The sequence below is a fragment of the Sciurus carolinensis genome, chromosome 5 (genome assembly GCF_902686445.1).
Source record: "Sciurus carolinensis chromosome 5, mSciCar1.2, whole genome shotgun sequence".
Taxonomy (NCBI): Eukaryota; Metazoa; Chordata; class Mammalia; order Rodentia; family Sciuridae; genus Sciurus; species Sciurus carolinensis.
The window spans coordinates 89,950,306-90,019,548 of NC_062217.1; the positions used below are offsets into that span (position 1 = coordinate 89,950,306).

The window sequence follows — 69,243 nt, forward strand, 5'->3', positions numbered from 1 at the left end:
CCTTCCAGCCCACCTGCTCACCCCCTGCCCATTTCACTAACTCTCCCAGTCACTGTACAGGATGGGGGAAATGAACAAGGGAGAAGAATGCAAGAGAACAAAGGAAATTTTAGATGTTTAAAAAGGACAAGACTCACTCATTCTATGGATTCCACCTTTGGGTCCCCTTCTTCCACCCAAGAGAAGTCTGTTTTACTATTCTTTAATAAATCTTCTTACTTTCTACTCTACACATACCTTGGTATGCTTCTCTGATGTTATACTTCAACATCTGAGGAAACAGGACTCATCAAGGTAACTGATGATATGGTCATACTCTTGACCCTAACAAGTATGAATGTGGTACTACTTTCCTCACCTTTTTTCTTGATACACATACCTTAGAAAAGCAATGTGATTATTAAATGCAACTGTCTTTGAAAAGGGTTGGTCTCTTGACTACTTATTGAGGATTATAAGATCAAACAGTATGTGGAGGTTAGGGAAGGGTCATACAGGCCTATTTTGAAAACTCAACTCAAGCTCTCACTCTGATCATCTCTTTGGTATGATGTGTCTCATTCTAACAGCAATATCAGGCAGAGCTTGGTCAAAAGATTCAAAGTTAATTCTGTTTAATTTGCATAAAAATGTTTTCCCCCAAAGGACTTAAAATTAGCATACTACAATAACACAGCCACATCGATGTTTATAGCAGGTCAATTCACAATAGCTAGATTGTGGAACCAACCTAAATGCCCTTCAACAGATGAATGGATAAAGAAACTATGGTATATATACACAATGGAATATTATTCAGCCATAAAGAATAATAATATTATGGCATTTGCAGATAAATGAATGGAATTGGAGAATATCATGCTAAGTGAAATAAGCCAATCCCAGAAAACGAAAGGCTGAATGTTTTCCCTGATAAGTGGAGGATGATATATAATGGGGGTGGGAGGGGTGGGGAGTGAGAGAAGAATAGAGGAACTTTATGCAGAAGGAAATGAGAGGAAGAGGGGTATGAAAAATGGTGGATTGAGATAGACATCATTACCCTACATACATGTATGATTACACGAATGGTATGAATATACATCGTGTACAACCATAGAAACAAAATGATGTACCCCATTTGTGTACAATGAATCAAAATGCAGCCTGTAAAATTTTAAAAAATAAATTAAATGTTTTTCCATTAAGAGTTTTTTGTCTCTTCTACCCAACCTTTCCAGATGAAAGGTCTAGATGAGAGAAGAGAATGAGTAGAAAACAAGAAGGTACTGAAGAGACTGACAGACTTGTTAACAATGGAGAGAAAGCAAAAAAACTGGCATTAGGAGAGTGAATCTTTAAAACCAGTATGTGGAAAGGGGTCATTGATTATCTTTAGAATGGCTCTTGGCGCCCTCCTCCCAGGAGGGCAATGCCCTTGTTGCTCTCCCAAACTGCCACCCAGGTTGCTTAACACAACTGCAAACTATAGTAACTGCTATACACAGAAATATACTTAGTAAAACACAAGCAAAGCCTGTAAACTGACAATTACAGAACCAAAGAGAAATTTTAAAAGACCCAAGTAAAGATTAAAAAATATGTTCATGGATTAAAAAACTCAAGATTGTTAAAATATCAACCCTCCCCACAATGATCAATGAGATTTCAGAGAAAGTTCTAGAAGGTGTGCAGGGTGTGTACGTGTGTGTGTGTGTGTATTTGTGTGTGTATTTGAGGAAACTAATAGGCTAATTCTGAAATTTATATGAAAATGCAAAGGACTTATAGCACTATAGTATTATCCTAAACATAGGTATTACTTTAAAATATTTTGTAGTTTAAAGATGATCTTGAAAACATTCTGTATTCATGCTATAGAATAGTCAGTCTTAAAACAAAAACATACAAAGCTAGAAGGCTATATAAATCATGATGTAAAACTATTAAACTAAAATATAATAATAATATATTATGTTATTGTCATAAAGATGGGCAAATTAGCCAATGAAACAGAACAGAAATCCCAGAAAAATAGCCACATATATATCGTCACCTGAAAAACAAGAGATAAAACCATAAACAATGGAAAAAAGATGATCTTTTAATACATTTCTGTTCATCAAATGACATCATTTAAAAAGTGATTGGACAAAACATAAATTGAGAAAAGATATTTTCAGTACACCATCTGACAAAAGATTCATATCCATAACATATTTAAAAACTTCTATAAATCAACAATACTGATGAACTAGTAAAATAAAATGGGTAAAAGATGTGAACAAAAGGACTATCCAACAAGCCAATAAACATGAAAAGGTGTTCAACATCATTAATCATCAAAGAAATGGAAATTGAAACTTAAAGAGATACACAATACAATGACAAGAACAGCTAAAATTAGACTGTGTGTCTGAATAAAACAGGGTATTATCAGTTTCTCTTACAGTACATTTACAACACAGATCACTCCTGACACCAGATATGTGGATTTCTCCCCACCAGGAAGCAAGCAATTTTGTAGCATCAGACATCAATTGGGTGTCCTTTAATTCAACTCTATTCTGACAGAATCTACCTGGAGAAAGCATCAGGGACTTAGACTGCCTTTGCTAAAAGCAGCGACTACTTATGCCTGCAGATGCCTTATCAGTAACTAAAAGCAGGATAAAGTTTGGCATCTCTGCATTTATTTTGTACCTGTCTCCTATATACTTTAAACTTTGGGTCAGGTCTCCACCTAGTTCTGCACATAGGCATGTTAATCATTTAAGGAGTGTTCATCTAAAAACTGTTAATACAAAGTTTACTAGCTTCATCTTCTTCAATATTGAGGCAAGATTTGTAGCATCCTGTTTCAGACTCCTGCAGTGGTAAACCACAAGTCTTTAGTTGTCATCCTTCACTTTCCAGAAAATGACCACATAATTAGCCTACCCCCACTAAGCAGGAACAATCATCTTATGGGAACCAAACTGTGCCCCCTTTCCAGATCACCTAGTAAGGATAAACATCCTGAGCAACAAGTGGAAATTACCCCCTCAAATAATAAACACTTTTCCAAAGCAGAAGCACAACTGAAGTAAAGATCAACAAGATCACAGTCTGACCAAGACTGCTTAGTTAATTATGCATACCTCTTACCCACTGCCCTGTGTCTTCCTCTATATAAACCTAAAGCTCATGTCAGCACCCTGAATATAGGGCTGAGATTATCATGGAGTCCCTGTCATGCAGGGTTCACTATAGGCTTTAAATATAAATCTTGCAGCTCAACCACTGATGGCCTATTTTAAACTTCATGTTTCTCTTTATTTCTCCTTATCTCCCTCTTCCTCCCTCCCTCTCCCCTTTCCTAACCTTGTCCTAGGCCAAGTTATCTGTCCTTCAGATCACTACGCACAAGAATAAACTCCAGTCTTGGGGACTGGAGTAATGGCTCTCTCAAGGATATAGTTGGACATTAACTTTATCTACTGATAATAATTTGCAGCCCAATCCATGAATTACCCTCTTAAAAGCCTTCTGTTCCCATTGGCAGTAAGAAACGCAGCTTTTGTGACCTTAGCCCACTGCTTTTCTAGGATTCTGGCAAATCAATAAAACTCTTTCTTTTTCTCAACACCTTGTCCTCATTACTGGATCAGCACTGAGGACAAGGATCAGGATTTTGGAATCAAGATACTGGATCTCTACTTTGGTTTACCAGTATGGCCATATTGGTAAAGTTATTTTCTTGCTTAAAAAGTAAATCATTATCTTTTTGGTTGTTTTGTTGGGGATGAGTGGACAGATCTGGCTTATAGAGAGTCAAGCTGCTGGCTTAGGACTCCAGTAACAAGATTCCAAGTTTGAGGGCTCAACCTTAGACCCACACACATACACCAACTTTAGATGCCAGTCATAATGATAAGGAAGAAACAGATGTGTGCTGTGGGAACATGAGGTTAAGGGAATAATTCTGTAACCTGGGCACACTGTGTTGACCCCTGAATATTTTCTTTTCTACAAAGCAATTTACCTGAAGTCCTGCCTAGCTTAAGTCAATAGGATAATTTCCATCAGCAAACAATCTGTTATCTGCAAAAGAAATGCAGGCCCAATGCCCATAAGAAAACAAGTTAACCTGAATATTTTAGTGGGCTTTTTGTGACACTTAGGCCAGATCCCAGAATGAGGATGTAATGGTGGTCCATCTCATGCTTTGAGTATAGCAACTGAGGCTGCTCTGCCACTGAGGCTTATTTTAAAAGGGGCATACTTTATTTTCTTATTTTCCCTCTCTCCTTCCTAACCTGGGGGGCAAGGGTGGTATAGAATGACCTTTTTCCCATTCCAGCACCAGTTATCTGTCTTTGAGCACACACCTACCAGAGGAACCAAGTAATTCATACTTCAGGGATGGTGCCAGAAGATCTAAGAAATGGTTATCTTCCAAATTAACAAATGACTCACAACCCCCCTCCCCCCAGGGAATACCTGGAATGACTCACTTCATTAAAAACCCTCTGTCCTCCCTTATAGGCAGAATCACAGCCTCAGGGACAGGAGTCCCTGTGCTTCTCCTTTGCTATCAAAGCAATAAAACTTCTTTTTCCTTTTTCTCAAAATTGTGTCCTCATAGTTGGATTGGCATGAGGAGTGAAAAGGTCAGACAAGGACAAGTTTTTGGTAACAAGAGAGATAAGGATAATACCCCATAACCACAAAAATTGTTAAGTACATATTCCAATTAGAGCTGGTCAGTATGGGCCAAAGTAACATAGAGTTGTCATGCATAATGGGAACTTGAAAGTCTGATGTCATTCTCTGTCAATCAAAAGTCAAGTGGATCTGGGCAAGACTCTCCAGAAAGTTTCCTGGGAGCCCCCAATAAAACTGGAGGGCAGGAGAGGCATACTGTCCCTCTCCTCTCTGAGAGGATATTTCTTCCCTTTTCTATCCCTTCTGAAAAACTCATGCCTGTTACTCTGAGTAACATATCAGAGTAACAAATCTTTCCAGTCTGATTGCCAAGAATCAGGTTTGAAGGACCACCTTCATGCTGCCTCATGAAGTTTATATAAGGCTCTGTAACAATAAGGTTCAGTTGCTATACCTGTGCTTCTGACAGACCGGCTATAAGTCAGGGTTCCCACAGTCACCTTGTTGATTTAATTCAGTAGCTCAAAAACTCAGGAAAATAGGGCTCCAAATCTCAGGGAAATAATTATGTTTACTTATTTATTATAAAGGACATTGGTGAAGAACACACAGGATAAGGTAAGGAAGGAGCACAGGTATGGAGGAAGAGATGTTTAGCTTCCATACCCTGTAATAAGCGTGTCAGAAATAGTAAGTGTTAGGCCAGCCTGGTGCTTGAACATAGCATGCTTATCTATCTACTTCTATGCTGGACACCATGGGCGAGGTTGAATGGACAAGCCGAGGTTAAGTCCCGCTTATTGTGACACACCTAGGACAAGAGATGGGTGTAACCATGGGGTGGAAACCCACAACCAGAACTTATAAACTGTGCTGAAGCCCAAAGCCTTTGGGGCAGCAGACCAGAGGAGAACAGGAGGACATCAAAAAGAACACCTAATGCTGCACTCCCCTGTGATCCCACCACCACGGAGGTGGAACCCAACATAGCTCCTCAACTAAGACACGTCACAGTAAGTGTGCTCTGGGTTCAGCACTAGGAGAAACTGGTTAGACAGAATAGATTTGAAGTGATGTGAGATACCGTGTATGATGCATAATAAAATGAGTTAAACTCACCAACTGACTCCTAGTCAATAAGACGCTCTCAACATGCCCTCTCCTGGCATGCCACCCTTCAGAAACCTCCATAATTAAACTTAAGAGACTATTTTTTGTCCAGAAGTTTTATGAACCCTGTCTTTTTAGGTATTATAGATAATTCATTATATATGCACGATTGATTACATCCTTGGCCAATGGTATTCAACTTAACCTCAGTCTGTCTCTTCTCCTGGGATGTTGGAGATTAGAGCTGAAAGCTTTAATGCTCTAATCCTTCCTTGGTCTTTTCAGTGCCAGCCTTCATCCTGAAACTATTTAGGTACTGCCAGTTACAGTCAATTCATTAGCATACAAAAAGATACCCATCACTTCAGAGATTACAAAGATTTTAGCTGTATGCCAGGAAATGGGTGAAAACCAAATATATATTTTATAATCAACACAGACTGACAATAACAAATGCTGACAAGGCTGTATTGTAATTGGAACTCATACATTACTGGAAGAGGTATAATTGAGTACAACCACTTTGGAAAACTGTGTAGTTGCTAAAATTAAGCTTACGACTATTTTTTGCCTAGTAAGTTCATTTCTGATTATACATCTAAGTTTAAATGAAATAAAATGAGAGTTTACATCCTCCAAAAGATGTACATGAGAATATTTGTAAAAATGTTTTTCCAAATATCCCCAAACACAAATCAACCCATATGTGCTTCAATCATAGAATAGGCAGACAAAGTCTGGTTGAATCGTATAATGGAATATTATACAGCAATATAGTAAAACACTAGTTTGCTGATACATACAACATGGATATATCTAACAGACAAGGCTGAGACTGAGAAGTCAGACTCCATTCATCCATCCATCCATCTACCTACCTACCTATCTAGCTATCTACCTGCATAATTATCAACCTACCCACCTATAGGGAAAATATATACACACATATATATAGTACGTAGTTAGTTATATTTATTTGAAGTAAAAAATAGGCAAACTTTACCTATTATATCAGAAGTGAAAGTGTTATTTACCAAGTGTTATTTACACCAGGGAGTCTTCATCTTGATGGATACATGGTTGTATATAAATGTATACATAAAATTGTATTAAGCTATGCACTTAACTCTGTATAATTTATATCTCCATTTAAAAAGGGCAACATTTGTGTTTAAGAGTGACTCTGGGAGATGCTGAGTGATTCAGTGACTTGAGGTATTTGAGCCATGTCTACATGCTACTTCCAAAGGTCTGGACCCTCTAAAACAGAATTCCTAGTAAACATGTCAATGATCTTAACTCTAAATTAACCATTTATGTCTACTTTTCTCCTAAAATCTATCTGGCACATACTCCCTAACTCACCAGGTGACTTTGGCTTACGAATTCTTCCTCTAACATCCATGGCTCCTCTCCTTGCTCCAACTTGAGGATCACTTCTGTTTAGAGATGCAGTATCCTATGGATGAAAATTATATGACTTAGAACAAGCTGGGTGGATTTTAAGGTCTCAGAAGGAAGAGGATTATATATTTCAAAGTGTACAATTAAAATCATTGTTGTTAAGCAGAAGAAAATGCATTCTTTCTTGTACCAAAAGGGATAAATTACCCTTGGCCTCTGAATCCCAAACCTAAATATTATATTCTACAAAAAATTACACAAATTTCTCTGAGTAAAAAAAAGAAAATGCATATTGCTTCTCTGCATGGGACATAATCCCTACCTACCCACTGAGACAAGGTGACTATAGTTCTCCAACATCACTTCCCTATATGATGTCCTCTTGAGCAGGGTCCAGATGTCACCATTCCTCCTGTGTGAAGTTCACAGTCACATCCCTGAATGCCACTGATCCCTGGAAAAGCACAGTTTTGTTCAATCTGACATGGTCAGAATCAGGTGCTCTAAAAAAGATGTTTGAGGACGAATTCTTCCTTTTTTTTTTTGTTTTTCTTTTGGTACTATGGATTGAACCCAGGGTTACTTTACCACTTAGTTACCTCACCAGGCTTTTATTTTTTATTTTAAGACATCATCTCACTTTGCTTACAGCCTTGCTTAGTTGCTGAGGCTGGTCTCAAACTTGCAGTCTTCCTGCCTTAGCCTCCAAAGTAGATGGGATTTCAGGTATATACCACCATACCCAGCTAATTCCTACCATTTTTACTGATAAAAATTTATGAGAAAATGTTACAAAAGACTCCTACTCTATACATTTTTGTGTGATATACTTCATGGGCAAAACATAAATCATAGTTATCACCCTGTTGGTGAATTAATTTATCACTTAATAAAAAAATCTGAGTGTTCATATGTGCCTGGAACTGTGTTAGTTTCTGAATATTCCCAGTTGAACACAATACTTCAATAAGTTCTCTCCTAAAGAAACACACACACAAAAATCATACCTAACAGAGCACTTGAAGGAACCACATCACAAATATATTCGACACAGGTAGGGACAACAGAGGGGTTCTAGGCAGTTCATATAAGAGTGTGTCAGCATTTTAGATTTCACCAAAGGCATAAAGCTTTAGTTCCTTTACAAATATAAGGCAAAAACATTAAGAAAAAGTAAGAAGACTTGAAAATACATATGGCAAGTCAATGGAACTATAAAACAGGACAAATAGCAGCTTTGAACCTATGATAAAGGCTGCAGAGGCATGGAGGATCAGGGGAGACTAAGCAAAACATTTGTCTTTAACCCTGTTAGTGATTAAAATACCAGGAAAGTTTAATTTTGTTTATATTTTTAGATACAAGTGTAAACAGAAACGATAATAAAGTATTTCTTCCCATACCCTAATGGACTGATAGTGTATGACATATACAGCATTATCATGCACACACCTTAGAAGCCTCCCTGATCTGTCCACCCTACTCATTTCTGTGAATAACAGAAACCAGTGGAAAACTGGAAATTCGCAACTGTGTCCCAGTTATATAATCCAACTTTCACTGAGAAAGCAGCACTCCCAAGTTAGAGTGAAGAACATGCTAGAGAGCAGTGATACAGCTAGGTCATTTATATTGAGACAGCAATGGAAATGCAGAAAAAGAAACTCATAAAGCAAAGGTAAACAGAAAGGGAAACTTCCAGAAGATTAAAATGGCAGCCTCAAAGGGCTAGGTAACATCTGTCAAGTCCAGGAAACTAAGAGGAAGGGCTGAACAGGTTCAAAGTGACAATGAATCAGATGCTCACAATGCAGTATACTGAATATCTTCTGAATGTGAAATTGGACATGTCCATTGGAAAGCTACATGAATGATTCTGGACCTCAGGAAAGAGGTAGAATTTGAGAATACAGATTTTAGATGAAAATAATGTATTTTAATGTATGTCACTGTGGCCAGCAGAGTGATCATATACATAGGACCACCAATCTCTAAACCTTCAACCTGGGCTAGGGGTGATAAGATGAACTTACAAGGTTACTGACTGCCACCACTTTTTAGTGATCCAGTAGCCAAAAATACTAAAGTGATAGAATATAAAACTTTTATAAAAATATAACTTTTAAAAACTAGTTTTATAAAGCTGAATATAGCATGTAGTTTCTTGTAAGGCAACTACTTAATGAAACAGACTTTAGTGATATGATCTCAGAATATTGTATCCTCTGTTTCAGGAATCTCCCATTTGCTTGCCTGTTTCCTTTCTTCCCAGTCTGAAGGAGTCCTCCCATGTTCATTCCCCACTTACCTACAGAGCCTTTTGGTGAGGCAGTATGGTAAAAGACATCTATCTATATGTGCATTTATATTCTACCAAATCAACTTGCATCTGGATATTCATGGAGAAATATGAAAGGAAAATGAATTACTAAATGAAAACAAAGCCACCAGAACTAATAGATGACCAAAGAGTAAGAGGGGGGAAGGAGGTGTATGTTTCAAAAAATCCTCAGATAAATTCAAGAGATTATTGCTTCAAAATAAAGTGAGACTAGTTTTCTACAAGAATCCATTGGAGAAAAGACAAGTATAATTATAAATTAAAATATCTTATTTGCTAATCATGAAAACATAAAACGAACATAGTAAAACTCCTAGAAAATGAATTGAATATGAAATACAAATTGCACTAATCTCTTTTATGTATAAAATTATTTAAGTCCTAACAACATAAAAGTCAGAAAAAGAAATAATGAAAGAAGAATTTGTAAAACAGATAAACCCACGACAAAAGCTGGAGAAAGCTTCCTTGGGATATAAGGGCAACCAAAAGCATCTTTTTACATTAAAGAACTTAGAATAATGGGTCAGAATACATGGTTGGAAAAGACTTAAGATGAACGTAAGCTTTCACCCCTGGTTGATCTCTAATGCTTAGTACAAGCAGTATGTGAAGGTGAAGCATAAGTTCTTAAATAAACAGGGTATAAGTGTTTAAGAAATGCCCCAGAACAGAGTCAATAAATAAAGACTGGGAAAAAATGTGTATGTGGAGGGGGGTTCTGTTGTTGTTTGAATCCTTGCTTTTCAGGAAAAACGTCCACCAGAATACTACCTGAAAAATAGTTAAAGGAACAGAGAATTCAGTTACCACACAGGCTAGAAATACAAACTGCAAGGAAACAGTCTGGAAGTCATAAAAATTGACTAAAATATTCAATAATCAAGAACAGCAAAGCCTGGAGAAGAATGTAGAAAATGATTTCTAAAGTTACCACATGGTAATATTCAAATGTCCATTTTCAACAACAAAAATCACAAAGCATACAAAGAAATAGGAAAGAATAGAACCAAAGGAAAAATATAAATTGACAAAAATATCCTTGAGGAAAACCAAACATGGGATTTACTAAAAAAAGATTTTAGCTCAATTATCTTTAAATCTGTTCAAACACTAAAAGAAAAAATAAAACAAAGAACTGAGGGAAACCATGAAACAATTTATAAGCCAAATAAAAATATCAATTAATTATAATAATATTTGGCTAATATTTTGGACATATGTGAATTTTGGATATTTAATATATGTGTTAATAAGGACTCTGGGCTATTTAGTAGTATAGGGAATCATTACTTAATTGAATTAAATGATAGACTGGACTTTCTAATTATATAATGAAATAATAAGTCATAATAAATGCTTAGTTTGAATGACAAAAAATATTATAATAACAAACCAAAAATCAAAAGGTAAAGATAGGCAGACTGGATTTTTTAAAAAGGATCCAACTCCATGTGGTCTATAAGAGATTCACTTTAGATTCAAAGACATAAAAGTAGCAAGTAAAAGGATGGAAAATGATATTCATGCAAATAATAACTAAGACATCAATATCAGAAAAAAACAGACTTTAGAAAAAACTGTTTTAAGAGGTGAAGGAGGATCGGAGTGAAATTATGTATTTGAAAAAATGCTAAGACATAAAGAAAATATATTGCAAATATATATGGACCAAAGAAGAGAGAACTGAAATATATAAAGCAAATATTGACTGATTTGAAAGAAGAAAGAGTTGTATAATAATGAAGTGTTCATTATCCAACTTTTATTAATAGATAGAACTTCTAGATAGAAGATCAGTAAGAAAGTAGAGAACTTGAACAATACTATAAACCAATCAGGTCTAAGAGAAGTATGCAGAATACTCCACCACCTAATAGCAGAATATACATTCTTCCCAAGTACAAAAGAAGCATTTTTCAGGATAAACTGTAAGTCAGGCCACAAATCAAGCCTCAATAAATTTATAAGTCTACCTGAGTACAATACTATGAAGCTAGAAGTCAATAATGGCTAAAATTTGAAATTAAAAAAAAATTTTTGGATATTAAATAATGAAAGGGTCAGAGAAATCACAAAGAAAATTAGGAAATACTTAGAAACAAATGAAAAGGAAGACATAACACATTACAAGTCATAGGATACAGCCAAGGCTATACCTATAAGGGAATGTATTGCAGGAAATACACATATTAAAAAAATAAAGACTTCAAATCAATAGCATTACTTGACACCTTCAGGAACTATTAAAAAAGGAGTAAACTAATCCCAAACCTAGCACAGGGGAGGTGTTAGAGAAAAGATACACGGAAAAAGAATGGAAAACCATAGAGAAAACAAGTCAAAAATTGATTCTTTAAATAGAAAAACAAAATTAACAAACTTTTAGCCAGAGTAACTAAGAAAATAATAAAATACAAAAGAACTAAAATCAGAAATGAAAGCAACATTATAGAAAGAAAATTATTATAAGAGAATACTATGAACAATTGTACACCAATAATGAGATAATTAGATAAAATGCACAAATTTCCTAGAAAACCCTAAACCATCAAAACCAACTCAAGAAGTAATTTAAAAATCTCAAAAAATAGTACTTGTAACAACTACAGAGCGAATCAGAAATGAAAACATACCTGAAAAAAGAAAAGTTCAGGAAAAAATAGCTTCACCAGTGAATTCTATCAAATTTAAGAAAAATTAACAAAAAGTCTTCTCAAACTCTTCCAAAAATATGGAAGAAACACTTTCTAACTCATTTTACAAAGCCAGCATTATCCTGATACTAAAGACAGATAAACAACCAGATATATTGCACAAGAAAATATAATTCAGTAACATAAAAAGTATTCTACACTATGCCCAAGCAGAATTTATCCCAGGAATGCAAGGTAGCTCAATGTAAGAATACCAATCTATTGAAGACACCATACTAATAAAAAAATGAATAAAAACCATATGATCATCTCAACTGATATAGAAAGGTTTTTATTTTTGTTTTGTTTTGTTTTGTCTAATTTTGTACCAGAGATTGAACCCAGGGGCAATCAACCACTGAGCCATATCCCTAGCCATTTTAATACTTCATTTAGAGACAGGGTCTCTTGCTTAGGGCCTCACTAAATTGCTGAGGCTGGCTTTGGACTCGAGATCCTTGTGCCTCAGCCTCCTGATCTACTGGGATTACAGGTGTGTACCACTTTGCTCAGTCATAAAGTTTTTTAAACAAATAATATCTAACATATTTGGTAACGCTAAAAGAAAAAAAGGGAAGAAAGGTAAATTTCCTCAACATGATAAAGGGAATATAAGAAAAATCAACAGTTAATATTCAAAGGTAAAAAACTACTTTTTTAACTTTAAGTGAAAAGGTGTATGAATAGGTTAAAAATGTAGTATATATAAAAGGTTTGGTACTATCTACTACCTCACTGAATCCATTGAAAATGATCCACTAGGTGTCCTGGAAAGTTATACCTGAAGATAAGGGGAAACTACTACTCTAGTTGAAAAAACAAATCCAACTCCATATCAGTGAGATGCAATTCTAATAATAATACTTCTTTTTTTGTTTGTTTGCTTGCTTTGGGGGGTGGTGGTGTTTGTTTTTGGTTTGTTTTGTTTGTAGTAGGGATTGAACCCAGGGGCACTTAACCACTGAGCCATGTCTCTAGTCCTTCTTATTTTTTATTTTAAGACGGGGTCTCATTAAGTTGCTTAGGGCCTTGCTATGTTGCTGAGGCTGACTTTGAACTTGTGATTCTCCTGCCTCAGCCTCCTGAGCTTCTGGGATTGCAAGTATGCAACATATAATACTTCTTTATAAATGTCTGAAATACATATGTTTTGATCAGTAATAACATAAACTTTTATGACCAGAGACAACCCTTAATTTTCAATTTATACATGCATTTTTAAGGTACAGGGAAATTTGATAAAATGATCTAAAAAAACTTAAAAGAATATGAAGAGGATTTTGCATGTATCTCAGGTATGAAACATTTACAGTTTCATGTAATGTTTCCATCTCCCATCTTTCCATCTCCCAAGAATCCTTCCTTTTTAAGGACCTATGTGTCATTTGCCTTGGAACTCACAGACATAGGAAATGGTATATAGTAGATTCTCAGAAGTATTTGGTAAATGAAAAAATAACTGAATTACATCAAGTAAATACTAATTATAAGGAAGGAGCTTTTTGTGACAAAAAGAGGTGAGGAGTTGATGTTTTACACTTTAAATAACAGTACATACGCCTGTTAATCCCAGCAGCTTGGGAGGCTGAAGCAGGAGGATTGCAAATTCAAAGCCAACCTCGGCAACTTAGTAAGATCCTGTCTCAAAATAAAAAATAAAAAGGGCTGGGATGGGGCTCTGTGGTTAAGCACCCATGGGTTAAATATCTGGTACCAAATAAATAAAAATAAATAAATATCAGTAAAAAAACATGTCTAAGAAAACTTGAGAAGTTAAGGATGGAGAAGAATTCTAACTTCCATGTAAAAACAAACCACTTTATCCTGAGTCCCTGGAGTTATAGTAAGGATGCTTTTTAAAGATTCTGAGAACTCCACATAATTTCTTGGTTCATTTGTTTTTGTTACTGCTTGCCTTATTAACTTTGCCTAAAGAGAAAAATTAGTTCCTTTAACTTGGAAATGTAATCTAACTAACACAAAATCTACATCTTGAAGCTGTTAATTTACATAGTTAAGAATATTCCAAATTCATTTACCTTTTGGTGAAGTATTTATGTCAACAGTCACTATCAATAGCAGATAATACAAATAGATGATAGATAGATAGATAGATAGATAGATAGATAGATAGATAGATAACTCCATAGGCACATGTGGGAAGAATATATCAAAAGTAAAGCTAAACTGGGAAAGAGAAGTTTGCTATAACTATACTTCCATTATTTTTATAAGGACACATTCAAATATTGGCAACAGCACCCTATATTAACCAACTCCCCCTTAGTTACTTTGAGAAAGCCTGCACACACACACAAACACATAACACATTCTACATATATTATAGGATTTTATAAATATGAACAGATTTAACTTAATGTCAATAATCAGACATTTGTTTTTGATAAATTTTGTATCAAATAATCAATGATAATTTTTTCTCCAAAAATAAAACAAAGGGACTCAGCTAAATGGCCCCTTTGGGTTCTAAAATGTCTTAAGATGTCAAATCTAATGTAAATGCTTAATTAAAAAAGTATGTGTAATTCCAGGATTGTGATGTGAGGGTTCAACCCAGAGCTAGGACAGGGCTGGCAAGTTTGGGAGACTGGTTACAAATAGGTATACCTGGTTTCTTGCTGTTGGAGAAAGGAGTTACAAAGATAAAAGCTGAGGAGTTAGATTTGAACTGGGAATATTTGTGTAAACTCACTCTTTTTAACATATAGATAGATATAGACAAATACAGAAATATATATGTGTGCATTTCTCTGTGTGTGTATATGTATGTGTGTGTATAGGCATACATACATTCATAGATTTCCTAACTCTCTCAATTGAGAAGGTCTTATACATTGACAAGCTTTAGCAATAAGGATCCAGATACTGGCTTTTAAATTCCATCCTCCACTAAAAAGTACAGTTCCCTTTGGATAAATGTCAGGGGTGGTGCTGGAAAAGGACAAGACAAGCCAGGCAAATTTCTTGTGCTACAAAGTAAGTGCTTAAAAACTGATGTGGGAGTCAGGTTAAAAAATGGAGTAGGTAACTCTGAAACTTCATTCCTCCACCAAGACAAGGATTAAGCTGAGAAAAATTCCTCTCAGAATCAAGCTTTTTCAAACTCTACAATATAATCAAAAACTTGGAACAACCAATGCATTCCTAGTATAGCCTGCTAGTGCCCATGCCAGAGTGGAAAATATGAACCCTGATCTAAAAGTATTGTGGTTGTGTATTTTGATCTGTCAATGGGGATGTGTGTAGAGTTTGGATGTTGAATGCCCCCTAAAAGATCCATGTATAAAAGACTGGTTCCCAGGTGGCAGTATCAGGAGGTACTGTATATCTTAAGAAGGTGGGGCCTAATGGGAGACTTTTAGGTTACTGAAGGGGACTATGGCATTCTGGATGTGTTCTGTCTTACTTTTTGCTTCTGGGCTCATGATAAACAGTTTGCTCTACCATGCATCCCTGCTATGATGTGCTGCTCTCACCAAAGGATCAAAGAATGAGGCTGCCCAATCTTGGACAGGAACCTCCAAAACCATAAACCAAAATAAATTTTTTATACATCATTGTAATAATGCAAAGTTGCCTAATAAGGGTGTATTAGTCTGTTTTCTGTTGTTAACACAAAATATCTGAGGTTGATATTTTATAAGAAAAATTTTATTTCACTCACAGTTTTAGAAAGTCCTAAAGCAAACAGCTCTGTTTACTCCCTGGTGAGGGCCTCCTGAATCATAATCTGACAGAGAAGCAGGAAGGGAAACAGGTGCATGCAGAAGTGGCCAAGAACATGGGCTGGCTTACTTTGTCACTCGACCAGGTCGGTATTAATCTATGCTGAGGGAACCACTGCCCATTGTCTAATGACCTTACACTAACAATTCTACCACTTCTTAATTCTGCCACATTAGGGACCAAGTCTCTAGCAAATGAGGGCAAGGGGTTTTCTCAAGCTCAGATGTTTGTCTTTGTTTTGACCACCCTGGAACGTTCTGAGGGCTACAATAGCCTTCCAGGTGGTATTTTGTTGCAAGTATTTAAAGACAAATATATTGGCCACAGCAACCTGGGGTAAGGGATACTAGATGAAGCAAGTAGCATATGAACCAATAAAATTGAGATTAAAAAGATTGGGGAAGAAGAAACATGAGGGAATAAGGAGGTTGAAAATAGATATTCACACAAGTATTTGTACATGCATGTTCACAATAGTACTGCTCGCAAGAGCCAAACATGGAATCATCCCAATGTCTACCAACTAATGAGTGGATAAACAAAATGTGGTATATCCATGTCACATCCACTCAACCCTGCCCCTATTGTGACAAAGTACCCACAGACAATACATAAATGAAAGAGTATGATTATATTCCAATAAAACTTTATAGGGAGTGAATGTGAAATTTCACATACTTTTCATTTCACCTCTTGATTTTTTTTCTAACCACCTAAAACTGTATCATTTTCAATTTGTGAGGTATAAAATAACAGGCAGAGGGTTACATTTAGCCTATGAACTAACATAATTTGCTGACCTCTGCTCTGTTTCCCCTTGTGTTATTTCTACTATTTCATATGACTGTATATACATTTTATAAACCTCACATAATCACTGTTATATAAAATTCAAAAAAAATATGAACAACTTACCTAGGATATGATCATTCTCAACTGGTGTTGGAAAATTATAGAAAACTGTGAGGATATCACTACTTAACTCCAGTTCTTATCTTTTAAGTAAAGCTTACTTTATTGTATTTAAGCACTAAAATACCTGCATCAAGTATTCCCTCTGATTCTGTACTATCAGATTGAGGCAGAATCTATCTGTAGTTGTGCTATAGTGGATGATCAGCTCAGAATCTAGAGATGTGCTATTTTCTGTTCCTTCTGTTTGCCCTTGTCTTCGGCCACAGCTTACATCTCTCCTGAGAGTTGAGACAGTTTCCGCCTTCACCCAGTCTGTTTGGATATGACACTATTTCCGGGCAAGGGAATCCCCATGTTGCTTCTGTCTGAACAAATTGAGCCTTTGCCCCATTAACCACAATTCTGCACCTCTGCTTTGACATTGTTGTATATTTTCTACAGTAGTTGCATCTCACTTATTTCATTCCTTGTGCATTGAACATTCATCAAGAAGAAAACAGACACGATATTAATATAAACCTATATATTAAATTTGTACGTCAATGTTAACAGTTCTGGGACTCACTCTCTGAGCTTGACTCTTTGAACCATCTTTTCATGGTGTAACTTCTCTTTTCCACTCTTCAGGATTACCCTGGATCTCTTAATAAATGATTTTTAAAAATATCATCTGACCCTGTCTCAAAGTAAAAAATAAAAATGACTGGTGATGTGGCTCAGGGGTTGAGACCCTGCGTTCAACCCCTGGTACCAAAAAAAAAAAAAAAAAAAAAAAAAGCTGAGGACTGTAGAGGTCATGATTGTGAACTGAAAGACTGATGCTGTTATACAATGCTATTGGCAACTTCCATTATAATCACTCTCAAGCTGAATTATCCACCATTTTTGCATACTACACAAAAAGCTTCAAAAGGAATTTCCCCTCATTCAATAATTCAGAAAATGTATCACAGCCTGCACTTGCATTTTGGTATTTAGGGTGCAAATATATGAATTAAAATAGATACTAGCAACGAGTGCAAAAATTTTAAACAAGTGAATTTGATAATCACATGGCTGCACTGGTATGTCTGTTACACAAAGGAGTTAAACCATTAAAAGCACTGCAAACTTTTGAGCTAACAATAAATTGAAAAAAGGTTACCATTTTAGTGGACTGAGATTGCTGTCCCTAGGACTGGTGGAAGGTTGGCCCTTGACTTGTGCCTGGGAACTTGGATTTGGGGAAGGTTTGGGAACTTGGATTTGGGGAAGGTTTGAGAACTTGGATTGCTGAAGGATTCCCACCACTTTACTAATCAGAGTGGCTCCCTGTGCCTAAAGAGTAGGGTTTAGGCTGAATACCCACTTTCCTTCCAGGGGTCTGAAATTTGGGAATATGCAAGGCAGGGGGTGCTTACCTAACTCCCAATGAAAGGCCTAGGCACTGAGTCTTTAATGAGTTTCTGTAACATTTCGCGTGTATCATCACAAGTGGTTGCTACGAGTTTAGCATGTCCTGTGTGAATTGACTGGGTGAGGATCCTTGGAAGGATGTGCCTAATTTCCTCTGGACATTACCTCACAACCTTTCCCCTTTACTGATCTTGCTGTAATAAATGATAGCCATAAGCCACGTGTAGTAGTGCACACCTGTAATCCCAATTACAAGTGGGAGGCAGGAGGATCAAAAGTTCAAAGTCAGTCTGGGCAACTTAGACCCTGTCTCAAAATAAGAGGGGGTGGGGTGTAAGTATGTAGCTCAGTGGTAGAAACCCCCTTGATTCAATCTCCAGTCTTACAAAATAAATGATAGCCAGGACTATGACTATATACCAAGTCTTTTGAGCCCTCCTAGCAATTCACGAAGCCCAGAAGTCCTTGTGGGGATGCCTGACACAGTTGGCATCAGAAGTGGGATATGCTAGGACAACCCTGATTCACTGAAATTTACTAAAGTGCTGGGAAACAGAAGAATGAAATGTGTAGTATAATGAACCTTTGGTGCCTGGGTGGTCATGAAGCCATCCATGGTGTGAAAACAGCAGTTGAATTGTCTATGGAATTAGAAATAGATCCAACCCCTGGTTGCTTTGGCAGTGATGGATAAAGTAGGGGTGGTGTGAAAATGTAACTAAGTAATGCCTTTGGGTTTTGTTCTCCCCTACAGGTGGGAGAAAAAGAAGCCAAATGCAAAAAATTTCCAAAGTGAGTTTTAAGTGGCACCAAAATGTTTTAAATTTCCCAGAGCTGGAGCAATGTTTAAATGGGAGTGGGCATGACACTCCCTCTTCAGCTTAGCTGCTGCAGTGAGGCAGTAGCCACCTTCTTCCCCTCATCCCTGGTTTCTATCCTGGATCTTCCCCACAGCAGGAACATTAACCCTGCAAATGCTGAATTTATTGCTGAGTTTTAAGTTTGCTGTGGGGGAGGGGAGTTAATGGCTGCTATTGTACAAATACATCTCCCAAAACTTCATGTGCTGGAATCTTTTCTTTTTAATTGAATTTTTTTTTTATTTTTACAGACTGCATTTTGATTCATTGTACACGAATGGGGTACAACTTTTCATTTCTATGGTTGAACACAATGTAGATTCACACTATTCATGTAATCATACATATACATAGGGTAATATTACCCGTTTCATTCTATTATCTTTCCATCCCCTACCCCCTCCCACCCCATTTTCCTCTACACAATCCAGTTTCTTCATTCTTCTCTCCCCACCCCCACGCCCTTCATTATATATATCGTCATCCACTTATCAGAGAAAACATTCAGTCTTTGGTTTTGGGGGCTTGGCCTATTTCATTTAGCATATTTTCCAACTTTATCCATTTACCAGCAAATGCCATAATTTTATTTTTCTTTATGGCTGAGTAATATTTCATTGTGTATATATACCACAGTTTCTTTATCCATTTATCAATTGAAGGTCATCTTGGTTGGTTCCACAATCTAGCTATTGTGAATCGAGCTGCCATGAACTGTAGTACGCTGATTTTAAGTCTTTTGGGCATAAACCGAGGAGTGGGATAGTTGGGTCAAAGGGTGGGTCCATTCCAAGTTTTTTGAGGAATCTCCATACTGCTTTCCAGAGTGGCTGCACCAATTTGCAACTCCACCAGCAATGTATGAATGTGCCTTTTTCCCCACATCCACACCAACACTTGTGTTCTTGATAATATGTGTTGGAATCTTAAATCCCTCAAGCAAAAGTATTGAGAGGAGGTGAGACCTTTAAGAGATAATTAGGTCAGGAAGAGGAATTAGTGACTTTCTCACAGGACTTGGTTAATTCTTTCATTAGTGAGTTCTCACTCTTTGGGGACTGGATTAGTTAAAACAAAAACAGGTTGTTATAAAGCAAGGTGGCTCCTTGTGTCTTGCTTCTTTCACATACACTCACATGCCCTTTTGCTTTTTCCCTCTAGTTGAATTAACACCAAGACTCTCACCAGGATCTAAGTAAATACCAGGGCCATGCTTTTAGACCCAAACATTCAGAGCTGTGTCAAAATAAGCTTGTATTCTTTGTGTGTATGTGTTGCATTGGGAAGTAAACCCACAGCCTCAATATAACAGGCAACCCAATATATATATATATATATATATATATATATATATATATATATATATATATATATATATATATATACTTCATGTTATATATATATAACTCTGCCAATGAGCTAGACCCAAGCCCCAAATCTCTGTTTTCTATAAGTCACTCAGTCTCAGATAGTCCATTATTGCAATAGAAAATGGACTAGGACACTGGCTTTCAACTCTGTAACTGGTGCAGAATTAGGACACTCCTCTGAGAGGACTTAAACTGTGAGAATATCTTGGATATTGGATGAATATCAAGGTCACTTGGAGATGCCCCCAACAAAGAGCTTGTGCCTTATGGGATCATCTTAAACTGCAAGGTTCTACAGTTCTAATGGACATGATTACATTCCTAATCTGTAATTCTTGCCCAAAAGTACAAGTTGGAAGAAGGCACAAGAAGGGGACTGTAATCTCTGCAGGTTCTTGCAGATCAGATTACAGACCCCCACCCAGGGGTGTCTTCTGCTCTGCTGCTGCTTATTGCGTTTGACTTTCTGGATTAGTTGCAAAACAATTGATTATTAAATGCAGCTATCATTCCCCCAAAGGGAGTGATCTTTTCTGGAGAGCTCACTGGATAAGTGATTAGGATAAAAGAGGTAGAAGGTTATGGAAACCCATTTTGAAATTATTATAAAATGTAGGGTTTGTCCTGAACATGTTGGGTTTTTTTATACAACAGTTTTAGTTGTATAAAAATGTTCTGTTTTGTTTTGTTTTGTCTTTGCATAGGACACTTCCAAATGAAAGTTCTGAGGGAAGAAGGAAAAGGAAAAGTTTAGGAAAAAATGTAAAATTTTGATTATTGAATAAGATACATTGATCTTATAGTAACCAAGAAAAAAAATGCCAGAATGCCAGTTATAAGAGTGTGATCTTATTAATATAGACACATTTGTGTATTTCCACAATGTCAGAATTTATTGAATAACAATAAATTCACAGGCTACACCACTTTCATCATTGGCAGTTCACTGAATATTTGTGGGTTATCTCGTAGTCAAAAGCTGGGCAAGCACAGGTTCTTTTATTCCAATCTTAATATCTGATATCTATTCCACTCAAGTGATGTAAAAGCTAAGAAAGGTTTAAGGCAGTCACAGGGGTTCAGGAGGCTGAACTGAGAGCAAAGGCAGAGAGCAGATATGGATGTAGTCATTACAGAAAGTCAGATAAAATTAGCCAAAGAATTTGTTAATGGTGTAGCTCCAGTAGTTTGTTGTGCAAGAAGTAGGCACACCATGTGAAAGTGGACAAGTAGTATCACTATAGTTCCTCTTTGGGATATCCCAGAAAGAGTGGTAAATGGAAATCCTCCAGGGAGGCATGGTAACATGAAGAATACTTTGTTGTACACCTCTCTTGGAAAGAGAAATGGCCAGAAGAGAAATTAAACAGTCATGAACTTGGAAGGAACATAATCACAAAACTGTTGGCAAAGAAATTTAGGGAAGATGTCATTTTGGATGGCCAAAAAATGAGAAGCTATTGTGTCCCACGTGAATGTACACCAAATGGTAATGTAAATTGGAAAAGATTTGAATAATCAAATGGATTGGAGGACCTGTTTTTGGATACAGTGACATTGTCCAATGGGTTTATAAAGAAAGTGATCATGGTAGAAAGCATGCAAATTATGCATGAACTAATTAATGTGATATTCCAAGGTGGATCTGGCTATGGACACCATTGTATTCAGTCAATTCACAGCAGAATCCAACGTTGAGTCCCCAGAATAGTATCATTCCTGAGGTGATCTGCCTGGTGGCAGGTGGATCACAATGAATTCTGTCCATCATGGCAGAGGCAGAATTTAATCCTTACTGGAATTAAACAGGTATTCTAGATATGAATTTACCTTCCCTGCATGCAATGATTCTGCCAAACTATAATCTATGGGTACACATAATGACATTGACAGTCACAGTATTCCATACAACCTTGCTTCTGATCAAGGAACTGATTTTGCAGCCAACGAAGTATAGCAGTGGGCCCCTTCTCATGGAATTCACTGATACCATGTTGCTCACCATCCTGAAGCATTAGACTTGAGAGGACTGTGATAATCCTTTTGAAGACTCCGTTACAGTACCAGCTACATGGCAACTGGGCAAGGTTCTCCAGAAGACAGTATTTTGAAACAGCACCCAACATATGGTAAGGAACTTAAATATAATTCTTAAAAGATAGTAACCCTTACAAAATCAAAAGGGTATAACTGAAAATATACTTACTGGCTGTCAAAGAAGAAATTCTGAGACTCTGTTCCCTTGCCCACCCCATCCTTACAAATGGAAAAAATAAAAATATTGTTCAGTACTTACATAGACTAAACTACATTGCTATACCCAGGTAGGATTGTTTGGCAGATTATTTACTTATTATTTATTCACTTATTACATTATATTTTTTAGAGCATTTGCAGGGTTACAGGAAAAATTGAGCAAAAATACTGAGAATTCTCACATAAGCCTTCACGAGTTCATCCTATCACTTGCATTAGTGTGGTAATTTGTAACAATTGATGAACCAATAGATACATTATTATTAACTAACACCTACAGTTTACATTAAAGTTCCCTCTTTGTGGTTTACATTCATAGGTATTAACAAATGCATGAGTAAATCTACCACAGGATTAGTAAAGTTGGTCCCTCTTTCATTTCTCATATTAGCAATTTGTGACTTCTCTTAGTTAACTTGACTGGAGATCTATGAATTCTATTAATCTTTTCCAAAAAAATCCAATTTTGGTTTGTTGATTATCTTTCACTAATTTTTACTCTTAATTTATTCTCCTTGTTGAATTTAATTTGCTTTTTTTTCTAGTTTATAAAGTCGGAAGCTTAAATTATTTGCATAAACTTAGATTATTTGGATTGGATGTGGCAGTGCATGCCTGTTATTCTCAGCTATTCACAGTTCATGACCAGACTGAGCAACTTAGAAAGATCCTGTCTCAAAATAAAAAGGACTAGGGATGTAGTTCAGTAGTAAAGTGCCCCTGGGTTCTATTCCCAGTACCCAAAAAGTAAATAAGTAAATAAACAAATAAATAAATGAACTTAAAGTATTATATTCTCTGATCATATAAGATATTGAAGCCAGAACTGGGGACAGGCAGTTAGTTTAGAAATAGGGAATTGGGTCAAATTGAGGAAATGGAGGCCATGAAAGCCATCTGCATCTGGAAGTTGAAGACTGCCCCTGGGAGAAGGGAATCTCAAGGATCTCCAGATCCCATTGATTACCAAATCTTCCTGCCCTTGTCAAGGACTACAGCCAAGGAGCTGCTAACTAATGCTCCCTGGGTCCTTACTTGCCTGAATCACTTTGGCCCTCCCCCTGCCATCTGCTGTTCACCTTTTTGCTATGTCACCTGCGACTCCTGGGCCTAGTCACATAGGCAGGAAAGAGAGATAAGCAGGGAGAGAACAGAACAAAGGAGACCCTAATCTATAAGAGTTGCAGGGCACACACATTTCTGGGACTCTAGAACATCAGCCATGGCCCCCTTCTCCCTCCTGGGAGAAGTTTGTATTATTACCTTTAAATAAAACCTGCTTAATATGCTTGCTTTGGCATGCTTCTCTGATGTTCCAACTTCAACATCTGAGGAAGCAGAACTCCTCACCGGAGCTTGCTTTGTAGGCCCTGGGTTCAATCCCCAGCACCACCAAAAAAAAAAAAAAAAAAAAATGCAGAACTCGTCACCGGTAAAAGGCAGTATCAACATGACCTCTACCTTGTCAATAGAAACCCCACTGCAGAACCATTTGGACCCTGTTCCAGTGTATTTTTAATATTTACTTAATTTGCAAGATTGTTTCCTCTGCTGTGTGTTTTCAAACATACTAACTCTTCAAGGTTTTCGTACATGTGTTACATTGATAGGGCTTCTCCCTCAAGTGTGATCTCCAAAATTTAGCAAGGTCAGATTTATGGTAATGATACTGCCGATTATGGGTGACAAGTTCTGCTTCCTCAAATGTTGAAGTTTGAATATTAGAGAAGCAAGACAAGGCAAGCATATAGAGCAAGTTTTATTTAAAGTTAGTAACACAGACTTCTCCCAGGAGGGAGAAGGGAGCCATGGCTGGTATTCTGGTTTCCCAAGAAGTGAGGGCACCCTGCCTTTTTTATAGATTAAAGTTTCCTTTGTTCTCTTGCTCTTTCCGCCCTTATCTGTCTCCTTCCTGCCTACATGACTAGGCCCAGGAGATTCCCGTGAGAAGACAAAAAGGTAAGAAGCAGATAGGCAGGGGGATGGGCCAAATGGAGTGATTCAGGGAGGTAGCAGCCCAGGGAGCCTTAATTAGCAATTCCCTGTCTGCAGTCTTTTGGGTGGGGTAGCACAGGCAGGTAACCTAAGTGATCAAAGAACTCTGCAGACAATGACATTCCAATCTTCCAGGGGTGGCCTCCAACTGCCAGAATCCAAACTGGCCTCCATTTCCTCGATTCAACCCAATCACTTATAATTCTGGCTTCAGTAAGACTTTCTCACATTCATTACATTGACTACATTTCTCCCATATGAGTTCTGATACATTCTGAGAAATGATTTGTGCAAAATGATTTTTCACATTCATTACATTTATAGGACTTTTTTTCTGTATGGGTTCTCTGACGTAAAATTAGAGTTGGACTTATGGCAGAAAGGTTTTCCACACTGCGTACATTCATAGAATTTCTCCCCTAAGTAACTTCTCTGATGCTAAGTGAGCTGTAATTTCTGGCAGGTTTTTCCATATTTGTTGCATTCTTAAAGTTTCTCTCCTGCATTTGTTTTCCTGTTTAGTCAGGTATGATTTGCTGTAAAAAAAATTTCCCACATTCATGACATTCATATGGTCTCTCTTCTGTATGTGTTCTATAATGTTGAGAGAGGGTTGACTTGTGGCTGAAGAATTGCCACACTTGGGACAAAGGGTTTCTTTTCTGTGTGCTATCTGATGAACTGTGAGGTCTGACTTAAAGTAGAAAGTTTTCTCACATTCAAAAGGTTTCAACCCTGTTTGAACTATCTAATACCTTATCCTACAGTCTTTCCACAAGCACTACATACATAGGGTTTATCACCTATATGGGTTCTCTGATGTTGAGTAAAATGTGACTTTTGACAAAAGGATTTCCCACATTCCGGGCATTCAAAGGGTTCTCACTGATATGAATTCTCTGATGCACTATAAGGTGTGAATGCATACGGAAGAACTTGCCACATTCATAACATTCTTAGGGTTTCAGTCCCATGTGTGTTCTTTGATGTTTAGTGAGGTCTGACTTCTGGTAAAGTTTTCCCATGTGGAGTACACTATTAGGGTTTTCCCCTGTATGTGTTCTCTGGTGTAGAGTGAGGGCTGGTTTATGACTAAAGGCTTTCCCACATTCATTGCATTCATAGGTTTCTCTCCTATATAGGACCTCTGATGTTTAATGAGGTTTGATTTGTTTCCCACAAAGTTTTTGCACTGAAACTGTTTATTATTCAGTTTATTACACTGAAAGTGTTTCTCTCCTGTGTGCACCTTCTGAGGCAATTGTTTTCTTGTAGAGCTTGTAATATCTCATTTCCTCCTTGATTTTAGAGTCTGAATTGAGAAGTCAGTGGAGAGTCCTATTGGTTTGCCTCTAAATGTGACCTGTTTTTCTCTTGTGACTTTCAATATTTTTTCCTTGTTTTCTATTAGGCACTTTATTATGTGTGTTGGAGAGTTTCTCTTCTCATCCTATTTGGGATCACGTATGTTGATATCTATCTCATTTCTAATACAGAGAAAGCTTTCTGTGACTCTCATTGAAAATGTTCTTAATGATTTTGGCCTGTATCTCCATGTTCTTTTCTATTCCAGTGACTCTCAGGTTTGGTCTCTTGCTGTTGTCCAAGAGTTCTTGTATATTCTCACCATGGTCTCTTTTTTTCCCCTTTATTTCATACTGAGTGTTCAAATTCATATGCCCTATTTTCAATGCCTAAAATTCTGTCTTCAAGGGCTGAAATTCTATTTTCTATGCAATCTAATCTGTTGGTGATGCTATCAAGTGAATTTTTAATTTGATTCATTGTGTCATTCATTTCTGGTTCTGATTAGTTTCTTTTTAATGTTTCTTCACTGAGATGGCCTTTATCTCCCATGTTTACTCTCTTAATCCATTCTGTAGATATTCTTTTCATTCACAGAATATTTTAATAAATCAGTTTTTATAATCTTTCAAATTTCATCCATTAGTCTGAGAATTCTTTGTTAGGGAATTTTGAATTTGGGGGGAAGATTTGTTTGCCTATTTCCTCATGTTTTTAGAGGTCTTGAACTTGCACAATTGAGATGAATTTCCCTTCCTCTTTTTATATGTGTGTCCTTTTGTGTAGTTATCTTTTTTACTCTAGGACTTATTTCTGTTTTTGATGTATCAATAGATGTCCAGGGGTTTGACCTGAGGAGTTCCTCTGATTGTTCCTTCTTGGGGCCTGGTTGCTGGTTTGGGTTTTTGCCTCCCCAGTTCTATGTGATAAAGTAATGTTGAACTTCAGGTGGGGCTCCACAGTGTGCCAGATGAGATTTGCTGTTACTTGGCTGAGTTATGGGTACTGCTCTGCAGTAGGATCTCCACTCTGTCAAATCTTAAGTGTCCCAAATACTTACCAGACTTTCACAGAGGAAAGGAGGAGCCATGAACAATACTAACATGAGCGACAAATGTACAGCCTTAAGATTAATGTCTAGTGTCTACTTGGACATGTATAACACTAATTGCCATCTATATACAATTGGTGGGGTCAGAATTTAACAACCGTATTGATAATAAAAAAACTGCTCATTAGATCAAGCATGAGACAGCAGGTGGCTACTACATCACCCTGTATCAATCACAACAGAATGGGGTAAGAATTACATAAACTATATAATTCTCTGAGGTGCAAACAAATTGGACTGCCTGTTCACTGCAATGTGGACAGAGTTGAGTGGTTTTTTTGTTTTTGTTCAGGGAATCTTATATAAGGTTAAGTGATTTAACAGTAATATTGCAATGGTTTGGATGTGGTTTTTCCCTCAACGATTCATGTTCTGGGAGGATTATCAATGTAATGGTACTGAGGTGGGGGGTCCTCTAAAGAAAATAATTAGGTTATGGGGTTATTACCTTCCTGAAAGGATTAATGGAGAGGGCTACTTCTCCAGAGAATGGGTTGTTATTTAAAAAAAAAAAAAAAAGTGAACCTAACCCTTCCTCATTCTCTTGCTTCCTCTCTCACCATGTGATTTCTTCTGCATGTGGCTCACTGCTCTTGGAGTCACTCCTGCCATGGAACGTCATCAGTCATATTGTGGGTACAGTTGGTACATTCATAGAATTTCTCCCCTAAGTAATTTCTCTGATGCTAAGTGAGCTGTAACTTCTGGCAGATGCCAGGGCCATGCTTGTTGGACTTTCTAGCCACCAGAATCATGAGGCAAATAAACCTTTTTCTTAGAAAGTACCTAGACTCAGGTATTGTGACAAAAACCAAAAATGAACAAAGACAGAATTGATAATGAGGAGTAGGGTTGTTGCTTTAACAATACATGAATGGTGGAATGAGACAGACATGATTACCCTTGTACATGTATGATTACACAAATGGTCAGACTACATCGTGCACAACCACAGAAACAAAATGATGTACCCCATTTGTGTACAATGAATCAAAATGCAATCTGTAAAAAATAAAATAAATAAAAACAATACATGAAAATGTAAAAATAGTTTAGAATTCTGCAAATGGAATGTTACAAGTTATTCTGGTGAAGGTTCAGAAGACAAGCTGCCTAAGGAAGAGCTAGAACTTCTTAGAGATTGGTTAAGGGGTTGTGACCAGAATGCTGATAGAAATATTGTCAGTAAAGATAATGCTGGTAAGTCTCAGATGGAAATGAAGAATATTCTACTAGAAGTTGGAGTAAAAGCCATCCTTTGAATGTATTATATCAATACCCTAGAGTTTTGCTGATGGTTTAATTTGAAAGTGATAACACAGGGTATCTGGCAAAATATATTAGAGTTGTGTATGTACTACTGCCCATTTCCAGTGAGATTTACAGTGAGACTCGGGGGCAAAAGAAAATACAGTGAAAAATTTGCAGCATCTGAATGAGCAAAAATAAACATGTAGGTACACTGAAGTAACTGCTTGCTAAATAGATTAGCAAATAGATTGCTAAATAGATTTAGCATGGATAAAAGGGAGCCAGGTACTATGCATTAGGACAATGGGGGTATCAGAAATATATGAGGTTGCCCCTCCTGGACGAGGGAACTATGAGGGCAGAATGGTTTGCAGGAATAGCCCCAGGATGTACTCCATTTACTCCCTGCCCAGGACCACCTGGGGATTCTGCTCCTGGAACTCTGATGCAGCACTTGGATGCCCCAGCAGTAGCTCAACAGGCTCACATGTAGCTCAGGCTGACACTCTAGAAAGCACAGGTTACAAGTTAAACAGTCTTTGGTGCTAATTCTGCAGGTAAACATAATAGCTGTGGGGCTACAAGGGACTTCCATCAAGATTTCAAAGAAAAGCATGGGTGCCCAGGGAGAAATCCATGGCAGGGGCAGAGTTGCTAGAATTCCCACCAGAATAATGTCTAGTGAAACTGTGAGAGCAGAACGATTACCCTCAGTACCCTAAGGGAAAGCCACTGACAACACGCGTCAGCAGCATGGTAAAGACACAGGCACCCAACTCCAAACCAAGCCACATGGGCTTGAGATGAGCAAAGCCATGCAAGGCAAGGCTGCCCAAGTCCTTAGGGGCCTACCCCTATGCCCTGATGTGCACAGGATGCTAGACTTGAGAGTCAAAGGAGATTATTTTCTAGTTTTAAGATCTAATCTCTGACCTGTTTGGTTTCAGACTTGTGTGGGACACATGAACCCACTGTACTTGATTACTCCCTCTTGGAACAGAAATGTTTACCCTAATGCTTGTCTCACCGTTTTATCTTGTAAGCTTGATTTTGATTTTACAGTCTCACAGCTGGAAGAAATTTTCCTTGAGTCTTAAATGAGACTTTGGACTTTAGAGCTGGTGCTGGAATGAGTTGTCTTTTATTGCAAAGTAGTATATGCATTTTGCATTGTGAGGGCATGAACTTTGGGGCAAGGGTGGAACACTATGATTAAGATATGGTCTCCTAAAGGTTCACGTATTGGAGGCTTGGTCTCCAATTCAACAGTAGTGGTGGGACCTTTAAAGGAGATAATTAGGTCATGGGGCCTTGCCCTCCTGAATGTACTAATGCTGGTGTCTTAGAGTAGGTTAGTTCCTCAGAGGGGGTTTTTATTTAAAAAATGACACTGGGCCCTCCATACTCTCTTGCTTCCTCTTTAGACAAATGATTTCTTCTTTGTGAAGTTCACTGCTCCCCCATTCACTCCCAATACTCATAATGTTGGGATGTACACTGGTGGCATGATGTTTAAACTTTTCAGCTTCCAGGATCCTACAGCAAACCAACCTATTTTAAAAATAAGGTACCTGGTCTTGGGTATCAGAAAATAGTACTAATAAGTTTAAGTTAAAAACTGCTAAATGGGGAATATATTACCTTCAGTACTCAAGAAGGACTAAAATGCATTGAATTTGTATTAACATTTTATGTTCTAAGACAGCTTGCAGCTGTTACTTAACAATATTAAGGATGGAACAACCCTTGGTTCAACAAATAATTTTTAGAAACTTAACTAAGGTGGTGGAAAATAAGAGAACTCCTTTTTGTGAACTCTTTTACATGTCCTTAATGAGGTGTCATATGAATTTCTTCAGAAGACCATTATTGTAAGTTCATAACCTGTGTTCAAGATATTCTGATATAAAGTATTGCCTGCAAAAACAGTGTGAAATGATGGTGTTGACACAACTCTATGGGTAGTCTGGTAAAGGGTAATTATTTGCCTCTGGAGGTGAATACAAACTGTGGCACATACTGCTGAAATGAGCTATGAGTAGAATGTATTAGCCAACTTTGCACAGTATAGTCAACCACCTAATAAAACATTTGCTGGTTGCTACTTGGATAGAATCACTTATTTCGGTAACAAAGTATTGGTAATTAGAACCTTAATAAATGGAACAAAGGATGAAAGATTGTAATAATACACTGTGAAATGCCAGGACCATTTCTAGGCTTAAGAACAATGTACCCTGGACTGACAAGTGGAATAATAGTGCTTATCATCACCTCTTCTCTAAGCAGGTCCTGTAGAATGGTTTCACCTGTGGCATACAATACACAGGGTCTCAATTTTCTAAACCAGTTTTTAAGTATCAAGAACAATTTTATTAATTATTGGGTCAAACTTACTAGGGATTGTGGTAAAATTCAGTTGATGAGTGCTATGACCATGAGGAACTTTGACAACATTCCACTGGTTAAACACATGTCTATTTAATCTTATTTTACATTCCATAGCATCCTTAAGATTTTAGAAGGTACCATAATAAAACTTAGTGGAATGCCCAAGTATGTGTAATTTGGGCCCTGTACATTAAAGCTATGAGTTTGTAATTGGTACATTTCAGAAGATATTCAAAGTTTATTCAGAAATTATTTACAGAAGTATAGATGACAACCAGTGCCTTTTATCATTTGTTGTATATTTTAGTAAATTTTGGATTTCAATTGGATCAAACTGTGGATCTTCCACTTATTTTGTTACTTTTCCCATTATTTTTGGCCTCTTTTTATACTTTCTTGGATATAGGGGTAGGAGTAGGAGAGACTGATCATATTTATGTCATTCTCAAGACAGTCCCAATTCAGTATCAACTGGTATATATGCTTCCTTCTGTGCAGTGGTTGCTTCACATGGCTAAATGATCTCAATTTAAGGTGAATTTGAATTAACTCTTGCTGTGCTTTAGGGTGGGTGTTTCTCCCTCTGACCATAAGGATCAGGATAGTTGTGTCTTCAGAGAAGCAGGAGCATGCTTGGCCCATAACCCAGATGCAGGTTGACTGAAATCATCTTTTGAAAGGGCTTGGCCTTTTTTTTTTCACCATGTTAAGTTTCTCTCTCTTCTCTATAAAATTTCCTGAGAATATTTTTTAGACTTTGTCTTGTAAAGTTGCATTTTTTTTAGTTTTTGTCTCTGTCCAATCGCCTGTGGCAATAACCCCCCACCCTACTCCATGGTTATGGGGAAAACATGAGAATCCATCAGTCATCCTCATAGGTAGCTGCCTCTTCCTGCAAGAAGTGCTAATCAATCTGTCTGTAGTCAGGATGCATATACAGTATGTCATTTTGCCTGTGGCCTGAGTGCAAGTCAAATTCCATGATTCCAACATTCGTCCTTTGGCATGTTGGTGTAAACTGCAGTGCTGAGTAAAGCCTGAGCACATTCTCTAGGGTTTTTGCATTGGTAGAGCAGTTAAGTTGCCTCCTCTGATATGTGAAGAGGGGTTGATCCCCTTCTTTTCTCATCAGTCTGGCACCACAAATGTGCACCTCAATACTCTTGCTGGCACCAAGAGAAGCGGCAGCACAGGAAATGCGTGAGGCTGCTACTCTTAACCTGAATACCTTGTCAGCCAACCAGTGTCATCCTTGATTTTCCTGAGTGGTTCTCTTCTACCTTTCCACAGTCCTCACAAAGGGCCACCTACATGTCCATCACATAGGTATATAAGCAGTAGTATGCAGGGTGTCCCAAGCAGTCAGTGATGGTCACTAGACTATGTGGAGGAACTGGAGAGCTCTAGCCAGACTTCTGGTAAGTGAGACTCAAGTACTGATCAGTTAGGGTGCTGTGTTGTCACTACCTTTACAGGAAGAAGCCTCAAAAACCATCTGCTAAACGGATTACACCCAAGCATGAAGGGATATAGTCAATGAACAATTATCATCTCGGGACAAGAGCATTTCAGAATGGAGGAAGGATGCAATACCTTGCAAACACTGACATTCGATGCAGGCCAGACTGCAAGACCACCAGCAATTAGTGATTCTATCCAAGTAAACTTTGCAATATGGAACTAGTTAGTTAGCAAAGAACAGTTAAAAGCTAACTAGGTGGCCTTATTCTTGGAAGGAGCGTTCTGCTTATGATACCAACTGTTTTAATTGCTTCCCATTCACTGTTGGTAAAGGAATTCCCACCCTGAAGTTTTGGAAAGGCTGAACACATGACCCAGACAGACAATATCTATATGAGTTTATTAGTTACACATACTCTCAGACCAGGCTGAGGAAGACAGCACATGCCATGCAGAGATACACAAGGGTCCCACTTGGGAGCAGAATAAAAAAAGGGTCATGGAAGTACTTTGTAATACCAAAAGGGTACAGTGGCCCCTAGCTGCTGTGGGATGTGATGGGTTTATAGGAATCAGGGAAGTAAAATTGCTACTGAAGGATAAACAGGAACTGGGCCCCTTGATAAAGATAGTTGTCTGGTTATGGGATATTACTTGTGGGGGCAGAATGTGGAGGAAAACTTATGAATTGGCTATTTAAGATTAACTCAGATTCAGATGTCAAACAGAACTGATAACATTGGACCATGATTTCAGGTCAGTTAGTATAATTTAAAATATATTAGAAACACATAAAAGCAATTTAAATGTTCATTAGTGATGATTGTAGCTTCAGTGTAGAAACAGACTGATAAAAGGCTTAGTATGAAAAGATGTTCTGAAAGGAGGTAAGGAACTTGAAATACTTCTCGAAACAAAATTCCCAAAAGAGTGCAAGGCTTGAAAAGCAAAAGGTTATAAGTTAAATAGGCTTAGTGATTGTCAACCTGAGAATTCTAAGACTGTGTCCCCTTACTCTTGCCTCTTGCCACGCTACAGGGAAAACTGGCAAGGTTTGTTTTTATATTGCAAAATATATAAGCATCTTCATGTAGATTTCATCTACATAATATTGTTATACATAAGCAGACTTGTTTGGTTATTTATTTACTTAATACATTTCATTTTTTTAGAGCAATTTTAGGGTGACAGAAACATTGAGCAAAAAACAGAGAAATTCCACATAATTCTTCAGCTCTCCTCCACGATTGCCACTATTATTAACATTTGCATAAGTATGGTACATTTGTTACAATTGATAAGTCCATACTGATACTACGTGTAAGGGTAAGAAAAGATGTTAGCTAATATTACTATTATTTAACATCCATGGCTTACATTTGGGTTAATTCTCTGTGGTTTACATTCTGTAGGTTTTGATAAATGTAAACTAATGTGTATCCACCATCATAAGTATCCTACAGAATATTTTCACAGCCCCCCCAAAATCACCTAGCCATCTACTCATCCCTCCTTCAAAATCTCTGTGCCTTTTCTTTTTTTCCTTTACTTGTCTTATTATATTCACCAGGCCTTTCAGAAGGATGCTGAAAAGCAGTAGTGAGAGGGGGCATCCTTACCTTGTTCCTGATCTTAGCCGGAAAGTACCTAGATTTAAGACATTAAATATGTTAGCTGTAGGGCTCTTTGTAGTAATTAGTTACCACACTGATGAAGTTTCTTCTATTCCTAGTTTACTGAGATGTTTTAACATGAATGGATATTAATTTTGTGAAATGCTGTTTCTCCACCTATTGATATAATCAGAGTTCATCTTTGGCTTACTGATGTAAGTTACATTGATTACTGAATGTTGAACCTGCCTCATTCATCATGGTATATAATTCTTTTTATATATTATTGAATTTGATTGACCAGTATTTTGTTGAGAATTTCTACATCTCCATTTATGACCAATATTGGTCTGTAGTTTCCCTTTCCTATGATTTGGCTATTAGTGTAATGCTGGCCACATGTAATGAGTTAGGAAATGTTCTCTCTGTTGTTAAATTTTTTAAAAATTGTTGAGAATTGGTACCATTTCTACCTAACATGTTTGGTATACTTCACCAATGGACCCACCTAGTCTTAGTACTTTCAGTGTTGGCAGTTTGTTAAGTATTGATTCAATTTTTTTAATATGCCTAATTTTTAAATGTATCTATTCACAAAGTTTATCCCCACATGAATTTTGATAGAATGCACCTTTAAAGGAATTGGTCCATTTCTGCTAGGTTATCCAATTTACGGACAGAGTTGTCTGTGATATTCCTTTATGATACTCTGAATGTACATGGGATGGTCTCTCTTTTCATTTCTGATATTAGTAATTGACCTCTTCTCTTTGAAATTAGTTAACTAGGCTAGATATTTATCAATTTATTTGACATTTTTCAAAGAATCATTTCTTGTTTTATTGCTTTTCTTTCAATATTACTTTTCTTTCTCCTTTTACTAGATTTAATTTGGTCTTCTTTTCCTAGTTTCAGAACACATAAGATTAGTTTATATGTGTAATTTAGGATTATTAGACTGTAATATAACTTTTATATTCTAATAAGTAATATACTATATGACCTTTATACTGTCAATAAAAATCCCACTCTAGCTCCATTCAGGCCCTGTTCCAGCTGCACCCCTCCTTTTCTTTTTGTAAGAAGTCTCTGAAGGCCTAGATTACTACCTGGATATATCAGATCTCTGAATTTATAGCCCAACAAGCCCTGAGTGGCATCTAGTGTGCATGTGTGGGCCTTTTACATGGTCCCTATCTTGCTGGACAGCTGCTTACAGAAGGTTTGGAAAATAGTTTACATACTTAGGCCATGGGATGTTTACATATTCCGTGGCATGGGATGAACTTTACATTGAAAAAGAAAGGGAGCAATATGGAGTAGGGCCTAGATCTCTGGATGCATGGAATATTTTGTTAACATTTTATTTTTCATGTAGTTTTTCAATGGTTAGACAGTTTGTAGGCATTCATTTGAACTGTTATTCCGGGTCTTAACATTGAACATGGGCCTGATATAACAAGAACTAAGGTAGAGATACCAACTTCCTTCTCAAAATTATGTTAAGTTCCATTATGTATATGAAACACATACACACTTTATATATCTTACCATTTGGACATATATTAAGTCCTATATCCTTTATGAGTACTTCTCACATGTGTTTAGTGCTTTTGCCCAAAGTAGTCAATTATCTATGCTTTAAAAGAATCACATTCAATGGTTGAAGAAGAGTGTTTTTAACAAAGGGAAATTCTTGAGGTTAAATCCTGACTCCTGCATAATCCTGATGCTATAGAGACCCCAGATTCCTTTTCAGTTTTGTAACCTAATGTATAACTCAGAAGTTAAATCTTAATAGAACTACATACAAAACACAGGGTACACATAAAAACTGGTAAAATCTGAATAAAGTCTAAATATGCATTAGCATACCACTCTCTTGTATTCTAGAACATACGGTGGTTATGTAACATATCATCATTACAGTAAGGCTGATTAAGGGCGCACAAGAATTCTCTGTACTCTTACTGTACCTTCTTGAGAATGTATTTTTTTAGTACTTAAAATATGCTTTTTATAGTTTTATATTTTGTCACATACTGGCATAAATTACTATTTGTTTTCTAAAGACAAATAAGGTATCGGGCTGGGGAGATAGCTCAGTTGGTAGAGTGCTTGCCTTGCAAGCACAAGGCCCTGAGTTCAATCCCCAGTACCGCAAAAAAAAAAAAAAAAAAGAAAAAATAAGGTATCAAATGTAAAACACAACTTGTATTATGTTACTTCTAAGCAAAATTTTACTTTATATATCACAGATTCATAAATTTCTCAATATAAATTCTAGTTTGTACTTTTTCTAAAAAATTTTTCAAAATTCAAAAAAATCTGTAAGTTTTTATATAAGCATTACCTTAGGATGTCATTTCTTAACAAAAGCCATCCTAAATTTGTTGCACACTATGGGTTTATCCTCCATCATTATTCTGGAAGGTCAATTTATGGATGAAGGTTACTGCAATTCAGGATGTCAACAGAGCTTTCTGCAGTGTGAATACTCCATATTATCAACTGATTTGTGGCTAAACATTTCAAATATTCATTTTATTTCATAAGACTTTTCTCCTGTGTGTGTCCTCTGATGTACAATGAGGTTTGACTTTTGAGAGAAAGTTTTCCCACATACCTTACATTCATAGGGTTTTTCCCCAGTATGTGATCTCTGATGTTTAGCAAGGTCTGATTTACGATAAAAGATTTTTCCACAATCATTACACTGACAAGACTTCTCCCCTGTATGAGCCCTGTGATGTACTGTGAGGGATGATTTGTGACTGAAGGATTTCCCACATTCATTACATTCATAGGGTTTCTCTCCTGTGTGTTTTCTCTGATGTAAAATAAGTCCTGACTTCACACAGAAAGATTTCCCACATTCATTACATTTATAGGGCTTTTCTTCTATATGGGTTCTCTGATGTACAATTAGAGCTGACTTATGACAGAAAGCCTTCCCACATTCAGTACATTCATAAGGCTTCTCCCCTAAGTGAATTCTCTGATGCTGAGTGAGCTGTGACTTCTGGCAGAAGGTTTTTCCACATTCACTACATTCATAGGGTTTCTCCCCTGTGTGTGTTCTATTATGTTTAGTTAGGTATGATTTATTGTAAAAAATTTTCCCACATTCATGACATTCATATGGTTTCTCTCCTGTATGTGTTCTATAATGTTGAGAGAGAGTTGACTTATGGCTGAAGAATTTGCCACATTCAGGACATGCAAAAGGTTTCTCTCCTGTGTGAGTTCTCTGATGTACTGTGAGGTCTGACTTTAAACAGAAGTTTTTCCCACATTCATAACATTCAAAAGGTTTCAATCCTGTATGAATTATCTGATGCCTGGTAAGTACTGATTTGTGATAGAAAGTTTTCCCACAAGCATTACATGCATAGGGTTTATCCCCTATGTGGGTTCTCTGATGCTGAGTAAGATGTGACTTTTGACAAAAAGATTTCCCACATTCCAGGCATTCAAACGGTTTCTCTCCTGTGTGAGTTCTCTGATGTACTATAAGGTGTGAATTCATACAAAAGGACTTCCCACATTCAAAACATTCATAGGGTTTCAGCCCCGTGTGTGTTCTTTGATGTTTAGTGAGGTCTGACTTCTGGTAAAAAGTTTTCCCACATGCAGTACACTGATAGGGTTTTTCCCCTGTATGTGTTCTCTGGTGTAGAGTGAGGGCTGATTTATGACTAAAGGCTTTCCCACATTTATTGCATTCATAGGGTTTCTCTCCTGTGTGGGATCTCTGATGTTTAGTGAGGTTTGACTTTTCCCAGAAAGTTTTTCCACATTCATTACACTGAAAGCGTTTCTCTCCTGTGTGTACCCTTTGATGTCGATTGAGATGTGACTTCTCCCAGAAAGCTTTCCCACATTCATTACATTCAAAGTGTTTCTCTCCTTTATGAGTTTTCTGAAGTTGTGAGAGACATAATTTCCTCCTGAAGTTATTCCCACTTTCATTATATTCACAGTGTTTTACAGGTAGCCCATCGTATTTGAAAGAGGTTAGCTTCCTACATGATTTCTCATAATCACTAAATCCACAGTGATTTTCCTCTGAAGTAGATATGTGAGGGAACAAGAGAGATGAATTACCACAAAAAGTTCTCCCATATTCACTATATTCACAGTAATTCTCTTCTGTGCTCTCTCTCTTGTGTGTGTTGAATATTGTCTTTTCGAGGAAGGTTTCCTGACATATATTATACTGAGAAGTTTGATCTAAGGTTTGAATCTTCTCCTGATGAATAAGATCCTTATGATGGCTGAAAGTACTCCTATTTTTAAAAAATTCAAATTTTTCTCTAGTATGAGTTTTCTCATGTTTAATTTTGAGGAGTAATTTCCCACAGGCGTTAAATTCATCAGGCTTTTTTCTCAAGTATTTTTGCCTACTAATAATCAATTTGGAAATATTGTTGAAACTCTTTCCTCCTGAGTCACATTGACAAGGTATTTTCTCAGAAGGAAAAGAATCTATGTCCAAGTTAAATGGTCTTCCTATCATATTACCTTGTTCGTTAGTCAGCATTTTGTTACCGATGAATACAACTTTCCACAAATCTTCTTGACTCCTCTCTTTCAGGTAATCAGTTTTCCAAAGTTCTAGAAATAAGGGAAATTAATCTTACTTATCATTAAAATAGTAATAATACATTTCTTATGGAATAAGACCCGAAGATCTCTATACAACTGTTGTATGTTAATTCTGACTCTGGATTTTTGCCCCATTTCCAGGGATTGATATAATTGTAAATGCTTTTTTTTTTTTTTTTGGTATCACATGGGTTTGACGTGAAAAAAGTAAACAAAAACCACAAACAAAAGTCCCTGTAAAGAAGAAGAGAGAAGAATCTGGCTATCTGAACATATACATTTGGTTTCCAATGTATGAATAATAACCTGAATCTCTGCATACATTCTCTAAAACACTTAAATTGACATAAGGAGAGCAAACAGTATGATTTACTGATATCATGCTGATAATCATATAGCTATATAAACATGAGATAGAAAATACTACTTCCTTCAACTATCCACAAAGAATGGAAATAAATATTCAAATACAGAATAACTGATAGCCCACATCTATGGAGACAGTCAGCTGGAGACTGTGATGATCACAAGGTAAAGAGGAGGGAGAGCACCCAGAAGTGATAAAACTTAAATAAAATTACTTCCAGAAAGGGAAAGGTCTTCTTTGAGTGGGAAAATAATGAGAAGATATTTGAGTCCAGGTGGATTAGGGCTTCAACTACTAGGAAATCCAAGAGAATGGACATGGAGTGGATGAAAAGTAAAGAGGCAAGAGTTTTTTAAAGTCAGGAATAAAACTTTAAGGAGGACAAAGTGATTAGAAAAATTACCACTCAAATTACAAGAAACCTGTTATGGACTAAACTGTGTTGAAGCTCCAACCCACAATGTGACTCTATCTGGAAACGACCTTAAAGGAAGTAACCAAGGTTTTATGAGGTCATAATGATGGTGCCTTAACCTGATGGTACTGGTGACCAAAACAAGGAAAGACTTCTGAGCACATGCACACACACACTCTGTCTCTCTCACACACCACCATCCACCACACAGAGAAAAGCATACAATAGGACACCCAAGAAGATGACATCTGTGTACCAAGGAAAGGTACCTCATCAGAAAGCAACTCTGCTAGCACCTTCATCTTGGGTCTTCCAGTCTACATAATTGTGAGAAAATAAAAATGGATTAAGACACCTAGTGTGTGATATAATCAGGTAAAAACCTAAGAAGTCTAATGCAGACATCAAAGAAAAAAAGACTGACTGAAATTTTAATAACATTGAAAAAGAGCTTGAAAAGAGGGAAAAAATAGCAGTACTATCAAAATAAGTTTAAAGAAAGAAGAAAACTGAATCAAAAAGAAGTCCAGGATGAATAAGGTAGTTTGCAACTAAATATATACATAGCAGTCCCTAAAAAAGGAAAAACAGGATACACCAAATATTTGAAACTTTTAATCTAAGAAAACTTTCTAGAAATAAAAGACTTGATCCACATACTCAAAAGATTGCCATGAGACTGGGAAAACTCATGGGGATATTCCTAAGACATACATTAATAAAACTACCAGAGCATAAAACTGAAGAGAGAATTCTCTAGACTAAAAGACAACATTCACCACACATGAGAGAGAACACAGAATACAATTACTGTGAATATACTGAATATGGGAGAACTTTTTGTGATAATTTACCTCTCTTGTTCGCCCACATATCTACTTCAGAGGTGAATCACTACGGATTAAGTGATTATGAGAAATCCTGTGGGAAACTAACCTCTTCCAAATATAATGGGCTACCTGTAAAACACCATGAACATGATGAAAATAGCAACAATTTCAGGAAGAAGTTATATCTCTTATAACTTCAGAAAAAGGTGACAAAGACTTTGAATGTAATGAATGTGGGAAAGTTTTCTGGGAGAAGTCACACCTTGCTTGACATTAAGAGGAAACACAGGAGATAAATGCTTTCAATATAATGAATGTTCTCCACAACTTTCTGGGAAAAATCATTCATTGATTCATATATTTTGTCTGACTGATGTGATTTCTCAAATGGAAGGATAAATTCAGTCCATCTGTTATTCGGATGGACAGGGAAGACTATATTTTAACAGAAATCTTAAGGTACAGTTTTATGTTTATTGACTCTGTAATAAAAAAAATACCACTTATATTTTGCCTTTGCTATTTTTTTACTATAATTCAAAAAGTATCTAACAATACTTTTTAACAGTATTTGCTTTTTAAAATGTAATATTCCTCATCATAGATTGATACAAAAGTTTCTCTCAAAGATATAAAGTATAAAAGTAGATCAAAAGGAATTTATCTGTCTGATTGGGTTATGAGAGCATTAACCTCATCAGTGAATTAATCCCCTGATAGGGATCAACTGGGTGGTAACTGTAGTCAAGTAGGGTGTGGCTGGAGGAGATGGGTCATTAGGGGTGTGTGTCTTTGAGGTATGTATTTTGTCCTTGGAGAAAAGAGAACTCACTCTCTGCTTTCTGGTGGCCATGTTCTGAGTTGCTTTCCTCCTCCCTCCATGGCCTTCCAGCATGATATTCTGCTTCACCTCAGGCCCAGAGCAACGAAGCTGACCATCTATGATCTGAGACCTCTAAAACCATGAGCTCCAAATAAACTTTTTCTCTAAAATTATTCTTGTCAGGTCTTTTAGTCACAATAGCAAAAAAGCTGACTAAAACACTATTCAACTATTCAAGATAATATGTTGTCTTTCCAAAGTGATTGAGCTACAACATTGTTTGAGAATTCCCACTACTGTGCATTTTCAACACTTGTACAAAATAGTATTAACTCTGGTCTTATGATATTTCTCTATTAAAAATGAAATTTCACATCTTTTAGTGTGTTTCTATATCCATTTGTATATACACTTGTGAAAAATGTTTGTTCACTTTTAATCATTTTTTTTTAAATTGGGCTATTCATTTCTATTTTTCATTTTCATTTGTTAGAACACCAACATCCTTCACATTTCTGAGTACTTACTTCATGACGAGACTGGCTCAAGAAAATGTAAATTCAGCAGTAATAAAAACAGGCAAAATCTCTATCTTTATTGTGCCTGCATTCCATGGGGGAAAGAGAGATGAACAATACTTGTAAATAATACATTATATTCTCTAACTATAATTCTGAAAACTCTCCTATCCTTCCCTAGTGATTTGAAGTGCCTAATCTATACAAGAATCAAATTTTAAATACAAGACAGTCCTCTTCTAAGGTATCCCTGAACCAAACCAACAATGAATTAGTAAACCTGAAAGTGGAACAATTGAGAATAAGTAGTCAAAAGAACAGAAACAAATAAGAATTAAGATAAAGTCTCAAAAAAAATATATTCCAATATATTCATAATGGAAGTATCAGGAATGAGGAAAAACCAAGGAGCAGAAAAAATATTCAAAGGAATGAATATCTGAAAACATGCAAATTGGTTGACAAAGAAAAAAATATTGTAGGCATCAAAAAAAAAAAAAAAAAAAAAAAACAACAACAACAACTCATCACATACAAGAAGCAAGAGTAATATCAGATTTTTTTTAGGAACAGTAGAGGCCAGAAGGAGGTATGATGACAAACTCATTTCCATTGATAGTACATCAGCCATAAAAGAAATAAAAGTTTTTAGGCTAAAGATCAGTGATCCCAAACACCAGCTCAAATGCATAAAATTAGGTAATTACAAAAGAGAGTAAAAAGGCAAAATTATTCTTTCTTTTCCTAAACAGTTTAAAAAGCAAAAATACAAATCTATCTGTACATAACTCTATTACTGAGCCTGCCTGTAGCTACAGAAATGTAATATCTTTAACAAGAAAGCAAAGTGAGACAAAGGAACAAATCTATACTGGGATAAGGAAATGACAACAGATGATAACTTTAATACATGTTAACAAAAGAAATGAAGCAGAAATAATGAATAATGTAACAACTACAAATAGATACTTGCTACCCTTTCTTCTCTAGGCTTCTCTAAAAGACAACAAATTATATAAAGTAATAATTATAACAACACATTGTTATGCTTTAAAGATATATAGAGATGCTTTGTACAAAAACAGACAAAAATGGAGAAAGAGAACAGAGTTGTACATGAGGGAACCTGTTTATATTTTATTGGAGTTAATGAAGTATAAATCTGAAATAGATTATAAGACTTACAGCACAAATCCTAGAGAAACCACTAGGAAAATAAGTTTTCAAGTCAAATAATCACTGGAAGAATTAAAATGTTAAATAAATTCGCTTCATGAAAAAGGCAGAAATAAAAGAGTATTCAAAAAGTATGAGACAAAAAACAAAAAGTAAAATGGCAGATGTAAATTCAACTCTAATCAACACTCAGAATCCAAATACAAAAATTTGCATGCTCATGTCCCTTCTATAAAAGAGCTTAGTATTTAGATATAGTACACATCCTCCCAAAAGCTTTAAAACATTACTAGATTGCATATAGTAAGTAATCAGTAAAAATGCTATGTAAATGGTAATCATGTTCTACTATTTAAGGGATAATGACAAGGAGAAAAGTTTGTACATATCAATACAAGACAAGATTTTCTTCCTATTTTTGAATGATGGTTTATTGAACTCATAAAAGCAGAATTCACTATCATATAGAGGGCCAAATGTATATCAATAATAACAAAAACAAATAAATTAAAAAATTCAATTAAAAGAAATTCTCAGGTTGTAAAAATGTGAAAATCCAAATACAAGCAGTCAACAAAAGATGTATTTTAGATTCAAACACACAAAAGGCTTAACATTTTTAGAAGCACATGACTTTGTAAGGCTGGAGCGGCTACCCTAGTATCAAACAAAATACACTTTAAGAGCTGAGGATATAACTCAGTGGTAAAGCATTCAGCTAGTATGAGGTCCTGAGTTAGATTCCCCAGCACCAAAAAAGAGAAAAGATAAAGAGGGGCAATTTTATAATAATTTTTTTTAGAAGTCAGTCAATAAAAGAAACAACAATTCTAAGCATATAAGCTTTCAACACATCAGAACCTCAAAGCTACATGAAGCAAAAACTGACAGAATTGAAAGGAAAAATCTATAAACAAACAGTAGTAAGTGCAGGCTTGAATAATCCGTTTCTGGTAATGCACAGAACTGGGCAAAATATGAACTAGGAAAACAGAAGACACTGAAAGCAATCAGATCTAAGAACTATATACAGAATAGAATGAAATTCAAAGTCCACAAAGATGCTGAAACAATTCAGTGATAAAAAATAGCCTTTCCAGGAAATGATGCTGAAACAACGATATTTTCATGAAAAACAATGAAAATAATTCCCTTCTTGACATACTACACATAAATTAATTGAAAATGGATCACTGGCCTAAATTTAAGAGGTAAATTTAAAAGGTAAAGAATAGACAAAGCCATTTCAGATATACTACCAAAATGTAATCAGTAACAACAACAAACAGACAAAATGGACTGCATGAGAATTTAAAAAAAAAATGTGGAGGAACTTTGGATTGTGTAGAAGGAAAGGGGGTGGGAGGGGTTGGGGGAAAAGAGTGGACTGAGACCGACATTATTACCCTATGTACATGTATGATTACATGAATGGTTGAATCTACGTTGTGTACAACCATAGAAATGAAAAGTTGTACCCCACTTGTGTAAAATGAATCAAATGCAGTCTGTAAAAATTTAAAACAAAAAACAAAAAACATACCCCACTACAGAACACAAAGTCAAGACAGAAATGGCAACCTACAAATGGGAGAAATTATTGGCACATTAGGGACTTCTTTTGGTCAGCATTTTTGTTGTCATTGACTAAAAGACCTGGAAAGAACATTTTTGGAGGAGAAAAAGTTTATTTGGGGGCTCATGGTTTCAGAGGTCCTAGTTCCATAAATAGCTAGCTGTTCCATTCCTCAGAGCTCAAGGTGAGGTAGGACATCATGGCAGAAAAGTATGGAGAGAGTAGCGGCTCACATGATGAGCAGATAGCAGAGAGACTAAGCTCAGCTCACCAAATATATATCCCAAAGGCACACTCCCAATGACCCACCTCTTCCAACCACATCCTAACCCACCTTCCATTACCATTTAGTTAATCACTATCGGGATTAATTCACTGATTGGGTTAAGGCTTTCATAACCCAATCTTTTCACCTCTGAATGTTTTTGCATTGTTTCACACACGAGCTTTTGGGGGACACCTCAAATCCAAACCATAACAGACTGGTAAACAATAGGCAAAGAACTCTTACAACTCAAAAATAAAGAGTAATAATAAAATTATATAATGAAAAAAGTAACTAGTTTTTTGTATATTAAGCTTGTATCCTTCAACTTCACTATGGCTGATTTATGTAGGGAGTTTGTAAATTCTCTCTAGGAACTTCCACTTGAGCAACTATGCCTCTGCAAACAACAGGAATTTTATTTCTTCCTTTTCCATTTGCATAATTTTCATTTTCTTATCTTACAGAATTAACTATGATTTCCAGTAAGACACTGAACAAGAGTTGTCAGGGGCAGGCTCTGAGAGCCCCAGAGCCGCACCGTGGCCTGATCTCTAAGATGGTACCTGGCAGCTTGCCAGACATAGCTGCACTCATAAACAAGTTTTAGGAAGTAACTCTGGTTGGCTGTTGTACATGAGGTGATCCTGGTATCCGCCTGGAGACTGTTCCTTGATAGGTTGACTTTCCTGGTAGTCTACTCTCTGATAGGCTGATGTTCTCAATATAAGTCTGAGACTTGCGGAATAAACTCCTTTTGGTTACTGTGATCAAGAAGAGCGGACACGTTGTGATTGTCCCCGGGGGCGGTGGGCGATCATAAAGAGTGGTGAGAGGACATCCTTGCTTTTTTCCTTATCTTCGAATTAGAAAGGTTCTAGTTCTTCACCATTATGTATAACGCTTGTGATAGCTATTTTGTAGATATTTAAATAAAATTGAGGAAGTTGCCCCCTAATTCCTAGTTTCCTGAGTTTTAATCATGGTTTTAGATTTGTTAAATGTTTCCTTTGCATCAACTAATATGATCATGATTTTCTTCTGTCACCTAATGATGTGGTGAATTATGTTAACTTTTGAATGATAAACTGGACTTTAGTTCCTGTTAAATACTATTTGATCATGATGTGTAAGTTTTTTATAAAACTGGAGCGTTGGAGTCTATTTGAACTTTTCCATTTATATTAATGAGAGATACTGGTCTGTTTCTTCAATAGAAGATGAAGACATTGCTATTGGAATTAGGGAAATAAAGGTTGTAAAGAAGAGTTAAAAACCAAAAATCTGGTCTCCACCTCTATGCTGTCATTTCAAGAAGACTATAAAGATGGAAATGGATGCACACAATTGTAGTCCCAGATACCTGGAAGACTGAAGCAGAAGGATCATCTGAGTTCATGAGTTCAGGACCAGTCTGCACAACACACTGAGAACTCCATCTCACAAAAACACTGGTATGGCTCCATACATGTGGAGCTGACCCAGCTTGCAAGTGGAGGCTAAGGGCAGCAGCTGTAGTTAGGGCCCTCTCTGCCAGTCCTGTAGGCCTGAGGCTACATTTGCTCCTCCCAGTAGAAGTAAAAAAACAACAGCACTGTTTAGCATTTTGGTCATCTGGGTCTCAAAACCCAACTTACTACAATTTCTTGGATACTTTCCCAGAGTACCTAAGGTGGTTATGACAAGTCTCCAAGAGAAGTACCAGTGAGCCAAGATTCTTCTAACCTAATAGGCAAATGAAGTTCTAAATTTACAGGTGTTACGGTTTTGATGTGAGGTGTCCCCCAAAACCTCACGTATGAGACAATGCAAAAAGGTTTAAAGGTGAAATAAATGATTGGATTATGAGAACCTTAACCCAGTGAAGGTAAGTAGGGTGTGGATGGACAAAGTAGGTCATTGGGGGCATGCCCTTGGAGTATATATGTTGTCCCTTTCAACTCTCTCTGCTTCCTGATGCCATGTCCTGAGTTGCTTTCCTTCAACACACTCTTGTTCTACTACACCTTGGCCAGAGCAAGGCCTCTGAAACTGAGCCACAAATAATCTTTGCCTCCTCTAAAATTGTTCTTGTCAGGTCTTTTGGTTGCAGCAGAGAAAAAGCTAACTAAAACAATGGGGCAAAGCCACTACAGGGACCTCAGGCAACAATGGGATCCAACATCCACAATTCACAACTATAGGGTATGAGGGCTCAGTCAGAGGTGGCCCAACTGACTCTTTCCCAGTCAAAGGTATGATACCCCAGAAACATACATCAGTCGGGTGCACAATTCCGTACCACTGACTACATACAGAGAGCCTGCAATCACAGGTATCACACTTGTAGACAGCCACCAGGCTTTATGCCATTTTAAAGGAAGCCCTGCAGAGTAGAGTTAAGTATACAGCAACCCCCACAGAAGTCAGAGCAACAGCATCCTATGCTCCTGTACCCAAAAGAAACAGCCAGCAGATAAAACACAGCACATAGCACCCTCCAAGCATGCAGTGTCAGGTCCCTGGTTTAAGGAACGATAACAAGCTGAGAAATCCACAGCAAGCAGGGAAGTAGCTCCTGTGTCCCAGCATAGCTAAGAAGATCCAAAAGCTGAAGAGTGATATACTCTTCTATCCCAAGTCCTGATAAAATCCAAACCAAGAAGATTAAAATAAGGATTTTCTCTTCCTTGGCATGGTTTACTATAAATAGATCTAATGCAAATTTTGATCATACATATATTATTCTTCATTTTGATTGGATAGTTGTTACCCTAATATTCAGTACTATACCACTGGCCCATTTGATTGTATTTCTTCTAATGTTTTAAATCTTTAATTGGAATCATTCCTTGTTTTCTTAGCTCATGTTTACACTTGCTCCTCTTACATTACCTGCTATTCCCTCAAATTCACTCACCACCCTTTTCTTCATTTTACCTTGGTTTGTATTATTATTTTCTTTTTCAGTCCAATTTTTCTCTCCTTCCATTTTCAAACCCTATATGATACAATAGCAATTTCACTATCTTTAATAACTAATTTTTCAACTTATTCCAGAACATTACTACAAGTTTATATCTGGATTAGAGGAACAGTAGAGAATATTTTCAACAAGTTTCTGTTTTTCTTAAAGTTGATTAGTGTGTGGCTTTGCTCTGAAGTGATTGTAGTAAATGGGGTTTAGTGTCTTCTCTCAAAGTGGTGTTGATACTGGGAACAGAAGAGGATACAGGTTGAGTGAAAGCATTGATCTAGACAGTCATCCAGTCTGGGGCTTTCAAGAGAAAGAAGTTCACTGAATAGTCCCTTACATAAATGAAGAAGTAATAATCATTCCAACATATGAGTAGAAATGCAAGCAGAATGAAAAAGCAAGGGAACAAACCACCTCAAACAGCCCACAGCACTTCAGCAACACCACAGTGGATGAAATGTCAGAGGAAGAATTTAGAAAGTTCACAGCTAAAATGTTCAATAAGCTAGAAGAAGATGGAAGGAAGTACTTAGAAAATACAGGAAGTGAAAAATCATTTCAGTAAAGAAAGATTCTGTAAAAGAACCAAATAGAAATCCTCAAATCAAAAATTCAATGGAAAACATTACCAAAAGATCAGACCACTCTGAAGATAAGATTCTCAGGTTCTGAAGACAAAGTATATAATCTTGAAAATAGTCAACAATAAAGAAAAGATGTTAAGGGACCATGGGAGTATCAAGAAATCTGGGATAACACTAAGACAAAATATAAGAATCACTAGGGTTAAAAAAAAAGGCTCCACAATATGAACTAAAGGTATATACAATCTTTTCAATGAAATACTATCTGAAAATTTTCCAAATCTTAGGAATGAGATAGAAATTCAAATATAAGACTAAAATAGGCAAGATCAAAAAAGATCCTCTCCAAGACATAACATAATGAAAATATCTAACATACAAAATATGGATAGATTTTTAAAAGCTGCAAGAGAAAATCAGCAAGCCATATCTAGAGATAAATCAATTCAGATTTCAACTGACTTCTCAGTCCAGACCCTAAAAGCCAAGAGGGCTTACCATAATATATACTAAGCCCTGAAAGAAAATGGGTGCCAATCAAGATTGCTATATGCAGCAAAACTAGCCTTCAGAATTGAAGATGAAATAAAAATCTATGATGATAAGCCAAAACTAGAAGAATTCATAACTACAAAGCCTGCATTACAAAACATAATAATCTATTTTGTGCATAAGAAATGAAAAATAAAAAATGAAAATCAGCATAAGAACAAATCACACTAGAAGAACAGCTAATTAAAGAAGAATCAAGTGTGAATAAAGCATCAGAAATAACCCAAAATGTCAGGAAATAAAAATCATCTCTCTGTAATGACAATTAATATAAATAGTATCAACTCTCCAATCAAAAGATATAGATTGGCAGACTGGATTAAAAAACAAGACACATGCAAACTGATATGACCACTCTCTGGAAAGCAGTATGGAGACTTCTCAAAAAACCTGAAATGGAACCACTATTTGATCCATTTATCCAACTTCTCGGTCTATATCCAAAAGATTTAAAATCAGCATACTACAGTGATGCAGTCACATCAACGTTTATAGCAGCATAATTCACAATAGCTAAGCTATGGAAACAACCTAGGGGACTTTCAATACATAAATGGATAAAGAAAATGTGATATATATACACCATGGAGTATTAGTCATTAAGAATGACTTTATGACATTTACCAGTAAATGGATGGAACTGGAGACTATCATGCTAAGTGAAATAAGCCAATCCCCCAAATCCAAAGGTTCAATGTTTTCCCTGATATGTGGAAGTTAATTTACAAAAGGGAGGGAGGGGAAGAAAAGTTCACTGGATTAGACAAAGGAGAACGAAGGGAAGGGAGTGGGTAGGAAAAGGAAAAACAGTGGAATGAATCTAACATAACTCTCCTACATACATATGTGAATAGACCATAGTGAATCTCACCATTATGTATATCCACAAGACTGGGGTCCTAATTAGAATAAGAGGACCCGCAGGCAGCCTCTGGGACCACGGCAGGGAAGCCAGAGACTTCTCCAGGCAACCCTGCCCCCTCCGGCCGCAGGCTCTTTCCACGGGGCAATCCAAGATGGCGGACTAGAGGGTGACTGCATCTCCTGTGACTCCAGAACCCAGGATTCAAGAAGGGGTGGCATTGAGAGACTCGGACTAAAATAGAGCAACAGGGTAAGTCTCCCCCACTGGGTGAAGCTTGGCCTGGGCAGCAGGCCCGGATAGGGCGGCTTATCAGAGCAGGGCAGGGCAGCTAGAGTCTTCCCCAGGTAGCCCTGCTCACTCTGGCGGTGGGCTCCTCCCACACGGCCAGCTTCTCGGAGCAGGCCCCCCAGTGAGAGCCTTTCCACACAGAGCCAGCTCCAAGCCCTGGAACCAGTAGCGGGCAGCTTTCTTCGGAAGCACTGCATTATCAAGTTCCTCCAAGACTTCAAGCTACTGAAGGCTGGGAAGTGATATACTGGAAATCTACAGGGACACTATAAGCTAATAGAGGAAATCTGCAATATCTCAGAGTCCCACTGATATCTGACCAATACGAGAAAACAAGGGAAGAAAATGTCCCAAACAAACCTAGATACTATATCAATAAAACCCAATGACAGCACAGCAGAAGAAATGTCAGAAAGGGAGTTCAGAATGTACAAAATTAAAACAATCAGGGAAGCAAACGAGGAGATGAAAGAGCAAATGCAGGCATTGAAGGAGGAGATGAAAGAGCAAATGCCGGCATTAAATGATCACACCAACCAACAGTTTAAAGAGCAAATACGGGAAGCAAGAGATCATTTCAATAAAAAGTTAGAGATACTGAAAAAAAACAAACAGAAATCCTTGAAATGAAGGAAACAATAAACCAAGTTAAAAACTCCATAGAAAGCATAGAATAAGATATACTCCATGCTTATATAATTATATCAAAATGGACTCCACTGTCAAGTATAACTAAAAAGAAACCAACTTAAAAGAAAAGAAAAAATAAATTAAAAAACAAGACCCAAACACATATTGTTTACAACAGACTCACCTTAGAGGCAAAGATATCCATAGACTGAAGGTAAAAGGATGGAAAAAGATATACCATTGAAATGGAAACCAAAAGCCAGCAGGGTAGCTACTCTCACATTTGATAAAGTAAACTTCAAGTCAAAATAAATCAGAGACAAAGAAGGCCATTTCATACTAGTTGGAGGAATCATGCAACAAGATATAATGATTGTAAATATTTATGCCCCAAATATCAGCACACCTACATATATGAAACAAACCCTTCTCAATACAAAGAATCAAATAGATCACAATACAATAATACTGGGTGATTTCAAAATACTTCTCTTCACAGAGGTCATCCAAACATAAGCTAAGTAAAGACTCTTCAGTACTAAAATATTATTATTCAAATGGACTTAACAAACCTCTATAGAATATCTCATTCATTAACAACTGAATTCACTTTATTCCAGCATCACATGAAACTTCCTCTAAAATAGATCATATTTGCAAATCTTTGCAAATACAAAAAACAGAAAATTTCCTTGCATCTTATTAGATCATAATGGAATGAAATCAGAAATTAAAAACAACAAATAAAAACAGAAACCATTCTAACACTTGGGGATTACACAACACATTTTCAAATGAGGAATGGATCACAGATGAAATTGGGAGAAATTTTTTAAAAATCTTAGAAACAAGAATAGAGCTACAACATTCCAAAATTTCTGGGCAGTATGAAGGCAGTTCTAAGAGGAAAGTTTATAGCAATGGGCTTCTACATTTAAAAAATTGAAAGATACCAAATAAATAATCTAATGTAATACCTAAAAGTGCTAGAAAAAGAAACAAATAGCAAAATCAGTAGAAGACAGGAAATAATTAAGGTCAGAGTCGAAATTAATGAAATTGAGAATAAAAAACAATGAAACAATCAATGAAACAAATAGTTCCATAAAAAGATAAACAAGATTGATAAACCCCTAGCCAAACTATCAAAAAAGAGAGAAGACCCAAATCAACAAAATTAGAGAAGGTAAAGGAGACACCGCCAAAGATATCTGAAATCCAGAGGATCATTAGGAACTATTTTGAAAATATAAACTCCAATAAGCTAGAAAATCTTGAAGATAACTAACAAATTCCTAGACACATATGACCTATTCATGAGGATATAGAAAACAAACTGATCAATGTCAAGCAATGAAACTGAATCTGCAATTATATGACTTCCAACAAAGAAAATCCTGGGATTGGATGGATTCTCAGTCAAGTTCTACCAGAATTTTAAAGAACCAATGACAATTCTCCTCAAATTATTCTATGAAATAAAAAGGAAGGAACCCTGCCATATTTATTCTATGAAGCCAGTATCACCCTGATTCCAAAATCAGACAAAGACACATCAAGTAAAGAAAACTTCAGACCAATATTCTAGATGACATATACAAAAATCCTTAAAATATTGGCAAACCACATTCAAAAACACAAGGAGATAGTGTACCATGGTTAAGTGGCCTTCATCCCAGGGATGCAAAGTTGATTCAACCAACAGTCAAATAAATGTAATTTACTAAATAAATAAGAGTTAAAGACAATATCATGTATCATCTCAATATATACAGAAAAAGCATCTGACGAAGTCCAGCACACATTCAATTTTAAAACACCAGAGAAACTAGAGATAGAAGAAACTTACCTCAACATTGTAAAGACTATGTACAATGAACCTCAGAACAACATACTAAAAACTAAATGGAGGAAAAACTAAAAGCATTTCTTCTAAAAACAGGAACAAGACAAGGATGTCTACTCTCACCATTCCTATTCAACTTAATCCTTGAAACTCTAGCCAGAGCAATCGGACAAGAGAAAGAAAGAGATACAAATAGGAAAAAAAGAAGTCAAATTATCTGTATGCTAATGTCATGATCATGTATTTTGAAGACCTGAAAAACTCTACCAGAAGCTTCTAGAGTTGATAAACAAATTTAGCAAAGTAGCAGGATACATGATCAAAATACACATATCAATCACTTTCCCATATTCCAGTAATGAATCTGCTGAAAAAGAAATCAGGAAAATCATCCTATTCTCAATAAACTAAAACAAACAAACAAAAAAAAAACTTGGGAATAAATCTAAGGAGGTGGAAGAACTCTAAAATGAAAACTATAGAACAATTAAGAAAAAAATTGAAGACCTTAGAAGATAAAAAGAGCTTTAAAGTTCTAGGACAAGGCAGAATTAAAACTGTCAAAATGGCCGTACCACCAAAAGAGTTATACAGATTTAATGTAATACTCATCGAAATACCAATGATATTCTTCACAGAACTAAAAAAATAACAAAACTATTCTAAAATTCATTTGGAAGAATAAGAGACCCCGAATAGACAAATCCTGAGCAAGAATAACAATGCTAGAAGCATCACAGTACCAGACCTCGAATTATATTATAGAGCTACAGTAACAAAAACAGCATGACACTGGCATAAAAACACACAAGACACCATGGAACAGAAGAGAAGACAGAGACAAATCCACACAGATACAGTTGTATAATACTCAACAAAGGTGCCAAAGTATACATTAGAGAAAAGATAGCCTTTTTGACAAATGACGTTAGGAAAACTGGCTGTCCATACTCAGAAGAATGAAACTATCCTTCACCCTGGCAAAAGTTGACTCAAAGTGGATCAGAGATCTAAGAATTCGACCAGAAACTGCAACTACTACTAGAAATGTAGGCTCAGCACTCCAATATATTGGCATAGGCACTGACTTCCTTAACAAGACTCCTAAAATGTAAGAAATAAAACCAATTATCAGTAAGGAGGACAGCATCAAGTTAAAAAGCTGGAACAGCAATGGGAGCAAGAGTATGAAGAGAGAGCCTACAGAATGGGGGAAGAGCTTTGCTACCTGCTTTTTAGACAGAGCATCAATATTCAGAATATGTAAAGAACTCAAAAAACTTAACACCAAAAAAAACAATAAAACAAAACCAACAACAAATAACCCAATCAATAAACTGCCAAAAGAACTAAAGAGATATTTCCCAAAAGAATACAAATGGTCAATAAACATGATTGAATAAATCTCATGATATGCCCCTGCACAGTTTCAATAAATTTGAAACCACTGAAATTATACTCTTTTTTTCCAATCATGATGGAACAAAACTAGAAATAGATAAGGAAAACTGGAAGATTCACAAATATATGAAAATGAAACCCTTAATGAACAGGTCAAAGGAAAAACACAGGGGAAATTAGAAAATGCTTACCAATGAAAACTGAAACACAACTTATGAAAACTTAAGGGGTGCAGTGAAAGCAGTGCTCAGAGGAAAATTTAAAGCTGTACACACCTGTACTAAAAAAGCATAAGGAACTCCCAATTCAATAACCTAACTTTATACATTAAGTAACTAGAAACTAAACCCAAAGCTAGCAGGAGAGAGGACATAAAAGATTAGAAACCGACCTTGAAATAAAATGGTGAAAATTAGAACTAGAGAACAGGATAACAATACAGAGAATCAATAAAACCAAAAGTTGGTTATTAAGAAGATAAACAAAATTGACAAATCTTAATCTAGACTGAGAAGGAGAAAAAGGGAGAAAACATGAATAACTAAAGTGAAAAATGAAAATAGAGGTATTATTTACTAACCTATAAGAAATAAAGAGAATATACCATGTACAGTCATAGATTAACAAATTAGATAACACAAGATGAAATAAATATTTAGAAATAAACTGATGCAAGAAGAAAGAGAAAAATCTCACAAGCCCTATAGCAAGAGATTCAATTTGTCATCAAAAAATGCCCAACAGAAAAAGTTAAGCAACAGGTAGCTTCACAGATGAATTCTACCTAGCATTTAAAGAATACCAGTTCTTGGGCTGGGGTTGTGGCTCAGTGGTAGAGTGCTTGCCTACAACATGTGAGTTTGATCCTTAGCACAACAATAAAAAATAGATAAAGTTATAAGAAAAAGTTGCAAAATCTTTAAAAAAAAAATACCAGTTCTCAAATTCTTCTACAAATTAGAGGGGAGGAATAATTTCCTAATGAATTTTAAAAAGTCAGTAATATTACTGACACAAAAACCAGATAAAGATAAAACAGGAAAAAAATTAGATGGTAAACTAACACACACACACACACACACACACACACACACACACAGAAACAAACACATGCACACATACCCACAAATACCAGCAAAACATATTCAACCATATATTTAAAGGATTATATCCCATAGCCACGTGGGACTTACCCAGAAAATGGGAGAGTATTTTAACATAAGAAAATGAATGTAACAGACTATACTAAAGGAACAAATGAAAAAAGATAAGAAAAACAAAAACAAAAACAAAAAAAACACATGATCATTTTGATTGATGCAGAAAAGGCATCTGACAAAAATGCAATCCCTTTAATGATGCACACTAAGAATAGAAGAACTTCTTAAACATGATAAAGGGCATTTATACAAATTCCACAACTAAAAGAAGGGTTTCCTCCTAACATCAGGAACAAGATAAGGATTCCCACTTTCATCAGTGCTAGTCAACATTGTAGACTGACTTCTAACCTATGCAAAATAAAAGAAATAAAGGATGGCTTTGGACTCTACCATATATGGTATTAACAAAACCATTCTTAAGTCGTTTTGATTAATTTTGTACAACTTATTTTTTCAAAATCTTAACCTATGTTGGTAACTATGAGTTTTCTACAGATAACATATATTATAGTTATGTTTCTTGTTTTCTTTGCTGTCAATATGTATTTATTTTATCTAGTATATTTTGATCAGTTATATTTACGACAAATTTTGCTCACTTGGCTCCTATTTTATTTGGTTTCTAAATTTCTCATATCTGTTCATCTTATTTTCTTATATTTCATCAATGCATTTTTGGTGTTACTAAGTATAACACATTCTATGGTTTTTCTTAATAGTTGATCTGGGTATTAAAATATATGTAACTTGCCACAGCTTAACAACATCAACATTATACCACTTCATATGAACTGTAGAAAATGTAATTCCATGTAGATACCTTCACCCTCCCCATGTCTTAAATATAACTGTCTTATATATTTCTTCTACACAGAGACCACTGAATCATGTGATACTCTAAATTTTGCTCCAACCTTCAAATATTATTTCAGAAACTCATGAGAGGGTTACTTTATTACATTTACCCCTATTTTGCCAACTTACAATTTCTTTCTTTTCTGAAGGCTCAAGTCTTATTGCTTTCTACTTAGAACACTAGCCATTTTTTAAAAGATAGATTTGCTAGTTTTTGTCTAAAAATGCCTTCAGTTGCATTTCACAAGATATAGAATATTTATTTGATGTTATTCTCTTTCAGTACTTTAAAAGTTACTACTTTCTTCTAGCCACCACGGTGTCAGATGAGAAATACGTTGTCATTCCCTACAGGTAATGTCTTCTTTGAATTTAATTATGATTAATGACTACACTTTGATCATCATGTGTCTTCAGCATGGATTTCTTTGGATTTATCTTACTTGATATTCAGATTCTTGAATGTGCAATTTTATGGCTTTTGCTAAACTTGAGAAGATTTCAGTTGTTTCTTCCTCAAATACTTTAAATTTCTCTCTCTTCTCCATCTGGTACTGTTACAACTGTGAGGTCTTTTTTTGTTGCCCTTCTTTCTCAATATCAAGAGAATCAAATTACTTTTCCTTACCTCCATACCTTCCAATTTAGTCCTAGCCACCATAATCACTCCTAAGGAGAAAAACAGTAGGTTCCCAAATGAACGTACTGTGCCCCTGGGTCCATTTCAATGTTTTCTCTACAAAGTTGAAAAAGATCTTACATAATACTTATCACTTATCACAATTTGCTCATCTGCTGAAAATCATCAATAATATTAAATTATTTAACAAAGTTTAGGATTCTCTCATCTTCTGGACAATAACTACCTCTGTGACATATCAGCTACTTCTCCATCAATCATTCCCCAAAGTCCTTGTGACTTTTTGTTACTCCTTAGAAACACTAAGCACCTTCCTGTTCATGGACTCAGCAGCTGCTATTTCACCTGCTGAAAAAAGGCAGAGTCTTCATGGCTCACATAATCATTTCACTCAAATTTTTGCTCCAACTTTGACTACACTAAGGTTTCCCCAACCACCACAGAACAATGAATATACATAAGTACTTGTTTATGTATTTAGTGCTACTTGTATAAATTCATTTAGACATGTAATTTTTCTCACTACTACATACTGGGGTCTTAGAAAATGATTAGCACATAGCAAGAACTCAAGATATTTGTTGAGTCAAAAAATGAGTATACTGGGCTGGGGAGACAGCTGAGTTGGTAGAGTACTTGGCTTGCATGCATGAGGCCCTGGGTTCAATCCCCAGCATCACAATAAAAAGAGGAGAAAAAAAAATGAGTGTATTAAAGAATGTGTGACAACAGAAGGAATACAGAACAATGGAAGTTAAGTAGGCAACTGAAACTGATTTGAGAAACACAAAGTAACCAAGAAAAACAAGAGGAAACATGAGACAGGCAAAGACTGGACTATGGGCAGGTCTAAAAATAGAGATTTTTTTTTAATGAATCAAAAAATAGTTGAGAGTGGTATTTGGAGGTTTGAGTTAAGAATCAGTAAGGGTTAAGTCCCCTAAAAAGATATACTTAAAAAATGTTCCACCACTGGCAATCTCTGAATTAACTACAAGAAAATAATAAATTTCTTTATGTTCCTCTGCACAATAGAGATTAACTTACCTGGGAAGTTCTGGCTTGGGAATTCTGCCTCCAAAATACATGGCTCCTCTCCTTGCTCCAGCCTGAAGATCACTTCTGGTTTGGTCACACAATACCCTGTAAATAGGATATAATTATTGACTTGGCCAGATGCCTAGTTGTCAGGGCCTCTGATAGAGAAGGAAACCCACTGCCACTGTAACATTTTACTAGAGAGGCAAACATAACTATCTTCTGATGCCCCATAAGTGATCAAACAACACTGTTTTCTGAATTCTAATCTCAAATATTATTAAACTATACAGATTGCCCATACATTTCACAATTAAAGGAAAGCTATTTGGACTTACACAGTAAATAGGTCTTACCCACTGAGACAAGGTGACTGTAGTTCTCCAGCATCACCTCCCTATACAGGGACCTCTGGCTAGGGTCCAGGTGCTGCCATTCTTCCTGGGTAAAGCCCACAGTCACGTCCTTAAATGATACTGACTCCTGGAATTTCTGTTCAATCTGAAATGTTCATAGTTATGTGACATGGAAAAAAACACAGGAAACTGATCCTCACTGTGATTATTGTTTACAGGTTATCAAGATAGTTCATAAAATACTTGTTTTGCTTCATACTTTAGGAGGAAAAGGGAAACAATAATAGGAATATTTGGCTATTGATTTAAGGTATGAATTCATGTGAAAAAAATTAGCAAGTTCTCACAACATACCTGGAATTATTACAGTAGGTGGAAATATAAAGACTGTTAGAAATCTTTTTATATTTAAGAACCATATAACCTGAGAAGAAAATGTAAAATATGCACAAATGTTCTAAATGTGAAAGTGAAAGTATATGCAAAATAAACATATAAATAAAGAGCAAGATGAGTTCTATTTTGAGCTTCACTAAGAAAGTACAGCTTTTGGTTGAAGAGTAATGCAGTATTCTTCAACCAGACATGGCACAAGCAAAGGCAGGGAATTTCTACACAATGAAGAAATCAGCAACAGGGCAAATGGCAGAGGAAGGCAAGAGAACATGGACTGGTGCTATCATGAGACAAAGGACCATGAAAGTATTCAAGGAATTCATTACAAAGTAATTTCTGACCAATAGTCTCCACAGTATTTGATTATTATCATATTCAAGAATATTTTGAACACTAAAGATTAACACTAACTACAGAAATAAATTCTCAATTCATTTCTTATGAATTTCACTTTAATTCTCATTTAGTTTTTAAAATGTAGAAAGATAGCCAGATGTGATGGGGCACCTATAATCCCAGTTACCTGGAAGGTTGAGTCCAAAAACTTTAAAAAGGGCTGAGGATGTAGCTCAGAGGAAGAGAACACACACACACACACACACACAAATATATACATATATATATATATATATATATGTCTAACATTTTATTTCACTGATATACATATTCTAGATTCTAATCCTTCAATTTAGAGATAATAATTAGGATGTGTAGAAAATGGGAAGATTTTGGATCTACTGTTATTGTAACAACTGTAGGATATACAGTAGAAAATATCTAAATGGACGATCTGGACATCCTCTAGGGTGCATTTATTTTAGGGATCACTGCTGTGGAAAGAGAAGAGCCAATGAAGAGATAGGAGCATATTATATGATCAGATTTTTATTTATAGAACCAGTTTTTTCAAGAAAGGCGTGAGGCAACTAAAGTACAAAACACCACAACTTAAACTTTGAGAAAGAATAAACTACACACTACACACAGACAGATCTGAAACTACTGGTGACGTGGGAGGAAAAATATGTATCATCTACACTTGAAGACACATTTTTTAAAAGCACCCAAAATAATAAATAGTATTGCTCACTAGCTATGTATGTTTTTAATGTACATATCTCTGTAAAACAAGACTATCACACAAAGAATGAAAACTTGGAACTAACATAATAAGGAAGACTCCAACTTCTGTAAAGTTGGGTTTTTACCTATCACCATTTTCTCATCTTCACATTCTGACTCTTACAAATCTTTCAAAATCCACTGTAAAATCACATGAGGGACAAATAAACATACAACTTACCTTGTTCATCCTGTGCTCTTCTTGGAAAGATGTAGACAACTCTGAAGATACATTTACCAGACAACTGAGGACATAGCTGGGTTAGAAGAAGAGGAATGAGGTCATGAAAGATCTGGCCTGCTCAGCAGCTCATGAGTTTTCCTGCCCTAAAAAGCTACACTCACTCACTAGATAAAATGATTCCTGTGGGAGAATGTCAATGTCCCCCTTGACCCTTCAGAATAATCAGGAGGAATGATGAGAGACCACCTGACTCTAATATAATCATGTAGTACTTAAGCACATTTTTTTAAAGTTAATATTTGCTTCTTACATATTTTAACAGAATTCACTCTTGTGAATATTAAGAATTCACAAAAAATTTAAAATAATAATACTGGCTAATTATGTTAATACAGTTAATGAAGTAACTAACACTTCACTGTTGTAAAAAATACTCTGAACCAAGTTATATCACTTTTCCTACTAATGTTATTTAACCTTTGGTTAGCGACTCCACAAAAAGCCATAAAAAATAATGCTTCACGAGGAAAAAAAGCTTTTTAAGTTTATTTAGCTTTGTTGTTGGTACTCAAAAATGTGTTTTATAAGAAACTTCCTTTCACTTATATGACAAAGTAGAAAGTATTGGTTTGGGAGTCAGGAGATCACAAAATAGTCTTTGCCACTAACAAAGTATGACACTGAAAAAGTCAAAAACTTTCAGAATTTCTTAAAAATTTATTTTCAAATGAAATAAAAATGGATAATTCTTGAAGATCCTACCTAAATTCTCCTAAGAAAATAAAGACAGAAAAACAGCATATATCAAGATGCAGTGATGAACATAATGGAGAAGCAGTTCATAATGTAGACTGGAGAACGAAGGAAAAAGAGCCTGGCTAAACAACACTGATCAAGAAATTTGCAGTGACTGGCAAGCCCGACCTTCCTGGCCAGCGGGCGAGAAAGAGTCCTTTGAAGGCTCGCAGGCAGGCCCTGCAGCACCCTCCCCAACCCCGCAAGGAGCTCCTCGTACGCTTCGCGCATGTGCACACCTCCTTTCGCGGCCACACACACAACTTCGGCAAGCGCACCACTGGATCATTGCAGAGACAACCTGTAGTGACGCGGCCTCACATCCTGACAAAGACGCCGCAGTCCCAGATTCCCGCCACGGGGTCCACAGGTTTCCTTCCTACCGCCGGGTACAGGCCACTGACCGCCAGCTCTGGGTCTCCTCGGTCCTCGCCAAGTTTTTCAGGGTGTTCACCAGTCAATCCCCAGCCGTGCTGCCCTGAACGCAGAAGAGTACGGAGAGTCAAATACCTGACCAACTCCCACTTAATGCTTGCATAAAACAGAAAGGAAGTCGGAATCGCAGAGACAGCAGACGGCACGAGGCATGCGCAAAACGCGCGCAGGGCCTAAAGCCATCGGTCCCAATAGTGAAAACTACCTTTCCCGTGAGGCCGCGCGACCGATTCTTCGGGATTTGGGGGACGTGTAGTCTTAGCTCTTGGGTTTGCGGTCCGTGTTGGCATTGCAAGCTGCCAGCATCCCAGGTTCCGCTAGGGGCTCTCCTAAAGTGATCAACTATGAGTGAGTTTCTTTGTGCGGTTTAGACACAGAACTGTCAGTGAAAGGAAAGTCGCCTGTCAATTTCACTTTTTTAAAACTGGAAAGTAGATTACATCCATACAATAAGAGTCTTATTTCACACCATCTGCGGTTCTGTGTTGCGGGGGCAGTAGTCGGGGGATAAGAAAGCTAGTTCAACAAAATCGCTAAAGTGAAGGTAAATCAGAAAAGGAACACATGCGAAAAAAGAAAATAAATATCACAAGTCTTTTCTCTGCGATACTGAAATTAGTGAATAGAAAGACTATTTTTTGACAAATTTCCAATAAGAATCTCAAAATGTATTTTTTCTCTTTAGTTTTTAGTGTATTGTACACAAGACCATTGTCAACTTCATCTGTATTAAGTAAAAACCTAAATTAACAGAGTATATTGTAAAACCCCCAAAAAAACCCTAAGAAATAGCAATATGTATAATGTTGCTGTTTGTAAAATAATTTGGCACCTGCTTCATGGAAGTACAATGCCATGATTGAGTTTTTTTTTTTTTTTTTTTTTTTTTAATATAATGAGTGTATGCCAAGCAGGTGAGGCAGGCCTGAAATCCCAACAACTGGGGAGGCTGAGCCAGGAGGATGGCAAATTCAGAGCTAGACTTCTTCTCTCAAAAAAAAAAAGAGTCTGGGGTTGTAGCTCAGTGGTAGAGCACTCCCGATTTCAATAACCGGAATCACAAAGAAATAACAATAACACTATTCTTCCCTAGCATCTCCCCCACTTTATTGTGAATTCGCATCCCCATATTGGAGAAAACATTCGGCCCTCTGGTTTTTTGGATTTGGCTTATTATGCTTAGCATGATATTCTCCAACTTCATCCATTTACCAGCAAATGCCATAATTTCACACTCTACTGTCATGTATAACTAATTAGAACAAATAAAACAAAGAATTAGTGATATCCTGAATAAAATATGAAATAATTAATAATAATAATAATATGTTACATTTCAAAACAATGAAGGAAACAATGGGGTATTCCTAACAGAATGTCATCCCAATCAGGAACATATATAAATTTGTTAGATTATGCATAAAGTTTTAACGTGTTCAAATTTTGAAACATTTAACCCACTAAGTTTGTATGAGTTTTAAAAATTAAACCAAGACTCCAAAGACAAACCATAAACCTAGTGCCTGATACATTTTGTTGTAGAAAAAACAAGCAGCTCAGTCCAGGACCGTTTTTTTTTTTTTTTTAAGATTAACATACAGATTTTGTTTCCTTTTGTTTCCTTTATTCCCTAAACAATATAGCATAATAGTTACCAGAGGAGTTTCCAAAGAGGGAACCCTTGAGTGAGGACAAGTGAGTTCCTTGGAATATGTGAAGGAAACGAATTTCAGCATCACCAAAGGAAAAAAACAGATTTACTTAGGAAAGCAAATACACGTTCAAGGTAGAATGTGTACTCTCTCAAAAGAGAAACATCTTTTGGGGTAAAGCAAGAAATACACATCTTGAGAGAGAGAAGCTTTGGTATAGAATGGAACTCAAATTTAAGGGAGACCGTGAACCATATCCAGAAGGAGAGGCAGCAACTATTTGGTCTTGACTGTTATATTTATAGAGGGACAGTAGCTAGGAAATGAGAGTAGAGTTATACAATTTCAAGTCAGTTTTCCTTGTGCTGGTGTATGACCCACATCATGTTACTTTCTGAGGGCAAGTTTTCCGGCTAAGGACACGGGCTAGGTTGCTCAGAACTTTGTTTTGCATTTCAAAGGTTCATGTTTCCTGTATTCCAATGTGGTTTTCTTTTCCTTTTCTTTTTCTGTATCACAATTTCCTATCTGATGGTGATTATTTACATAGCATTTACATTATATTAGCTATTATACGTGATCTAGAGAGGATTTAAACTATATGAGAGCATATGTACAGGTTATGTAAAATTACTATGTTCTTTTAAAGAAGGGACTTATACTTCTGCAGAATTTGGTATTCAGGAGTAGTCCTGGAACCAATAATGGTCTGCAGATACTAGAATATTCCATCTATCAATGAGTGAATACACTTTCTTCCCAGTAGCACATGGATCCTTCTCTAAAGTAGATCATATGTTATGCCACAAAACTACTCTTAGCAAATACAAAAAGATAGAGATACTACCTTGTATTCTATCAGATCATATGGAATGAAATTAGAAATCAATGACAAAATAAAAAACAGAAACTACTTCAATACCTGGAGTTTAAATAATATGCTATTGAATGATGCATGTATAACAGAAGACATCATGGGGGAAATAAAAACTTAATAAATTCTTAGTGGTGAACGAGAACAAAGATACAACATATCAAAATCTCTGGAATTCTTTGAAAGCAGGACTAAGAGGAAAGTTCATTGCATGGAACGCATTCAATAAGACAAGGAAAAGTCCACAAATAAACAACCTACTCAAAGCCCTAGAAAAAGAACAGATCAACACCAAAATTAGTAGAAGACAGGAAATAGTTAAAATCAGAGCTGAAATCAATGAAACTGAAAAAAAGAACAATTGAAAAAATTGACAAAATAAGAAGTTTGTTCTTTGAAAAATAAACATATTGATAAAGATTTAGCCACACTAACAACGAGAAGGAGAGAGAAGACTCAAAAAATTCAGGGTGAAAAAGGAATTATCATGACAGACACTATTGAAATACAAAACATAATTAGAAGCTACTTTGAAAATCTGTAGTCCAACAAAATAGAAAATCTCAAAGACATCGACAGGTTTCTAGAGACATATGATCCACCCAAACTGAATCTGGAGAACATACACAATTTAAATAGATCAATTTCAAGCAATGAAATAGAAGAAGCCATCAAAAGCCTGCCAACAAAGAGAAGTCCAGGACCATATGGATTCTCAGTCGAGTTCTACAAGACCTTCAAAGAACAGCTCATTCCAATACTCCTTAAAGTATTCCATGAAATAAAAGAGAAGGGGACCCTTCCAAACTCTTTCTATGAAACTAATATGACACTGATACCAAAACCAAAGACACATTGGGGAAAGAAAACTTCAGACCAATATTCCTAATGAACACTGATGCAAAAATTCTTAACAAAATTTAGCAAATTACATACAAAATATATTAAAAAGATAGTGCTCCATGATCAAGTGAGTTTCATTCCAATGATGCAAGGCTGGTTCAACATCTGGGAATCTATAAATGTAATTCACCACATCAACCCATTTAAGGTTAAGAATCACATGATTATTTCAATAGGTGCAGAAAAAGCATTTGATAAAATATAGTACCCCTTCATGCTCAAAACACTAGAAAAAACAGATAGTAGGAACATTCTTCAACATTGTAAAAGCTATTTATGCTAATACCATGGCCAACATCATTCTAAATGGAGAAAAACTGAAAGCATTCTCTCTAAAAACTGCAACAAGGAAGGGATGCCCTTTTCACCCACTTCTATTTAACATCATCCTTGAAACTCTAGCCAGAACATTTAGACCAAAGAAATTAAAATTATATGAATAGGAAAAGAAGAACTCAAACTATCACTATTTGCCAATGACATGATTCTATATTTAAAGGATTCAAAATATTACACCAGAAAATTTCTAGAACTCATAAATAAATTCAGTAAAGTAGGAGGATATAAAATCAATTCTCATAAATTGAATGCATTTCTATTCATAAGTGATGAATTCTCTGTAAGAGAAATAAGGAAAACTACCCCATTCATGACAGCCTCAGAAAAAATAAAATAAAATACTTGGGAATCAATCTAACAAAAGAGGTGCGATTTCTACAATGAAAACTACAGAACACTAAAGAAAGAAATTAAAGAAAACCTTAGAAGATGGAAAGATCTCCCATGTTCTTGGATGGACAGAATTAATATTGTCAAAATGGCCATACTACCAAAAGTGCTATACGGATTCAACGAATTCCAATTAAAATCCCAATGATGTATCACATAGATATAGAGCAAGCAATCATGAAGCAATTCATTTGGAAGAATAAGAGACCCAGAATAGCTAAGGTGATCCTTAGAAGAAAAGTGAAGCAGGTGGCATCACAATACCAGACCTTGAAGTGTACTACAGAGCATTAGTAACATGGTATTAGCATCAAAATAGGCAGGTAGACCAATGGTACAGAATAGAGGACACAGAGACAAACTCACTTAAATACAGTTATCATACTAGACAAAGGTGCCAAAAACATACGTTGGAGATAAGATAGCCTCTTCAACAAATGGTGCTGAGAAAACTGGAAATCTATATGCAGCAAAATGAAACGAAACCCCTTTCTTTCACCCAGCACAAAATTCAACTCAAAATGGAACAAGGACCTCAGAATCAGACCAGAGATCCTGCACCTAATAGAAGAAAAAGTAGGTCCAAATCTTCATCATGTTGGCTTAGGACCAGACTTCCTTAACATGACTCCCAAAGCACAAGAAATAAACGCAGGAATCATTAATCAGGATAGATTCAAACTAAAAAGCTTTTTCTCAGCAAAGAAAACAATCAACACTGTGAAGAGAGAGCCTACAGAATGGGAGAAAATCTTTGCCACACACACTTCAGATGGAGCACTAATCTCCAGAATCTATAAAGAACTCACAAAACTTTACACCAAGAATACAAATAACCCAATCCATAAATGGGCTAAGGAAATGAGCAGACACTTCACAGAAGAGGATCTACAAGCAATCAACAGATATATGAAAAAATGTTTAACATCTCTAGTAATAAGAGAAATGCAAATCAAAACTACCCTAAAATTCCATCTCACCCCAATTAGAATGGCTATTATCAAGAATACAATCAACAATAGGTGTTGGCAAGGATGTGAGGGAAAATGTACACTCATACATTGCTGGTGGAATTGTAAATTAGTGCAGTCACTCTGGAAAGAAGTATGGAGATTCCTTAAAAAAATTGGAATGGAACCACCATCTGACCCAGCTATCCCACTCCTTGGTCTATACCCAAAGGACTTAAAATCAGCATACTACAGTGATGCAGCCACATCAATGTTCATAGCTGCTCAATTCACAATGGCTAGATTGTGGAACCAACCTAGATGCCCTTCAATTGATAAATGGATAAAGAAACTGTGGTATATATACCACAGTGGAATATCACTCAACCATAAAGAAGAATAAAATTATGGCATTTGCGGGTAAATGGATGCAACTGGAGAATATCATGTAAGTGAGATAAGCCAATCCCAAAAAACCAAAGACAGAATAATCTCTCTGATAAGTGGCTGATGATACATATAGGGGTGGGAGGGAGGCAAGAATGGAGGAAGGATGTATTGTATAGAGGAAAAAGAGGAGTGGGGAGGTAGTGGGGGAAGGAAAAATAACAGAATAGACAAACATCATTACCCTATGTACATGTATGATTACAAAAATGGTGTGACTCTACTTCATATACAACCAGAGAAACAACAGTTAGACCCCATTTGTGTAAAATGAATCAAAATAAACAAATTTTTAAAAGGTTATATATTTTGTCTTCTTTGCCTGAGATTATATCTTCTAAGTGATCTAATCTATCAGTGATGCTTTCTATTGAGTTTTTAATTTGGTTTATTGTTTCCTTCAGTTCAAGGATTTCTGTTTGTGTTTTTTTTCCAGAATTTCTATCACTTTATTGAAGTAAACTTTTGCTTCCTTCATTTGCTCTCATATCTCCTTACTGAAGTGATCTTTTCTTGTCGGTGTTTGCTCTCCTATATCATCCTTTACTTCAAAGATCACTTTAATTATGTACATTCTGAATTCCTCTGATATTTCTTCTACTCTGCAGTCAATGGATTCTATTATTGTAGCATCTTGGTTTGTTTGGGATGCTTTCTTCACTTGTTTTTTTATGTTGTTTGTGTATCTTCCCCTCTAATAGTACAGATCCGAGGTAATACAGTTTCTGCCCTATAGACTTCTACTGTCCCTGCAGGTTTCTAATACCTCACTTTTAAGGAGGAGATCAATATTAACAGCATCCCATGCAAAACAATATGCAGCCTTAAGCCAAATAGCTCCTATTAAAATGTTTACAGTTTTGTCACAATAAACAGAAATGAGGTATTCAATTATTATTTACAATATAAACTGTAGGTTTGTGAAAAGGTCTATAGTTTCTAATGGCAAACAAAGAGAGAATTGGGGGGTGTAGGATGAGATGTTAATGAGGTAGGAAGTGAGAATATAGAAATATAGGAAGTTGACTGTTAGTGAAAGAAAAGAGACTCCAGGAAGACAGATGAGTGGGAGGAAAATATAGGCAGAAATTTTTAAAAAATTAAAAAGAAAAAAAAAAACCATAAAAAAGCAAAAGAATATACAACAAAACTGTAACATACAATTCATATATCCCAGTCCTCAGTAGGCTGATGTATGAAAAATACTTGGTTTCATAAATGTTGGGGATGTAAGGGCAGGAAAAGAAAGAAAGAAAATCAAAGGAAATAGAATGATTGTTTGTGTTAAGAGTTCAATATATTCCCTCCTTCCCTTCTCATCTGATAGGTGGGATTGTCTGGAGTTTGCTGGTATCTCCACCCTCAGGATGGTGAAGGTTTTAAGAGTTAGTCTTGGAGGTGGAACTCCTGGTTTCAGAGTACAGCAATTGCCAGTCCCCATAGGAATCTCCTTTGGGGTTCACTCATTTGATATGGGAGCCTGGCCTTAGCCCCTTGTATTTCTTGTGGACCCCACAATTCCTGGTCTCTAATTTAGTCTCTAAACTGTATCTCTCTTGCCTCCACACTTTCTACTTCCCAATCAGGAACCTCTCTCTCTGGAGGTCCTGAGAGCTGTGCACAAGGACCTGTGCACCTGTCATGGAAAGCTGGCATTCAATATCAGGCAAATCAGGACCAGGCATTGAGAGCTGTGGGCTGGCTATGCAGCCACAAGCTCTGGACTGGGTTGGTGGCTGAGGGTTAGGGGGTGTTGAGAGACTGTAAATACCTTGATTTCAGGCTTCCGGGCCCTGGCCAGTGTCACAAGATGGAAGCTACCCCAACTAAAGATAGCAATGGCGGTAGTGGGTGTAACCCAAGATGGCAGCAGAGCTGTCCCAAGATGGAGGCAACCACTTTCAGAGATGGGGCAGCGATGGCAGACTGTGCAGTGGTGTTATATGGCCTGTTCAGAGATGCAGCACTGTGGCATGTGGTGCTATGGTGGGCCACTGCCTCCAAGCCCTGTCCAGTGACCCGATGTGGAGGCTACCATGATGAGGGTTCTATGGTGGTGGTTGCAGAGTCCCAAGATGGAGTTGGCCAGGGAAGCCCCACATGTGTAGATGGGGAGCCAGGTGTGGGTGTCCATGCTTGTGGCAGAGGTCTGGCGTGGGCATGGCCTGAATTTTCTTTTTTTTATTTGTTCTTTTTAGGTATACATCATGACAGTAGAATGTATTTTGATGTATTATACACACATAGAATATAACTATTCCAATTAGGATCCCATTCTTATGGTTGAACATGATGTGGAGCTATATTAATTATGTATTCATATTTAAATATAAGAAAATTATGACTTATTCATTCTACTATCTCTCCTATTATCATCCCCCTCCCTTCCCTTAATTTCCCTTTGTCTAATTCAATGAACTTCTATTCAATCTGCCACATAACCTTATTGTGTGTTAACATCCATATATCAGAGAGAACATTCAGCCTTTGGTTTTGGGGGACTGGCTTAATTTACTTACCATGATAGTCTCCAGTTCTATCCATTTACCTGTAAATACCATAATTTCATTCTTCTTTATGGTTGAGAAATACTTCATTGTGTGTATATATACCACATTCTGTTTATTCATTCATATGTTGAAGGGCACCTAGATTGTTTCCATAGCTTAGCTTTTGTGAGTTGAACTGCTATAGGCATTGACATGGTTATGTCACTGAAGTATGCTGATTTGAAGTCTTTTGAGTATATACTGAGGAGTGGGATAACTGAGTCAAACAGTGGTTTCATTCCAAGTTTTCTGAGGAATCTCCATACTGCTTTCCAGAGTGGTTGCACTAATTTGCAGTCCTACCAGCAATGTATGAGTGTACCTTTTCCCCTACATCCTCATCAACATTTATTGTTATTTATATTCTTGATAATTGCTATTCTGACTGGAGTGAGATGGAATCTCAGTGTGGTTTTAATTTGCATTTCTATAATTGCTATCTAGCAATGTTGAACATTTTTTCATTTATTTTTTGACCATTTGTATTTCTTCGTCTGTGAAGTGCCTGTTCAGTTCCTTTGACTGTTTATTGATTGGGTTGGTTTTTTGGTGTTAAGTTTGAGTTCATTATATATTCTGGAAATTAATGCTCTATCAGGTGTGTGTGG

The 69,243-nt window shown here is 36.4% G+C and overlaps 2 protein-coding genes and 1 pseudogene across 6 annotated transcripts in view; all 3 read right to left on the reverse strand.

Moving 5' to 3' along the window:
- Positions 1 to 32, reverse strand: part of LOC124985642 (zinc finger protein 37A-like) — a 1,993-nt gene extending 1,961 nt beyond the window's left edge. The window contains 1 exon segment of the mRNA XM_047554333.1: positions 22 to 32. Within this exon segment, the coding sequence (XP_047410289.1) occupies positions 22 to 32 (11 nt within the window).
- A 6,681-nt stretch (positions 33 to 6,713) lies between these two features.
- On the reverse strand, positions 6,714 to 7,900 carry LOC124985643 (zinc finger protein 37A-like; annotated as a pseudogene).
- Positions 7,901 to 32,617: 24,717 nt separating this feature from the next.
- Positions 32,618 to 60,664, reverse strand: Znf33b (zinc finger protein 33B). 5 transcript variants are annotated; one of them, XM_047552827.1, is made up of 7 exons: positions 60,336 to 60,664; positions 59,299 to 59,374; positions 57,600 to 57,744; positions 57,253 to 57,348; positions 38,372 to 38,464; positions 33,854 to 33,881; positions 32,618 to 33,172 (listed from the first exon to the last, which is right to left on the reverse strand). In XM_047552827.1, the coding sequence occupies exons 1-7, from the start codon at positions 60,383 to 60,385 to the stop codon at positions 33,094 to 33,096; spliced, it is 567 nt and encodes a 188-aa protein (XP_047408783.1). In that variant the 5' UTR covers positions 60,386 to 60,664; the 3' UTR covers positions 32,618 to 33,093. The 5 variants fall into 5 exon arrangements, with proteins under 5 accessions (XP_047408783.1, XP_047408785.1, XP_047408781.1 ...); XM_047552829.1 differs by having other exon boundaries at positions 32,618 to 33,881; XM_047552825.1 differs by lacking the exons at positions 32,618 to 33,172; positions 33,854 to 33,881 and having other exon boundaries at positions 36,049 to 38,464; positions 60,398 to 60,664.
- Between the last annotated feature and the right edge of the window lie 8,579 nt (positions 60,665 to 69,243).

Coding starts and splice junctions, on each gene's coding strand:
- Znf33b (XM_047552824.1), bottom strand. CDS start 60,385: ATGATCCAGTGGTGCGCTTGCCGAAGTTGTGTGTGTGGCCGCGAAAGG. Junction 57,349..57,599: donor CAGTCACCTTGTCTCAGTGG/GTAAGACCTATT, acceptor TCCTATTTACAG/GGTATTGTGTGACCAAACCA. Junction 38,465..57,252: donor CCCAAGCCAGAACTTCCCAG/GTAAGTTAATCT, acceptor CCTTATTTCTAG/AACTTTGGAAAACTGATTAC.